Source organism: Prinia subflava, chromosome W, assembly GCF_021018805.1.
Source record: "Prinia subflava isolate CZ2003 ecotype Zambia chromosome W, Cam_Psub_1.2, whole genome shotgun sequence".
Taxonomy (NCBI): domain Eukaryota; kingdom Metazoa; phylum Chordata; class Aves; order Passeriformes; family Cisticolidae; genus Prinia; species Prinia subflava.
In genome coordinates this window covers 978927-1051015 of record NC_086282.1, presented here as the reverse complement: position 1 = coordinate 1051015, position 72089 = coordinate 978927, and positions in this window count along the sequence as shown.

The window sequence follows — 72089 nt, the reverse complement described above, 5'->3', positions numbered from 1 at the left end:
CCTCCCTTTGCTCAAGTGCAGTGACGGAGCCTGACACCGTTCCCATCCCCCCACGCGCACTGGCACAGTGCGGTCCAGTTTCTGCTTCCTGGTTTATTGTAACAATGGCTCCTGCCCTCAGCTGCATGGCCGGAGCAGCGGGCCCTGCAGCCCCCCGTGTGATGCGATCCGTCTCCTCCTCCCCCGACCTCACGGCGCGTGGAGGAGACCCCTCCTGTCTGCGCCCCATGGCAGCTTCCCCCACCGCGCCGGCAGAACTCCCGTCCGCTTTCGCCTCCAGCTTAGGCTGTGCAAGCACGGGCGGTCGCGGAGCCTGCCCTGTGTTCTTTGGAGTGAGTATCATTTCCCCAAAGTGTAAAAGTTCACCTTCCCCGATTTCAATTTCCTCCTCCTCCGTTTCAAACCCTTCCTGTGCAAACTGTTTCTGCCCATGGCAAGAATCCTCCCCGTATCGGGTGGCTGTAAACTGCTTCTGCCCACGGCAGGAATCCTCCCCCCGCCCCCGGTGGCGCGGCTGGTGCTGCTTTCCTCGCCCTACCCCCTCCCGACCTTGTTTCTCTGCGGGGGTTGGGGAAGGCAAGGTCGCAGGACCTCGGGCTGGTCGCCGTGGTTTCCTGGCAGGGGGGCGGGGAAGAGCCCGAAATGGACGGTGAAGTCTCAGCTGTGGAGCACTAGCATGCCTTTCTCTGGGTTTAGATTTATGTGGAGAAGGCTCGAGCTCGTAAAGTATCATGTCAAGCTCTTGAGAGGCAGGATTAATAACAGTGTAATTTTCCCGGGACTGGTGAAGAAGTCAGTGGCAAACTGACGCTTTGCGGTGGTGTCTGGGAAGATGCTGCAGACTGATTCTGAGCATTTGTCCCATCCTCGGGGTTTACAAGCAAAATTTGGGGTGGCTGCTGAGTCGAGGCTTGAGCAATTGGCTCCTCCTTGCCTCTCAGCTGCCGTGGGAGATCTGATTTCTCCCCGGTGTGCTGTGCAATTATTTCCAGCAATGACCGAGCTGGTGCCAGCAATTTTAGAGCTGTCTTATCTCTCTTTGTGGCTTTTTGATATAGCTTTTTGTTTACCTCTTCCCAGAAATCGACTTGGAACAATAGCTCCGTCTTACAACATGGGATCTCAAGGCAAATCCATTTTAGAAGAGCTCTCAGCTCCTTGTTAGATAAAGCTGCAGGCTGTGCAGCAACAATATTTTGCAGAGATGTTAGAATATGTAATTGCTCTTGGGATATGTTCCCCCCCATGTTCTGGGTTTCTGACTGGTCTCACCTAGATGCAGTCTTCTCCTCCCTCTGGAACTGGAATCGGAGTTGTCCCCGCTGTCCTGCAGCTGCGAGATGACGCTCCCCGGGCCCCTGGGTCACGTCGGTCCGACTGGAGATTCAGAGGACGGCGAACTGCTGACTCTGTTGTTATCTTCTGATGGTTCCGGCTCGAAGGACCAGTTCTCAGGGTTGATGTTCCCTGAGATTCCCCTCGGGGCGGCCGTTCCCCGAGGTGGTGAAATCTTCCCCCAGGGTTGCTGTTCCCTGGGTATTTTCCTGGCGTTGCTGTTCCCCAAGATAATAAGGTTTTCTGTCTTCTCTTTGCCCTAAGTGTTTCACACCGAAGGCAGAGACGACACTGTGAGTCCAGCAGCTCAAGTTATCAAGGTTGTTTATTTCATATTATCTAACAGTTCTTGTTCGGCTTTGCAAGGCGTCCCCAGCAAAGCAAGACACGCCGTTGGACTGGCGCTGGGCTGCCGCTGGACTGGGGCGGATCAGAGAGCCCCGTACCTTATGTACCGTATCCCCGACCCAACCACAGTCCAAGACGTATTTATTGTTTACAGAACATTACCAATACTAACTTGCTACGCTAACATGTCAGTTCTATTCTAAACCAATCTCTAAAGTCCAAATCAGCAAAAGATGGGGGATGAGAACAAGAACAAGGAAACTAGAGGCCACTCCCCAATTCCTCCATCTTGTCCTCTCAGCCCCGTATACTATGAATCCTAATCTCTATATTTATACTCTATGACAAACTACTATCTACTTCTAAATTCTTAGGATCTGAGATTCTTCCTTCATGTGAGCATTCACTTCCATGGATAGAAGCCAGAATCAGAGTCCTTCTGGGCTCTGTGGGAGGCTGGCTGACCCCCTTGTACAGATCCCAGACCCCCCTGTACAGCCCCCTGACTCTCCAGGGCTGTCAGAGGGATCCTCTGGACTCCAACATCAAGACAGCACTCAATATGAGTTAAAAATCTTGCTTGTTTATTCAGCTATTTGACGTACATTTATACTGTGCTAAGCATATCATGCACCTAACTGAACATCACTGGTTAAACCTTAGTGTTCACGCAGCCTTGCAGTATACATAATTGGCTTAGAAGCTCTGTCCATGCGGCTGGATGCTGTGAGCCTTCTCCAACTTATGGTCAACGCATCCTGTCTAGCATCCTGTTACAGCTATTGCTCCAAACTTTACTTCCTCCTTATCCTATCTAAGGAACGGTTCAAGGACGTTTCAGCTTCTACTCATCCTTTAGGCTAAAAACAGGATTGTGCACATGTCCCTGCTTTTCCCGCCATGCATCCACAGTGGGACACTCCTCCTAACATTCCAACAGCCACCCCAGGGGGCTTCTCTATGGAATTTCAGGAATGCCTCCTTCTGCTGTTTCTCCCACGGCTTTTCTTTGCACCTTGCTCTGGTACAACCCCATTTTCTCAGACTACCAAGAAATGGCTTTTCCTTGTCCTGGACAACTCAGAGTTTAGTCAAAACCCTATTCTTCAAGTTGCAACTTTGGTATTGCCAGATTACTAGCCCAGCAGGGGACTGACCAGTGGGGTTTCATCTGGCGATGGGCTCTCAATTTCCTTGCTTTTTCTGGACCTTACCTGGTCGCAGGCTAAAAGGTTTACCAGTCTTGAACTCTTAAGGGCATACTCTCTCTTTTAGCCTCCCTGTGACTGATTCCCCAACTTACCAAGGTTCGGTGTCTCACACAAACAAGCGACAATCGCTTCCCCGTCGACCAACCACTTCCCTTGCAGGAGAGTGGAACTGCAATCTGAGGGTCCTCACTCGCTTCGTGATAATATCACATCTCATTCACACTCGGTCACAACCCACCCAACACACAGTACTTACGGTTCCTTTTTCCTGTGTGGATTCTTCGTGCACGTCGAGTTTTATGAGTGAAAATTTACCGCGGTTCCTGAAGATCTCTTACCTGGATCTTCCCTGAGTTCCCGAGAGCCTCCAAGCTAGCTTTTTCCTAACCCCTTTGACTGTGGCTTCTATTTGATTGGTTCGTTTGCCAGTTGGTTCTACAGAATCTCCCCATTCCACCAAGCAACTGAATCCACGGGGTGCCTGCCGGATGGAAAAAGGGGGACCACAGACCTCAAAACTGGCCCCACGTTGGGCACCAAATTGTAATAAATGCTGAGCTAATTCCAAATTATTACATGATTTTATTAATTTTGGAAAAATAAATGGACAAAATTTCGGGTAAGCCAACAATCAGAGAATCAGTGTTGAGTCCCGGGATCGACACTGGGTGAACCTTAGCTACAGCCTCTGTTGCACTGCAGCTCCCCCGTTCACACTTTCGGTTCTGTGAGTCCAATTTTTATACAGTTTCTTTAGTGGGAGTGAGCATTACTTCATACTTTCTTTGTCTCTTCAGTTTTCCTTCATATTTATGGAGATTCATTCTTGCTGTTGGGTCAGTTGAATCAGTTTTCTTTCATATTCATGGAGGTTCATCCTCGCTGTTCGGTCAGTTGAATAGTTCTTCTGCAGGGAGATGAATATTGGATGTGACTTCTGGGAATCGCGTATTGAGATGCGTGTTTCTGCAAGGCCTATCTCAGTGGTAATGGTTGGGTCATTTGCAATCCCATCTCTGGTGAGGACCCATCTTCCTCGGACCCCCTCTACTTTTCTTTTGTAAATCCGGTCATTCCCCAGTTCCTGGCAAGGTCGTTCCCGAATCTGTCTACCTCCCCCCCCCCCATCCTTGTATGATTTTACTGTTAATTCCAAAAGGACATAACTTGATTTATATTATACATACATTATAAACACGAATTATCTCACATCATTTATCACATCCCTGTTGTCAGGAAGAAAAATGGGTGTAAATGTGGTTTTGATTTTTTCCCCCACCCTTTTACAGCTGTATTTGCCCCTATATGTCCCATGACTGCTTCCTCCCACTTCTTTTTCCTCTATTATAATCTTCCATCTTCCTCTTAAATTTTCCATCATCTGTTAATAACTTATCCCTCTCTTAATCTTTGTTATAAATGAATCAGCCAATTTAATAATTAAAGCAATTTATTAAATAATCAAAGTAAAATTGGAAAAGCCACAATCAAAACAGCGCCGAGCCAGCCGATCGGCGCTGGGTGAACTGGGTCTGGACTCTACAACTCTGTACCCTTGTAGTTCACCAAATACTGCTTTCGCAGGGTCCTTTTTATACATTTCTCAGGCTTTGCGGGATACCGGGGGTCTTCTTGTTTCTTCTTTTTGATCTTGTCCTTTTTTTCACACGTTAATGCATGTTCCTTTCTTGTGGCCACTTCTGATGAAAGTTTTCCCCGAGTACCCTTATCACTGGAATCCTCTGAAATGTCTTTCTGGCGATGAATATTATCTTATCGTGGATGCATATTGAATGCATATTGCAGGGGTTTTGTTAGACGAATAATCCTCTGAAATACACGTCATCTGGAGACAGCTATTGTTTTTGGGATCTGAATCACTTGGTGTATATTGTTTTTCCCATCACCCAGCTTTGGTAGAAGTTGCTGTGAATTACATTGCAACATATATTACACCTTATTTTCACATGACAGGCTTTCTGTACTCTTCCATTTGCTTCATCCTGCTTTCTCTCTGTTTCTTGAGTCCAGTGGCTCTTTTGCTACATTGCTTTCTTCTTTCTGCCAGTGTGAGTCCTTCTCAAATGTCTGTCTGCAAAATCTGCAAACTGAGACTTTCTGCTGCCAGCTTCCAGTAAGGCATGGGAATGGAGGAAGAAAATGAACTCAGGCTTTTAAGGCTTGCATGTCTGTATTTTGCAGTTTTGCCTTGTTACTGCAAGCATGTTGCTGGGGGAGGCTGTTACTGAGAAGTGCATCTTTGTGTCTTTTCTATGTGAACGTCACTCACCCCCTACCCTGAGCAGCTTAGAAGGGAGCTGAGAATCTGAGCACATGTGGTGATTTTGCAGAGGTGGGTGAGGAAAGTCTGTTCAAATAAAGGTGTGACTAAATTGGCTTTGCAGTGTCTAAAAAGCCCTAATGAAAGACTGTCAACGACAGCTTCAAAAGCCATTTGGTGAAGTGATTTCTAACCCCACCCATAGTCTTGGTACCAAAAGCAAATACATTTGTCCTGCCAGTTTGGAGCTGCTTCCCTGTGCACCAGAACAAAATAATTGTATTACTGTTTCTTAAATTTGCATGTAGCTTTTCGTGTATGGAAAAGCTTACTATGGACTAAGGCTTCAGGATATTTTGGGTTTCTCTGACAGGGTAAGGTCAATAACCTTTTTATAAGAGCACATGAAAGCTCTTGAAAAACATATACTCAATTTTCCTTCTGCTGAAAGTAACTAATCACTGTGTGAAAGGGAGAGCACTTCAAACACATGCATAGTATATTCATACCATAAGCACTGCTTATTGCTGCAAGCACTTTGTGCTCACGTATGTTCTTTCTAAAAAGAACAGAATCCTGTTTAAGAAAGTCTTTCCTCCCAGGAGGTTATAGCCTAAGTGTGAAAAATGTGAAATGATTAATTCATGTTCTTATGGTAAATTAGAAAATTATAAAATTGTATAAAATTGCATTGGGTAAAAGTCTATGTTTTAGGAGACCTTGCAGCAGATGGTGAAACTAACAACCCTGAAAAAGCAGGCGCCTCCATTCAGAAAAGAGACAATAGGCTTACGGAAACGGACAGCCTCCTCGAACACCGGCAGGAGACCCATCAAGATAAGGTGGCAGAAACATCAACCGTCCCTGACTACTCCCTCTCCAGTCATCACCCATATCTCGATCATTCATCAACCATAAGGATCTATAGAAATTAGACATTAACATATGAACTGAGAAAAGAACTCTTTTCAGCCTAGTCGAGGAAACTCCTGAATTTGTATAGCTAGTCGGGAAACAATGGGAAATATGGGGAAATACTGCCGAGGGCAGAATAAAGTATAAAAACCAAGCCCCGAACCGGGCTAATTTGTGAACCGTTGGGGAGACAGCAGACTGCCAGGCTCTGTATCTCACAGTTCACCCTTGGCATTTTCCCAGGAAAACTATGTCAAGTATCTCCACTGTTGGTGAGTTTTCGAAATTCTGTGATTTGATCTTTATTAATAAACCAAATTATTATTTTAATTGGAATATCGTATTGGCATTTATAACAGTTTGGTGCCCAATGTGGGGCCAGTTTTGGAAAAATCTGTGGACCCCCGTATCTGACTGGGAGGCGCCCCGCTGTAAAAAGCGGCTCGGCAGATCGGGATAAGTCCAGCAGAACCTACTGGCTAAACGAACCCAAAAACCACAACAGCAGAGGGGTAAAAAGGACAAGCTAGCTTGGGTGAGCTCGGGAACTCAGCAGGGAAGGGTCCCTGGTAACCGCGGTTTTGTTTCACTCGTAAAAATCTACGTGCACGAAGAATCCACACAGGAAAAGAGGATCGTAAGTATCGTGTGGTTGAGTGGGGGTGACCTAGCGAACGAGAACGTGTGTGCATGTGTGTGTGTGAAAGAGACATGATATTATCATGAAGCGAAAGCGGACCTCGAGATTGCGGATCCGTTGTCCCACGAGGGGCACGGCCGGTCGACAGGGAAGCGGGTGAATTTGTGAGATTTGTGTGAGTGTCTCCCGACGGGGAGGTTGGTGGTCACCAGGAGTCTGGAAGGAAAGAGGACGTCTCAATAGAGTTCGGGGACTAGTAAGCCTTCTTGACTGCGACCTTAGGGTTGGTTAATTTTTTTGGTGGCGGTTGTCGAGCCCGCTGTTAAGCGAACCTCCCCAGAATGGTCCTCTGGTGGACTACTAAGTTAATGGCACCGAGTTCAGAAAGACTCAGGATTTAATTTTTGTGTGTGTCAACCCATCAAAAACTTCTGAGCCACAGGAAGGATGGGGTCGTATCTCAGCAAAGATACGGGATATCAGCTATGGGAAACCTCGGAGGAGGTGGTTCCCGAGATCCCGAGGGGAAGCCCCCTGGGGTGGATGCTGGAATGTTGGAAGGAGTATCCCAAGAGGCGGGAGAAATCTAAGAAAAAGATCATTTACTTTTGTATGAAAGTATGGGGAGGCAAGGAGATAGAGAAATATGTGATTTGGCCAATGTTTGGCACATTTGAGTCATAGACATGTCAGGCTCTGTGTAAGTATGTAAACAACAAGGAACAAACGGAAGTAGACGAGTTAGAATATGCACAATTGTGGGAGGAATCACGATTTAGTAAATCTTGGGAAGATATTAGAAGGGAACTGGAGAAAATTGAGGATTGGCAAAGAAGAGGTTTGCAAGGGAAGCTCAAAAGGTGTATATGCGGCGAGAGAAAACACAGCAAAAGACGCAGGCACGGGTGTTGGTAGCAGCTGTGCAGGAAATCCAGAGTAAGGGACCACCCCAAAGACCTGAATGTCTGGAAAAGAGGGGTGGCATTGGAGAGAAATCGGGACAGTCACCCCCGAGCCGAAGGAAGGTATATAAGTATAAAGAAGCTCTTCGGTGTTTTTACTGTGGGAAAAGGAGAAAATTTGAGGAATTAACATATGTCTTGTTATGGTACTGGGTACGGGTGAAACTGTATTCTGACCAAAGGGAAATACTAGATAAATTGGACTACGGGAAAAGCCTCTTTCATGGCTCGGTGGCCAAAGCGCTGTCTATCCCACCCCCCGCCTCCTCATTGGCCTCCTTGGTGACAGCATTAGCAACGTCATCCGAGACCCATGCGGAACCACGAGCTCCGCGGCCGACCTCCCTCCTCTCGCCCGAGGGGATTCCTGAGAGAGAACCCGGTCCCCGCTTCTGGGCCCGACCTCGAACCCTGGCCACCGACACTAAACTATGGAGAGAAAGGAAGGAAAAGTAAGAAAAAGGAAGGGGGAAGGTATAATTTAAATAATTATACACCAGGTAGAGCCCTAGCTGAAACCTGGACCCCCGAAGATGATCTAGGACCCGAGGGAGATTCGGGATGGGACAGTTGGTGCGGCGGCAAGAGCGACCCAGGATGAAAGATGGGAAAAAGGACTTAAAAGGAATCTCGCTAACTCTTTTTTTTGGTAGTGGTAGATCTTTGTATTTCAGGCTGGACACTTTTTAGAAGTTCCCTAGGAATTGTGTAGGTTTTTTTCAGGTAAGATCGGTAGAGTTTCTCAGTTTCTTCTTCGTTAACAAGAGAAAGGAAACACACCCCCGCCCCCCCCCCCCCCCCCCCGCAGTGAGGCGAGTGCGGTTGCTAGGAGACAGAAGCGGCAGGTTTTTTTGCGGTGGCAGGACAGGCGGCGTCCCAGAGAACTGTCTGGGACAGCGAGGAAAACTGATTTACTAGAAAAGGGTATTAAGAGGTTTTTTTGGCTGTGTGTTTTTGTGAATATTGCTATTCTGCCACGACTTACATAGAATTGAAAGAAAATATTTAAAAGTTTTTTTTTCTCCTTTCTCTTCTTTCTCTTTTCTGCCTCTGAGTTATAGGAGGTGCTGAATGTTTGGATGGGGTTTTGGAAGTCGAAGTTAATAGGCGATTCACAGATGCTAAATTACTGAATATATTTAGTCTTTGTGGGGGAATAGGGAAAAGGTAACATTGATTTGAAGGATACAAAGAATGCTTCTGAATATAGATATGAAAGCTTGCTTTGTGGGTAGAAAGTTTTATTTATGTGTGGAAAGTATCCATGTGTCTATTTAAAGTTTTTTTCTCTTAATTACCTGCTTGCTATACATGAGGATTTCATGCAAACTAAAATATGTTGATAGTGTGATGGGTGTGACTCATGTGGGTTTGAAATGATTGCTGCAGTTTTGAAATTAAGTGATTGATTTAAACATGAAATGGGAATGTGGTATTTTGTTGAGTGAGCTTTTCACTACGTGTATTTTCTTGATATTGGGGCATGGAGGCCGTGGTGTTCGGGTTGGAGCTGCTTGTGGCAGTTGGGAGGCTAGAAATTAAAACTTTAGTGGTAAGTTTTATAATTCAGTTCTTGGATCTTAGTGGTGGCGTGGTGCAGTGGTCCCGAAGACTAATAACAGTTACGCCTACTGGACAGGAGCTGAGAACTAAGGTTTTTTTTCTTTTTCTTTTTTTTTTTCCTTCCTCTCGAGTATTAATCTCTGTAGAGGGAAACGGGCCTTGAAGTTTTTTCCCAGGCCACATCTGGGCATGGAAGATCTTTTTGCTTAATTGGACTGGCTGTGATTTCTCTCCGTTAATAGTTGGAAATTTTTTTCTCTGCAGTCTTTATTTTTTGTGTGTGTTTGTTTAGTGAAAACAGGGATTTTTCCTTCCTAGTTGCTGATCTCTTGGAGGGGATGGTTGATGTAGTACCTTTGATGTTGTGTCTTTTTGCTTGCCCCTTGGTTTGGAGGGTGCAGGCCTTAGAGCTGCTCTGGTGCTTGTGTTTCTGAATAGTGAATAATTGATTTGTGAAGAGCGGCTTCTGTGTCGTGTGGCTGGCAGTTGCCTGTAGTTCTTCAGGCCACGTTTCTGGGTGTAATAGTGCACTGAGGTGGATGAGAGGTGTAGGAGTGGTGCGTTTATCTAAAGCAATTGGTAATAGGTTAGCTGAAGTTTGGTTGTTAGTAAAAGCTAAGTTTGTAGAAGCTCTTTGTGATACTGGTATCTGCATTAGGAAGGGCTGTCTAGCTAATAGGGCCTGAGTTTTGAGGTGACTCTTAGCCCTAGAAAGCTTTCAAGTATTTTGGTGCATGTTACAGATGAATTAACCCCGCTGTTTTATCCACTTCCTATGATAAAAGGTGAAGAAGCTCAGACCCTCAACAAAGTTACCACTCTGATGCTCCTTGTCTAAATCCTTCTGTTTCAAGCTAGTCTCAAAGTACAAATGTGAGAAGTGTCTGAGACGAGGCCATCTCTATATTGCTGCCAGTGTTTTTTTTTTTTTTTTGCATCTATATATCTTGAGAATATTCTATAAGTAGTGAAAGAATAGGTTCTGTTATTTGTGATATCATTTTCTTCTATTTAGTATGCCTTGTTTCTTTTTTCTATGTCTTGTTAAAATACTCCCCCAAGATTATGGGTGAGGTCTTAAGTTTTTTCTAATTTAGATACTAATTTTACTTAAAGCTATCCTTCATTAAGTTGTACTGCTCGCTAGTTTTTTAAATTGGCTCCCTGATGAAGTGAAAAAGTCACTCCAGCTACTGCTGTGGGTTCTTATCCTGCTGTGTTGAAATAAGGGTCTGCAGCTGATCCTGTCTGAGTGATCCTCTCCTTTGATGTATAGAGCCTGTTAAGTGTCGTCATCAAGCTAAGAGACCCTGCATAACTACCCCAACAGCAGAGCTGAAATGCCTGATAGTACTTCTGGAATTGTGTTAATTTTGCTGATCATTAGTTGTGGCTGCAGCAAGTGTGAGAAGCAGTTGTGAAGGCAGATGCTTCTTGGAGGCTGAGTGAAAATGGCCATAGCAAGGTGCACATCTAAAAGAGAGACAGAAGGTGGGCCCACTGTCTCACTCAATGTTTCCTTCTTTTGGCTGTGTGTATCTGAGAATGTGCTGAGTAGGGGTCTGGAATATATAAATTTGTAGTTCAGTTAATTAGCTGTAGTGTAAACTCATTGCACTGAGACTGTAAAAAATGAGTGAAGGTGTGTGTAACTTTAACAGCTGACTGTCCTGGAAACTGCTGTTGTCACAGAACCTTGTAGGACATTTAGTTTTATGCATGTTTGTCTGTATACCAAATCACTCTGAATATGCTGAGTTTGATTCTTGAAATAACCCTGAATTGTTTGTGCTTTTCTATGATCTCTCCCTTTTTTTTTTTTTTTAACTGAATTTTTTCTTTAAAGAGCTAAAACCTGTGTTAATGTTTTAAAAGTTATGGGATTTAAAGTTGTCTTAGTGTTTATTGTTTACTTGCTGTATACCAAGTAGACACTTTCAGAGGTATTGGTAGAATATATAAAAAGAATTGTTTGTCTGTTTTAGTATAAACCTCACTCAATAGGAGGTAAAATTCTCTTTCTGTTAATTTTAATTCCTCTCTGCAATGGTACAAAAAGAAGATTTTTGAATTTTGTATTGAGTTCTTTAAATTCTAGATAAGGAATTGAATCATTCCTGCATGAAAAGAAGATTTTGAGTTGTGTAGAGAATTGTGTGATAGATTGTTTTTGTTTAGAGATGATGAGTGAATTATGAACTAGAAAACTCATTCAAATATTCAGATTGTCTGAATAATAGTCGTAGCAGCTTTTCTTCCTGTAAGGTATTTCTGAAGATTTTTCAAAAGTACTGTCCAAATTTAAATTTACATTATACATAGATCTTTAATTGATAAATTTAATTTGAAGCAAGCTATGATAGAGCTTCAAGATGTTGACTTATACAATCAAATAGACTCTAGTAGAAGTTTCTTCCATATGACAAAGGTGTAGTCTTTGCTAACCCCTCAGTTAGAAGGTTCCCGTTTTGTTTTTTTTACAACAGGTGCCAGTGCAAAGAAACATTAGAAGAAATATTAAGAGAGACATTTTTGACCATGTGATCGGTAGAGAAAACAAGAATCAATTAGATAACACCTAAAATTCGGCAAGCGGGGGTAGAAAAGCAAAAACATAGAAACCAAGATTTTAGTCCAAAAGGCTCCTGACCGCGACAGAACAGCTAAAGCCATCTAAAAGAAACCACCTAGTAGATATGAGGCAGAAACCAGAAAGAGGATCAGAGCAACCTTTACCTGCTGTTTGAGAAAAAACAAACACCTCGCCATTTGGATGCAACCAAATGGGCGCTAGCATAAACAGAGGAATCGGTTTGTAGATCACTCTAATGGTCATAAGCCTAACTGAACCCAACAGAGGGCTGGCATAATGAAACTGAACTTAGCCCAAAGTTTCCCAACCTAGACGGCCCTGAAGCTAAAATTCAGTCCACCTTGGAGCACCCTCAAAAGGGAAATTTAGACCAGGAGATGAAATTCAAAAAGGATTTCAACTGACAGACCCTACCTAAAGATCATTAGTCACAAATGCTCTCTTCATCCTCAGAAATCCCACTGAAAGGGACCTCTGAGGGGAGTTTAACCTCACGCAGTCCAATCCATATAATGGAAACAGGGATAAAGACCCACGAATTTCTAATTAATATATGGATAGAATTGAAAAAGCTAAAGATAATGATAGAATTTGTGAGAAATAGCACCCGAGAGAACAAAAGAATTGTAATTTGGTCTAAAATTGAAAGTTGGGTAAATATGCAATCAGAGAGGGTGGACTGCCTTCTAAAGGGGGAAGGAGAAAATATGCTAAGTATGCAAACACGAATTAAATAGTTAATAAAAGAAGAGAAATCGGGGAATTGTGAAAAACGTGAAATGATTAATTCATGTTCTTATGGTAAATTAGAAAATTATAAAATTGTATAAAATTGCATTGGGTAAAAGTCTATGTTTTAAGAGACCTTGCAGCAGATGGTGAAACTAACAACCCTGAAAAAGCAGGCGCCTCCATTCAGAAAAGAGACAATAGGCTTACGGAAACGGACAGCCTCCTCGAGCACCGGCAGGAGACCCATCAAGATAAGGTGGCAGAAACATCAACCGTCCCTGACTACTCCCTCTCCAGTCATCACCCATATCTCGATCATTCATCAACCATAAGGATCTATAGAAATTAGACACTCCTGAATTTGTATAGCTAGTCGGGAAACAATGGGAAATATGGGGAAATATTGCCGAGGGCAGAATAAAGTGTATAAAAACCAAGCCCCGAACCGGGCTAATTTGTGAACCGTTGGGGAGACAGTAGACTGCCAGGCTCTGTATCTCACAGTTCACCCTTGGCATTTTCCCAGGAAAACTATGTCAAGTATCTCCACTGTTGGTGGGTTTTCGAAATTCTGTGATTTGATCTTTATTAATAAACCAAAATATTATTTTAATTGGAATATCGTATTGGCATTTATAACACTAAGCAATTGAATAATTGAGCTGAGAAGGCATCTGCAGAGGTCACCCAGCCCACCATCCTTCTCCAAGAAGAGCTAACTTTACATATGTCACTTTGCTGAGGGCCATAGAGCATTGTTCTTAGCACAAAGTAGTTATAAGAGGGAGGAGTATGATTTTGCCACTGAAATTAGGGTTCTGAAGATGGGAAAACCCTAAGGAAAATGCAGGTCTTCTTTAGGCTATGGCTTGAAAGCTGGGAATATATTGCAATTTTTAATGCTAGCCTGTCTGAGGTGGCTGATGGTGATGTGAAGTCAGTAAAGCAAGTAAAGACAGGAGCTTGGCAAGAAACGTGAGAGAAAACTCAAAAGCAGCAGGCAACCTACTGAATGCAAGAAAGAAAGAAGTTTGTAGGTGAAGGGACACCAGAGGTAAAAAAAGAACACTGAAAATTGCAAAGACTTGTGGGAACAGTGGACTTTTGCAGTTTGGATGAAGAAAGAGGAGGAGAGGGGAGAGATGCTCACTAGCCAGGCTGAGGATTCATCCAGCACTGTTAACCTGAGCACAGATGAATGTGGACAGGTGCTGGCAGCACCAAAATCAATCTGTGGGAAACTGAGGAACAACCCTTGTGAGCTCAACAGCTCAACCTCTCCTGGCCGAGGTTTGCTTAACCTCTTCTTAAAGGAATTAAGGACAAAATAGAATAGTAAGTTACAGTAAGTGTTCCCAATTACTAACTTGTGTCTTGCAGGATGGGGTGCCTCTTCATGCATACACTGTTAAGCAGCAAGTCTCCTGACAAATGTGATACTTCTGATGCTTGTTTTTTCTTGCAGTGTGGCTTTATGAATGAAACCAGCACCCTCACACTTATAGTAGAGCTGCTGTGGTCATCCCAAGTAGTACAAATACTAATATGGAGTGTGCAAAACAGCAGCTAAGCAGGAAGCCCAGAAATATAGGAAATATTTTTACATTACTGTTATGAACAAATTTCCCGGTTGGGAGGGGCTGGGCTATCTCTGTCCTAGCTCCATAGTGAGACAGTCACTCCATCCCCCCAAAGAAAAGCACAGAGCAGCCATTAGCATATTAAAAGAGCTCTGAGCTCTCAGAATGCAACCCCATCCTCCTCCCAATTTGTGCCTTCTCCCTGCCTTTTAGAAAAATGGGGTTTTTTCCTTTTTGCAGAGAACCCCATAGCTGGGGTGAGGCTGCTGCCCCTGAGAAGTGGCCGGCTGAGAGCTGTGTCTGATGTTGCAGCCCCTGCCCCCGAGGAGACAGGCAACCCCCATCCCTGGCAGGGCTGAGCAGCCACCCTGCTGGTCCTGCATTCCTACATTAGCATGTTAAAAGCAAAGTGATTGTCCTAGCTGTGCCTACTGTAATCGAGCTTACCTAGTTTCCCCCCCCATGCTGCCTACTTGAGGAGGGCATATGCAAATAAGACAAACACACAGCACGCTGGGAGAGAGTTCTTTGGGGATGAAAGGCACCCCAAAATGGAAGACTAGACACAGTGAAAAGATCCAGGTGGTGCCCTGGCTGAGCAAAGAGTGGACGCACCCCCCTGGCCTGGTTCGAAGACTCGCCATAATCTATTAAGAGTCTGAATGGAATGGGAGAGAGCCAGCTCAAGTGACTGAGACAGACAACAGGAAACTCTCAAGGTTTTTCCCTGAGGGCAAAGAGCTGACTCTGCACAGTAGTGACAGACTGCCACCGCTCTGCCTTCTGATGGTTGACCAGAGAGAACTCCTAGCTGTTCCTACGGGAACAAGAACTCGGCATCTACTGTTTGCCGTGGAATGATGAATTGGGACAGCACCTGCTCCTTCGGATGGCTGCAGCAACGTGGAAAACTCCGATCGGACTCTGCAATCCTGCTGATGACTTTAATAATGAGCTGATCACTTTATTAAAGAGCTGAATATTAACAAAGGCATATGCCCTGTTCTTTTCATTACTGCAATGTACTCCCGAGTTACTGTGAGGGATTTGATGCAGTCTGTTACCAGAGACTTGAAACTCAACTGGATGGAGCATGGGCTGGATCATGCAGCTCCTGATGGTGCTTTTAGTGGCCTCTGCAAAATATGAGACTGGTTCATACCCCAGTAAAGATGGTCCCAGATCAGAATTCATACTCTCAAGGACCTCATATTGAGTAAGGCAGCAAAGGAGATGGCAGTAGGGAGAATATAAATTGCACAAGCCAAATTCTCAGGGTTATTGTTTCCCTGAGATTCTCCTTGGGGTTGGTGTTCCCCAAGGTACTAAGGTTTTCCCCCAGGGTTGCTGTTCCCTGGGAGTTTCCTCAGGGTTGCTGTTCCCAGAGGTAATAAGGTTTTCAGTCTTCTCTTTGCCCTACGTGTTTCACACCAGAGGTAGAGACGACAAGCTGAGTCCGCCAGTGCACATTTCCAAGGTTGTTTATTCTTCATTATCTCAGTCCTTTTTCAGCTCTGCCAGGCATCCCTGGCAGGGTACCTTATCTTAGTTCTTTCTCAACTCTGTGAGGCATCCCCAGCAGAGCAGGACACGTGGCGGACTGGGCGGATCAGAGAGCCCCGCACCTTATGTACAGTACCCCTGACCCAACCACCGTCCACAACGTACCTTTTATTTACAAAATTGTACCAATACCTACTACCTATACTAACATGTCAGTTCTACTCTAAGCCAATCTCTAAAACCCAACTCAGCAAAAGATGGGGGATGAGAACAAGAACAAGGAGCACAGGGGCCACTCCCCAATTCCTCCATCTTGCCTCTTCAACCCCATATACTGAGAATCCTAGATTCTACATTTACATTCTATGATAAACTAAATACTACTTATTTTGAATTCTCTCAGCTTGTGATTCTTCCTACAATGTGGGCATTCACTCCCATGGACAGGGATCAGAGGCAATGTCCTCCTGGGCTCTGTGTGAGGCTGGTTGACCCCCTTGTACAGATCCCAGACCCCCCTGTCTGGTCTCCAAACACTCCAGGCTGGCCAGAGGGATGATCTAGACTCCAACACCAAATCTTAACCCCTGCCCTCTCTGTGTGTACCTTGCAGTAGGAATGTAACCAATTTCCACTGGATTTTTCACTTGGATCTACTAAGCAATATAACCACCAAATCAGACCCTGCAAGACAATTTACAGATGAGCTGCCAACGGCAGAAGATACGGCACAGAGGCTGAGTGGAGTGTTAGCAAGGGGAGCTCTTTAAACAATTGTGAGGAATATCGCTGAAATCTTGGTCTTTTCCTCATCTGTGCAACAGGCAGAGGAGCAAGGCCACTGGGCACAGCACTGTGGCCATGGGGTCTGTGATAAATGATGTGGGATAATTTGTGTTTATAATGTATGTCTAATATAAACCAAGTTGTGCTCTTTAAAATAAATGGCAAAAATCATTTGAGCCTGGCGATAAATGGATTCAGGAATTGAAAACGACTCTGCCGGGAACCGGGAATGACTGAATTTACAACAGAAAGGAGGAAGATGGGTCTTCTCCGGAGATGGAACTGTGAACGACCCAACCATTACCACCTATATGGATCTCACTCCACCATCCAGGACTTGCATCTCAATGCACGATTCCCAGAAATCATATTTAATATTCATCTCCCCTCGGAAGAACTATTCAACCGACCAGACGGCGAGGCTGAATCTACATGAATATGAAGAAAAACTGAAGGGACAAAGAGAGTATGAAGTAATACCCTGTCCCACTAAAGAAACTGTATATAAACAGGACTCACAAAACCAAAGATGTGAACAGGGGAGCTATGGTGCGATAGAGGCCGCAGCTAAGGTTCACCCAGTGCCGATCCCGGGAGTCGACACTGATTCTTTGATTGTTGGCTTACCCAAAATTCTGTTCGTTGATTCTTTAATAAAATTAATAAAATAATTTATTAATTTGGAATTGGCTTTACATTTATTACAGGGTCCCAGAGGTTGTGGTGTCCCTAGCCCTGCACAAAGACAGTATCTGAAATGATATGAAATGTGGCATGAGCAACCCATGGGAGAAGGGCATATGGAGATATAGCAGGAGATGTTTTGTAATTATAGAAGCAACCAACAATATTAAAGAAGACCATAAAGCAGAGATTCGCAAGAATGTGTAGCTTGAAAATTCAGCATAAATTGGCAGTGGGGTCCATGACTAATCACAGACGTCCATTGTATGATCGAGTTTAAACTCTTGTTTAATGAAAGTACTTGTCTGAATAAGTCTCATTTAAAGTACAGTAAATATCTCTGAATAAAATGTCCAGCCTTAATATACAACATTTTAAATGACAGAGAAATCACCCCAACCTTTGATAAATAGTTTGAACACATAATCACACTCTCTGTTTAAAACTGTCATAGGATTTCTAGCACAAATTAATCAGGGTGGAGTGTCTCATTGCTGGTGACTGGATCTGTTACAATGTTGTGTGCCAAACTGGCAAACTCTTCTTATCATATTTCTGCTTGATTAAGCCTTTGCAGGAAAGAAGTTGTGATTTCCCCCACCGAGGGTCCACAGTGGCTCTGGGGCCAGCCCGTGCTCCAGAGAAAGTGCGGGGTGCAGGAACACTTGGGAGATGGAGTCCCAGTGTGTGGTATCCCCTGAAAAATGGTTTATTCCCCCAAACCCCATCCATGGTTCAGCCCCCATGTCTGTCAAACCCAACTGTTATCTCATCCCACGCCCACCCCATGTCCATCATCCCATACCCACCTCCCAGTTCTGGAATGTTCTCCCCAACTCTGTTCCCCATTTGGCAATATGTTCAAATCACACCTTTGTGTTTTCCCTGATTTGTTCTCCCCCTATGGGGTGATCCCATACCCCACCCCTGAAAGTTACTGATTGGTTCCTGATTTTTGTACCACCCCTCTTTAAAAAGGCTCGCATTTCTTTGTTCCCTGTCTTATGGTGCCAGTTGTCTTTGGACATTAAATGTGCTTCGGAACTGCCAACCCTTAAGACCCCGTGTGGTCCTTCATCAGCCCTCTGTCACCACCCCACTTCTTTTGGACCTTATCACAATCCACTCCACTGAGCTTGCCGGGGTTTAGGAGTCTGGGATTGTGATAGCTGGTGCCCCCAAATGTGGGGCTGACGGTCACTCTCCGACATGCTCTGGTCGGGGCGACCTCCCAACCCACGGATTTACAAGGAATTTTTTCCTTGCCTCAGATTGCTGACCACCTCGGTGGAAGCAGGCTGGGTTTTACCAGCAGCGCTCCCGAGGGCAGCGACGGGATCTTCTTGGCAGCACAGAAGCCATCGCCGAGGGCTGGACGACTCCTGCCACCCTGCTTGCAGCCTCCTTCTCCCTCTCCAGCTTGTGTAAGTGTAAAAGGGAGTGTGTTTGTGTGTGTGGGCATGCGCGAAGAGCTGCAGGTCCTTTTATTCTTTTGGGTTTTTTTGTTGGCTTTTGTGGCAGGGTTAGGTGGATTTTTTGAGGGTGCAGTCACAGTGTGAGGATGGGTGCTGCATGGTCTTTGACTGCCCCTCAGCACGTGGTTTATATCCAAGTTGTGGGAATCCTCAAGGGGGGCGGGAAGAAGTTTCCTAAACGTTTATTTAGAGATTTTATTAAATGGCTTGTGAGGCATTACCCTCAGGTTTCCCCCTCGGACCTCTCCTCTCTGAGATTTTGGAGTGCTGTGGGTGTTTTGTTAACAGACTTAGTGGAGCAGGGTGAGGCTGAGGGAATCAGATTTTTGCCCTGTTTTGTTTTAGTTCACAGCGTTTTAGCTAAGCAGAGGGTGGCGTCTCCCCAGCGTCCGGGGTCTGTCCCCAGTTCTCCTTGTCCCTCTACCCGAACCCCACCTTCCTCTGGTTGGGAGCACAGGGCTAGCATTGCTGCGAGGGGATCGAGTGAGTCTCCCCAGCTGTGCACGCCCGCCCAGATCCCCATGTCTCAGGGGGGCTGGCCACACCCCCGGGACCCTGACCTGCAGCCCATCGACCCCAGTTTCTACCCCCAAAGTTGTGCGGTTCCACACCCCGAGTTCGTCCCCTAGACCCTCGAGTTATCCCTCTTCCCCTGCTCCCCTTCATTCATCCCCAGTTTCTACCCATTTTTCCTTGTGTTCCCCAGAGGCACAAAAGGGCACCTGTGATTTTAATTTTGCTGCGTGGTTGTCGTCTCAAAATGGTGGCAGCCGCGTGGTCGTCGTCTTCTTCTCTTGTGCTTCTTCTTCCCAGAATCCCTTTCTCCCCTTGTCAAACCCCTTCCTCCCACCAAAACCCAGGCCCAACCCCTTCCTTTCTGATGTCCCGCCCTCTTATTTTTCTGACTCCACCCCTTTTTTGGGAACTGCCCCTTGCTCCGCCCATGCGTGTCCCCGCCCATGTTCCCACAGCAACGCTGCCCCTTCGGTGACATCATGCCATGGCCACGCCCAGTCCCCGCCTACTTCCGGTTCCCACGGTCCCGAACCCGGAAGTGGGGTTTTTGACACCCGGAATGAGGAAAAAAACAACATTCCCACCGTTTTACCAGTGGTATACAGTGATCAAAGAGAGGCACTCCCTACATGGGAGCCTTTCTCCTTCCAAAATAAGAAAGAGCTTTGTAGAACTCAGAAAGAGTTTGGGAGAGAGAGTGAGTTTTTCAAGGGTCTTTTAAAAGCCACCTTCTCCTCAAACACCCTGCTCCCACATGACTTAAAAGATTTATTTGCATGTCTCCTATCATCATCGGAGTACATGCTGTGGGAAGCTGGATGGAAGCACCACCTTAAGGCACTGTGAACTGAGCTATTACAAAGCTCTGACCATGGTCTCCATAGCTTTGACCATCCCATCACTATGGATCACTTGTGCGGGGAGGGAGAATGGGAGAACCCACGGGACCAAATGAGGGCTCTTTCAAAGGTTGTTTTACAAAAGATCAAGGACTCAGCAGACAAGGCATTTGCCAGTTTGCCCACTGGGGACCCACATCCTGGTTTTGCTTTTGTAAAGCAGGGAGACAATGAAAGCTTTCTGTCCTTTATAAATAGATTAAAAGCTCAAATGGAAAAGCAAATCACAGATGCCAGTTTAATAAATCCCATGCTTTTAGAAATGGCTAAGACAAATGCAAATAACATCTGTAAACAAGTTATTCTAGGTCTCCCCGTGGATCCATCATCATCTTTGTCCACAATTATTGAAGTCTGCATGCAGAGAGCCCCTTTTCTGATGACCAACATAACTCCATCACCAGCACAACCAAAGACTGTGGCAGCTGTTAATCCCGCACAACAAACGACACAGGCATTGCAGGCAGCACCGAGAAAGGACTTCAGTAATGTTGTTTGCTTGCGTTGTGGGAAAAAAGGACACGTGGCCCGCTACTGCCGAGCGCCCTATCCCCAGGGACAGCAGCAGCAGCAGTGGGGGGGGGGGGGGGGGGGGGGCGAGTGACACCACACGCCAGCAACAAAAAAACTAAGGGACCAGTGCAGCCCTGCCCCGTGCAAGGACACAAATGGAGCAGGGGTGTTGAGGCCAGAGCGATATGGACTTACTGGAGGTGACAATTTTCCACCAGAAATTACAACCCTCCTGTGGACCCCTCAATTGCATTCCCTCCTGGTAACATTAACACCAGTTGTTTTTAATTCCAGGGAGTGGACGCCTGTTCAGGTTCGACCATTGGAGGATCCACTGCATAACCAGCTCAGGCTTTGTAAGTACCTTGTTGTTGGAGACACGAAGTGCACGCCAGCTGAGATCAGAGTGGCACCCCTGACTATGCCAGGGAAACATGACAACCACTACCTGATTTTGGTCAGTTGTGTCCATCCTCCCTATTTCCTACCTGCTGAAACAGCTGTAGCTCAAGCGATTCCTTTCCCGGAGACCATCCGTGTGGATGAAACGGCACCGGAGGTTTACTGGGCTGAGGCGGTAGGAGAAGATAAGTCCACTCTCACTTGCAGAATCACCAATGGGGATGAGAGCGTGAATGTGAAGGGTGTGATGGACACAGGGGCAGATGTTACGATAATCCCTGAAAAAGGGATGGCCTTCGCATTGGGTGTTGCAACCTGCAGCAGGCAACATCCAAGGTATAGGGTGTGTTCAATTGGCTTACATCTCCAAGGACATCGTACAAATTAAGGGGCCAGATGGTCAATTGGCAAGTGTGAGACCGTATGTTTCTAACTATAAGGTTACCCTATGGGGGAGGGATGCCATGTCCCAATGGGGGGTGAGATTACAGATCCCGAAAACCCCTCGGGATTTTTAATAGAAGTCACTGATGAGCGCCCCACCCAGAAACTCAATTGGCATTCAGATTCACCCATCTGGGTAGATCAGTGGCCGTTGAACAAAGAAAAATTAGCGGCGTTAAATGAACTCGTTGAGGAGCAATAGGCTCAGGGACACATTGAGCCCACTTTCAGCCCTTGGAACTCTCCAGTCTTCATTATTAAGAAGCCAGGGAAGAACAAGTGGTGGCTCCTCCACGACCTTCGTGCAATTAATAATATCATTGAGGACATAGGACCCCTCCAACCGGGAATGCCTTCCCCGACGATGCTTCCCCAAAATTGGAATCTGGCTGTAATTGATATAAAAGATTGCTTTTTAAAAATTCCCTTAGACCCTTTCGACGCCCCGCGGTTTGCCTTCTAGGTTCCAACCATCAACCGGGAAGCCCCAATGAGAAGATACCATTGGAAGGTTCTGCCTCAGGGAATGAAAAACTCCCTGACAATCTGCCAGTGGTATCTTGCCTCATTGCTGTCCCCATTGTGTGCCGAAGAGAAGCACGCTGTGATCCTACATTACATGGATGATGTACTCGTGTGCGCTCAAACGGACAAGGACTTGCAGCGTGTGCTTGACCAAGTGGTCAATATTTTGACAACTGCAGGATTCGTTCTCCAAGAGGAGAAAGTTCAGAGGATGCCTCCTTGGAGGTATTTGGGTCTGGAGATTACTGTGCGGACCATTGCTCCGCAACAATTGGCAATTAACAGTAATCCCAAGAATCTAGCAGATCTCCATTCCCTGTGCGGGACTTTGAATTGGGTCAGGCCTTGGCTAGGGATCACCACCGAAGACCTAACCCCCCTTTTCAATCTATTGAAAGAGGGAGAGGAGCTCCGTTCTCCTAGGACGCTGACCCCAGAGGCAAGGACAGCATTGGAGAAGGTCGGTAATATGCTATCACAGAGACAGGCCCACAGGTACAAACCAGAGCTTCCATTTAAGTTTATTGTTCTGTGTGAGTTACCTCATTTATCTGGGTTGATATTTCAGTGGGACCAGGACCAGAGGGATCCACTCTTGATTACAGAGTGGGTGTTCCTCAGTCACCATCGGTCCAAAAACATCACCATGCCACAGGAGCTGATGGTGAAGCTTGTCGAAAAAGGAAGAACCAGAATCCGAGAATTAGCCGGTTGTGACTTTGTGTGCATTCACCTTGCGATTGGCGCTTCAGCAGACAAGGTAAGTTCGCGCAAAATGACAAAGGACATGTTTGAGTTTTTGCTTAAGAACCATGATTCATTGCAAATTGCACTGCAAGGCTACAGTGGACAAATTTCAGTCCACTCTCCTGCTCACAAATTGTTCAATGCAAATTTTAAATTGATAATCAAAGATAAGAGGCGTTGGAAGCCTTTGAAAGCCTTGACTGTTTTTACAGATGCGTCCGGAGCGTCTCACAGGTCAGTGTTGACCTGGAAAGTCCCTCGGACTCAGCAATGGGAGACAGATGCTGAACAAGTTGAGGGTTCCCCTCAAATTGCTGAGTTGGTCGCAGCTGTCAGGGCATTTGAAAGGTTTGAAGAACCCTTCAATTTAGTCACTGATTTGGCATATGTAGCTGGAGTGGTAGCCAGAGCAGAGAACACGGTTCTTAAGGAGATTCCCAACCAGCGTCTCTTTGACTTGCTCTCGCAATTAATTTATGCTGTCTCCCGGCGAGAGCACCCCTTTTTCGTGATGCACGTGAGGTCGCACACTGATTTGCCAGGATTTGTAGTGAAAGGGAACCAAAAAGCTGATTCCCTTGCTGCTGGGGCTGTTTCTCTTGCAAATGTGCCTGATCTTTTCCAGCAAGCTCGTTTGAGCCATGAGATGTATCATCAGAATGCTCCCGCCTTGGCGCAGCAGTTCCATCTGCGAAGATGCCAGGTGAAGGCGATCGTGGTGACATGTCCCCAATGCCAGAAGCTGGCTCTCCCATCTCTAGGTGCAGGAGTGAACCCAAGAGGGTTGAGCAGCTGTGAGATCTGGCAAACAGATGTTACTCATTTTCCCCAGTTCGGCCAGTTGAGATACATACGCGTCTCTGTTGATACCTTCTCAGGTGCGGTTTATGCCTCTGCCCACGCAGGGGAGAAAGCTGAGCATGTAAAAAATCACCTGCTGCATGCCTTTGCCACTCTCGGAGTTCCTAGAGAAATCAAAACAGACAATGGCCCAGCATATATCTCCAAAGCTCTGAATGAATTCCTGCAGGAATGGGGAGTTGAGCACAAGTATGGCATCCCTCATTCCCCCACAGGTCAGGCCATTGTTGAGAGAACACATCAATCTCTCAAGCAGGTGCTGCTTAGGCAGTGGGAAAGTGGTAAAGGCCTCACACCCAGTGAAAGGGTGTGCAAGGCATTGTTTACCATCAATTTTCTTAACTGCAGTTTTGAAAATCCGTTTCCTCCTGCAGTTAAGCATTTTCGACCTGCAAACCCTGACAGCCGAGAGCATCCACGAGTTTTGATAAGGGACCCCAAGAGCAAGCAAGTGGAGGGGCCGCACGAGTTGGTTTTGTGGGGGTGTGAATACGCTTGCATATCCACCCCTCAAGGGCTGCGGTGGATCCCACAAAAGTGGGTGAAGCCGTATGTAACACATCATCCAGTCCGTCCTCTGGACGATCAAGTCACGCCGGTGGAGGCCATATCTCAACTCTGGCCCGAGAGCCTATTCCAGTTTCCTGAATTTGTTCCTTTCAATTAATGTATTTGTTTTCTTTTCAGAGAGACCACCCAAAAAAAAAAAAAAACAAACCCCAAAAAAACCCAAAAAAGCATCCACCCAGACAATTAATGATCTCTAAGATGAAACAGGAGACAGGAGACTGGGTTTCTCAGCTGTTCTCTGGGTGGGGAGCTTCTGGGTGGGTTACTTCTATTGTTCGCTCAGTTATCTGGATTTTTATCATGTTGTTTCTCATTATTTTTTATGCTTGGCATGTTTAAAAGATGTTGTTTGTCCCAAGTGTTTAATACCCCTTCTGTTAATGCCCTTGATGTGTCTGTTGACCTTATAGCCCCTGACCCTGAGGAACCTGAAAATGAGCTCCCTGACCCATGGTTTCATGACATTTACCCCCAATCCGAATATCGCCCAGACCGTCATTTCTAAAAAAGAAAAAAGGGAGAGATGTGGTATCCCCTGAAAAATGGTTTATTCCCCCAAACCCCATCCATGGTTCAGCCCCCATGTCTGTCAAACCCAACTGTTATCTCATCCCACGCCCACCCCATGTCCATCATCCCATACCCACCTCCCAGTTCTGGAATGTTCTCCCCAACTCTGTTCCCCATTTGGCAATATGTTCAAATCACACCTTTGTGTTTTCCCTGATTTGTTCTCCCCCTATGGGGTGATCCCATACCCCACCCCTGAAAGTTACTGATTGGTTCCTGATTTTTGTACCACCCCTCTTTAAAAAGGCTCGCATTTCTTTGTTCCCTGTCTTATGGTGCCGGTTGCCTTTGGACATTAAAGGTGCTTCGGAACTGCCAGCCTTTAAGACCCCGCGTGGTCCTTCATCAGCCCTCTGTCGCCACCCCACTTCTTTTGGACCTTATCACAATCCACTCCACTGAGCTTGCCGGGGTTTAGGAGTCTGGGATTGTGATACCAGTGTGCTCCCACTGCCAAGCTCGGATGGGGGAATCTTGTTCTCAGCAGGCTATGGTGGCTTTTGTCATTGGGGGCACTGTTGCTGCTCACAGGCATTGGCTCTTGGCCTCGGGCTGGTCCCCCCTCAGCTCCGTATGGTCAGAGGCTGCCACGGGATAGTGGCTCTGGCTGGCAGGGTGCTGCCTGCCTGCTGGCCTCTGGGTAATCCACAGGAACAATTTAGAAACCTGTTCAGCAGAGTTAAGTTTGACAGCAAAGTTAAGTGGAAGCTCTGGGAGGTTGGATCTGTGTTTCCTGCAGTGGTTTCCCAAAACCATTTTAGGTAACCCAAGTTCAGTCTTTGTTACATTAAAAATGTGCCTAACAAAAGGACGTGTTTCAGAAATACACGATAATTGTGTCTAAAAGGTTCTTTAACCAGGCATCCACTATCCAACCGGTTAGAGTCCTCATGCTTCTGGAAATCACCAGGGCTGTCTTTGGCTAGACCTGTTGTACTTGTTGTTCCTTTCTCCCTGATGGGGACAATGTGGATGCTGATAAACCCTATGACTTTCCCCTCTGTTGTCTTCTGCAGCTGGCCTGGAGCTCTTTGGCCTGATCCTCCCATCCCTAGGCAAGGAATATGTATTTTTCAGTAAACCTCTCCCCCTTGGGATTGTGTTGAGCATTCTGTAATTAAGGAGACAGTGGTAGAGTCTAATGACTCATTTACTGACATCATTTAAAAAGAGAACTCTGACTCTGTCCCCTCTTCTTCTGGGTTTCCTTCCCTCGTTCCCTTCCACAAAAGCTGATGAGAAACCTTGAGCTATCCTACAGATTAAATGGCAGTTATGCCACTTGCTTCTCAATTGACCATTTTTTGACTGTTGACGATTTTCTCTATTTTAAGGATGCATTTAAGAAGAGAGGATGCTTTTTTTCCTTTCCTTTCCTTTTCCCCCCAGTTTTTTACTTTTTTTTTTGAGCAGACCTGAGGTGTGCTGCTCCCTTATTGCTCCTGTTCCCTGTGCTATGGAAATGAAATGTCTCTCAGTTTGTTATGAACGAATTCCCAGTGGGTATGAGGGTTCTAAAAGCTGCCGGTGTTCACTGCTGTGGCCCTGGGAGGGGGGCAGGGCTATGTCTATAGAACACCAGCTGCCAGGCAGCCACAGCCATGCTGTGCGGCCCTGACAGGCGCAGCTGCTGCTACTGAGAACCACGGCTGGGCTCTGAACAGAGTAAATGGGGGGGGACGACACTGGAACCCCCAGCGTTTCCCAGGGAAGGGAAAACCCTGGTCGAGAGGAGTTGTGCCATCCCTGTCCTAGCCCTCATAGCGAGACAGCCGAGACAGCCGCTCCATCCCCCCAGAGGAAAATTCGGAGCACCCATTAGCATATTAAAAGAGTTTCTGATTGCTCAAAATGCAACCCCCTCCTCCCAATTTGTGCCATCACCCAGCCTTTTAGAAAAATGGGGGTTTTTCCTTTTTGCAGACAACCCCATAACTGGGGTGATGCTGCTGTTCCTAGAGAGCCACTGACCCCCTCCCGGCTAGGGGTAATCCCCACACCCCAGCAAGTTTCAGGACGGAGGAGGGAAGCTGCCCCGAAGGAAAGCCGCCCAGGCGGCATTCTCCTACCTCATTAAAATGTGAAAAGAAGCAGCTCCTGTCTTGATTGCCTGGTCATTGTTCACTGTAACTACCTTTTTTTCAGCAGGGATACCCTCTGCTGTGACTAGGACAAATGCATATGCATTTGTATATGCAAATAAAACTGGCCCTGTGAATCCTGGGAGGGTTTTTTTTAGAGAAACTGCACCCCAAGATGGGAAGCTAGATGCATCAGAGGAGAATTAGATAGTGCCCTGGCCAAGGGAGGAGTGGACACACCCCCTGGCCTGGTTTGAAGACTCACCATAACCTATGAGGAGTCTGGATGGAATGGGAGCCAGCCAGCTGAAGTGACTGAGACAGAGAACACAAAACTCTCAAGGTTTTTCCCTGAGGGTAAAGAGCTGACTCTGCACTCCAGTGACAGACCCCCATCGCTCTGCCTTCCCTTCTGATGGTTGACCAGAGAGAGCTTCTAGCTTTTCCCGTGGAGACAAGGACTCGGCACCTACTGCGGGCAGCTGAGTGAAGAACTGCAACAGTACCTGCTCCTTCGGATTGCCACAGCAGTGTGAAAAACTCCTGTCAGACTCTACAGTCCTGCTGATGACTTTAATAAAGAGCTGATCACTTTAATAAAGAGCTGAATATTAATAAAGGCATATGCCCGGTTCTTTTCAAGTTGAGCACAACATGTTTGCTGCAGCGCCTTAAGGTGACTATAAAACAAGTGGCCTCATCTCGGGTCATTCTCCTTTATTGATGTTATTGCAGAGTCCTGTGCTATGGCAACCAAAGGAGTTGCACCCTCAGGAGCTGGAGTAGGGTGGAGGGACAAAGGACTCAGCAACTGCTGTTCGGGACCAGCCCTGCTGCAGCTGGAGCCCTGCCAGCTCGGGTGTTTATCCAGCACTGCAGTGAGTCACGGGTGCCATGCTCCACCAAAGCCACCTCCAGCAGCCTCCCCATGAATCACTGCTGCCTGAGAGGACTTGCAACAATTCCTGGGCCACCAGAAGGATGATCTCATTGTCTTCTGAGTGGAATAAGGATAAAGTCACGTGGAACTCTGCTCCCGGAGCCAGGAACATGGCATCCCAGCAAAGAGCTTTCCGGTGACCTAATTGGGCATGTGATTCAGAGTTACAGGACCAAACAGGGCAAAGATCCTTCTCACAGGGAAGGAAGGAAGGAAGGATGGAAGGTACTGCAACATACAAAGAATTTATTTGAGGTGACTTTCATAACAAAACTTGTAAGCCAAGAAGAAATGATATGGCACAGGGTCTACAAAGGACTTAGCTTTAATCAATTCTCTTTGCCTTGACTGTTTTGGTTTCCTTTTTTGATTCTCCAAGTGGTATTGCCTATTCCAAGTGATCACAATGTGAAGTCTGATGATGTAATCTTTGTACACTGTCCAGCCCATGGAGCTGAGTTACTGCAATCCCGGTTCAAACTCACTTGCCAAACCCAGCTGAAGGATTTACTTGAGTTTTTCTCTAGCTGAAATAAAATGCTTTTGTCTCTTCTAAAAATTAATTTGTGGCAGTTTTCCATTTCAATTGGATTTATTGTTATTTCCAAGAAATTGTTGATTTCTGAGCAGGCATCAAGTGATCTTTTCTGATTTCAAATATAAAAAATAATAACCCTTTGCTCCTTCTTGTAAGACAAATCTTTAAATGCTGTGAAAAGTGCTAGTTATTTTAAATGCATGGACTTCTAAAATCAAATCAATGCAGAAAATTGGTAAAATTTTAGAAATCATCTTGAAATTGTAAAAGGCTGATTATTTTACAAAAATTTAAAACCAACTCTTTTTCTTGGTTAAGAAAGGTTGGGGGGTGGATTTGATGAAGTTGGAATTTGCATGTATGACAATGAGGCAGCTCAAAGCTGCTTTTCTTGCCTCTCTTGCTGTCAGCTGGAGTTCAGATCTCAGGAGAAAGTGGAGGAAATTTATTCCCAGAGATCCCTGAGGTTTCAAGGTGCCACATCTGCTGGCTCCAAAGTATGCACGGGAAGCCAGTGGGCTGCAGCAAGGAGCAGTCAGCAGGGCTCAACTCCTGCAAATATTCTCTCCTTGAACTGTGAGTGTTGGCCATCATCCCTCTTCCTGGGCAAGGCATCCCCATGTGTTGGTGCTAATTGGATAGTGCTGACAATCCCCAAAGTAATATTTTGGCAGCTGCCTTCCGTTCCTTGACTCTGTTAGGTGTATGTTGGTGGCTAACCACATGTAACAGCATGGGTTAGATAATGAAATCATTGGGGTAAGCACTGATAGGACTGAAGAAAATGATCCCAGAAGGGACTCCCTCACTGTTGACCATCAAACAGCACCACCCAGCTTACATCCATTAATTTTCCCTTCCCCAGGCATGATGTTGTCTTGTGTCACAGAAAAGCCCTGTGAAAATCTCAACTGAGGATAAATGTGGTGGTTCTCAGCAGTAGGTTGGTCCAATGCTATGAAGCACCACAGCTAAAGTACTTGTGAAAATTGGCCTTCTATGTTTTCCTCTTCTGTTCAGCTTCTGATTTCAACATTTGTCAACCTCATGGTAGCCTGATTGCTTAGTTGGTAAAAGGGATGAGCTGATATACTAGAACAAAGAAGCCTGTGGGATGCACTGCATGACCTGGGAAGCTGTCTAATGATTTTGTAGGTAAGATGGAAGCTATCAGGTAAAAGGCTCTTTACCTTTCCCAGGAGAGCTACTTTGCTGGGGAAAGGTGCATCTGAGCATGGCCCAAGCCAGAGCTGGAGCACAAAGGGCACGATTTGTACGGCCTCTGTGAATACCAGCTCTGTTCTGGCTTGCAGGGTTTTAAGGAAATGAGCTGCAGTTATGATGACATCAGGGAGCTAACATCAAATTCAGGTTTGGTGAACTCTGAACGTGCCTGCCCTTTCAGAAGGACTTTCCTTAGCTGTTGTGCTCGCTCTTTTGAGTCATAGCTGCAGTGTGGGTGATGCTGCCCAAGTGCAGCAAATGACACAGGGCTCACACTTTGGGAGAGGTGTCTCAACAGCTTTCCCTGCAGCATGCAGGGTAACCTTGAAAATGCTGATATTTTTCTTTAAAAATCAGATTGTGTGTGCATGGGAAGGGATGAGGGGTAGTTGCTGCTTTCCACATCTCACTCCTATGGGGGCTGGAAGGGCAACACTGGCAGCTGGTTCCTCGAGGTGGTCCCTGCTCTCTGAAAGCTTTAGAGATGAGAATGTGGGCAAGGGAGATAAAATCTTTGAATTGTAGCTCTAAATGGAAGGGGGTGGGGCGGCATTGAGATGCTCTCCACTGAAGTGGCTGAAAAGCCCAAGTGTTTGGAAATGTTCTGAGCACCGAGGAAACAAATTGTTTATGATCCCGCAGCTCTCTCAAGCCTGCTTTATGCACAAATATGGCCAAAAATGATTTTTGAAGAGCTACACAGGGCTGGGGGAAGACAAAGAAGCAAGATCTCTTGGTCAGTTGCCTGGCTTGCTGGAGGGGAAAAGGAGCCCCAGAGCCTCCTGCCAGGGAGCAGATCTTTTGGGGAGAGGATGCTCCAGAGTGACTGTATGCAGACAGAGGTGAAGCACACTTTGTATACCCCTGATATTCAGCAGTGACCAAGCCAAGGCCACAGTCCTGCCAGGTGTAGGAGGCAGTGTAGCTTCCACCTTTGCCTTCCACCCTCCCCACAGAGGAACACATGGGGGGAGGACTTGGACCTCCAGGAAACTTATTCCCAATGTCCCCAAATCAGTACTCATGCTCAGCTCTGCAAGCTGGATGCAGGCACCTTGTTTTCATGGATGAGAAAGCTCAGTGTGCCCCAATATTTTTTTTTCTCCCGTCTTTTATCAGTTTATTCATCATAATAGGATTATGCTTGTGTTCCTCTTGGCCCAGTCCCAGAGGTGCCTTTTATCTGCTAGGAATAGTCAACAGCCACAGCGGAGCTGTCTTGTTTCAGGATGGCCAGCTGGGGCCGTGTGAATGGCACACCCTAAAGTTAACTGTGTGACTGCAGGACAACTCGCTGCCAGATGATATCTAAATCTCTTGAGACTGCAGCATAGCCCAGCATGTGAACTGAAGACTTCCTTTTGGGATGCACCTGGATCTAACTAGTGAAATGTGCCATGAGATATCCAAAATACAAGGCAGAGGTCTACACAAACTACTTTATCTAAAGGCACTTTGGATGAAGGAGATGTGTGTGGATATGGTATCTGATAGAAAATACACTTAAGACTCTCTCCTTTCTTTAGACTCTTTTACATCACAGACCTTTGTGCTGCTTTTCTGCCAGTTTTTGGTATTCTGAGCTTTTGAGAAGTAGAATCCTGATGCTTCCTAGTGAAGAATCTGGCTCTACTGCTGCATGTTGGAAACAAAGCTTTCTATTTTATTTTTTTAAAGAGAGAAAGAGGAACATGGAGGGAAGATCATAGGGGATGAGTGAGACAAGCAGAGCCAAAGGCATCAGCAGGTAGTGACCAAGAGGTACGAAATGTCAGCAGGCAGAAGCAGGTGCCCAGTGTGATTCCTTGAAGAAGAAGCTGCTCCAGGAGCAAAGTGGAGGCATGCACCATGTAAGTGGTGAGTTGTTTATCATTCCTCAGGGGAGCAAGACAAATGAGAAATCAATTGAACATCAAACCATTGTTTCTGATTGCCTATGTTGAAAATAAATGATTCATTGAGTGCTTTAATTGATTCATATACGTGGCTAGGAGCTCCAGTCTTGATTTACAGATCTCTTCACCAGTCAGGCTGGAAAGTCTTGCTCCCACTCACTTTATTTGTGCAACAAACATCCTTTTCCCTTGGTCAACCCACTTACAAACTTTTTTCTCTCTCTGTTTACTTTTCCTTTAAGAGGCTTGTGATTCCTCTCACTTATATGGTGCTTTTTAATTCTTTTTTTTTTTTTAATTAGCAGAGGAGCCTGGAAGGAATGGGGATGGCTGTGCATAAAGCACTGGGCTCTGTGCCCAGCAGGGCAAACAGATGATCCCATCCTGAGAGAGCTGCAGTCTACAGTGTACCATGGATTCATAGTGTCCACTACCAAATAAGTGGGAAAGAGAATATTTGGTAACTTAAAAGCCTTTTGTAACTCCCTGTGAGATATACTGTGGAGTACTTTGTTTCTGGTAATCTGTATGCCCTCTGTACATAGCAGCAACTGCTCATAGGGGCTGAGGAGGCTTTGCCTTATCCCTGCTGCTGTCTCTGTTATCTACATGCCTGAGGAGGAGGTGTTGGAGATCTGCCTCTGCTTTGCCACAGCAGTTCCAAAAGTCATCAAAACAGAAGGGAAACAAGAGGGTATTTGCTGAAGTTGAGGGGAAGGAATGGGGAGGGAGGGGGTATCCTGGTTTGTGTAACTGGTGGGTGGTACCATGGTGGGGAGAGGTGTCAGGACAGCTGCAAGGACAGGGAGGACCCATCTACCTGATGCAGGAGAGCCTTCCTGACTGAAGGGAGCACAAGTGGAGAAAGGAGGGAAAAAGAAATTTGACAGTTTGTTGTATTTCTCTGGGAAATGGTTTGTCCCATCCCAGAGACCCCTGGAGCCTGTAACCATGTAGTTTAACCCTTCCTCCCCTTTTTGACCTTATTGGCTGAGTTCCAACTATCTCTCCTTAGCAGGAGAGTAGATAAGGCTCTGTTCTTCCTCATTCTCTCTCTTTCCCCCCCTGAAACCATCTGGAATAAATGTCTTGGACTACATCTAGGGGTTAGAGCCTCTTTTGGAATCCTTTGCCTTGTCCCTGAAATATTCCTCCAAAGTCTTCTAGGATCTGACCTAGCATAGGAACTTTGGGGGGCTGCAGGGGGGATATTTCAGTTGGCACCCATCCTAGGTTTTTATGAATTATAAGAAACCCACGTAGAAGCCGGAGACTTTAATTGCAGTCTCGAAAGCTCTTTGGGACGTTCAACTAGTCTATATCACATTTCAGCTACTTTCTGTGGCTATAAGTATTTGGGGAAGGGTCCGTAGCTTGCTTAGCACCTGATTTGTGAGTGGACTCCAGACAGGGACTTTGGATGCTACTGGCATGACCCACGATCCTAAAGGACACAGGTAAATCCCCTCGTGTTGTGCTTACCCTGGAATAGCCCCTAGCTGGGGGGGGGGGGGGGGGGGGGGGGCAGTTTTTACCTTTGCGATCGTGGAAAAACAGGTCCAGGGGCACTAGGACCCAGCAGCGGCCTGTTTGTGTTAAACTCGGTTTTTTTTTTTTTCTGCCAAACCGGGGCTCCCTCAGTCCGGGGCCGATCTGGCAAGCAGGGTCTGCATTTTGGGGGTGAACACGGTACGGGACAGGTTCCAGCAGCCAGGCTAAGGCGGCAGGACAGCCTCCAGTGCCCTCGGAGTCGGAAAAGCGTTGCCAGCCCCACGGTTCCCCCCGCCGCCCGTACTCGCTTTAAAGCGGGGATACGGGACTGTCGTCCAGGTTTTTGCATCTGAAGGTGGATATTGGACAAATAGCTTTGAAAAACATCAGAAATATGGGCACACAGCTATCTGTTCACCAAAAGAGTTTATTAAAAGAGCTTAAAGATGTTTTAACTAATGTTAGAATCTCAAAACAGTTACTAAAACAATTTGTTTGCTGGCTATCACACGAGCTACCAGAAACAGCGTTTCAAAATATAGATTCTGTTTCATTTTGGAATGAAATTGGACAGTTACTGCCTTTTAAAGTCGAAAAGGGTGATAAAATAGCTTCCCTATTTATTCTTGTGATAAACGCCAATCACTCGTTTTTTTTGAAATTTATGAATATTTAATAAAGAATAAAAATTGGTTACAAAAATATTAATACAATAATAAAAGTTTAAAAAAAGTTTTCAGAGACAGGACAAATAATGAGACAACAAGAGCAAAGAAGGTAGCCCGGGCTTTTGTCCCCCCTCCCTCCCAGACAAAGGCTAGGAAGGAGAAGGGCCCAGAACAAAGAGAAGTCTTCTTTTTTAAGCCTTCAGTTTATGACTATTCATATCTTACGTAAAACAAGTAATTTTCAGCTGTTTCTTGTCACAAAAGCTTTCTGTTAATTAAAAGAACACATGAGAGCATACGTCCTTGAGAAAGTTAGGTTCTGTGGATAAGAGGCCATAAATTCTTCTTCACTAGAAGGTTTAGAGGCCTCTGTAAGGTTTAGGGGCCTCTGTGAATGTTATCTCTCTGCTGAGGAATTTTTCTTCTTGAGCAAAAAAAAAATATAACACACATACACAGCTTCTATTGTACTATAACTTATTGTTAATTACAAAACTACATTCACTACATTATTCTAATGTTAATATAGTATAACTTTTCTATCTGTCAGATTACATATAGTAAATATCTGCGTAGAGCCACATATACAATATGCTTTTTTCACAATCCCTCCTCTTTCTTGTTATAATAAATTGGCTCGAGCAGATATTTACTGCTCTCTTGCATCCCTTCTATGTTCATTTTCTTCATAAATCAGTCTAGTTTTTTTGGAGAGGGGTCTTCTACTTTATTTTGTTTCTTTAATACCATAATCTTTTGCACCGTTTTTGTTGTATCCATCTTTTGATCTAAGGTTACTAATTGCATACCTTGAACTACACTAGTGATTAATCTAATAAAACAAGGGATCAAGCAAGGAAAGAATATTAAACTAGCTGTAGCACATAAGAGGAAAAAGCCTAGTTTCTTTCACCATTCTACTCCTAGCACATTATCTCACCAGCTGGTACTTAGCACGGATTCCCACTTCTGAACTGGTACATGGGCGATTTTTCTGATATCATTGACTATATCTAGGATAGCATCTCTATTATAAACAACAATCTGATGTATTGAATTTTTCACAAACGCCCCCTTCTTCAGCTAATAGGTAATCCAGTGCTAACCTGTTTTGGTACACAGTGGCTCTGATTTGAGTTTGTTGCCTGCATATTAATTCCATTACCAGACTAGTTCTGTTTGTTATTATTTCTACGACTGCCTGAAGCCTTATGATACGATTTAACATATAAATGGGAGTTCGATATCCCCAACTCCCGTCTTGTGCCCAGGTGGCTGGCCCATATGTTTCTAGTATTCGTTCAGGGGGCCACTCATCATCTCCCCATTTTTGGAATCCTCCAATTAGGTCTCTCTTGTTTCTTTTAGATCCTCATAAACTGGTATCCCTAAGTGGTCCCCTTCAGGTCCAGGCAAAAGAAAAAATCCTGGTTGTATGACACCCAGAGTACAGCTCCCTTTCCACTGGGGGGGAAGTTTTGGGTATGCCTTTTTTCCACATATCCAGAACAGACCGTCTGGTGCTTTCCAATAATCCAGTTTTTGTTCATCCATATTCTCCCAAAATTTTGAAATCTCTGGGATGCCAACATAGGGATTTTTTCCTGTATCATTACATTGAAAAAGCCTGATTTCATTATTATATTTACAATTTCCTTTTTTTTCTTCTTTCTGGGTCCAGTACATGGTAGGTTCTTCTGGGACCCACCATACAGAGGTTCCATTACTAACCTTATATCTTTTACAGGGAGTTTTTCCTACTTCTTGGAGGAACTTTTTTCCTTCACGCCAAAGACATTCTTCCCCTATAACTACTGAACTCAAAATGCATCCCCCTGGTCGATTTTCTCCCCTTATGCTTGTTTGGTTCCACTTAAGGAGCTCGATTGGGCCTAAGCTGCTGCCTTTCCATGGCCATTCTTCTGACATCAAGGCCCCTCCACAGACCCAACAATTGGTTATGTTAAGTTCTTTACTTATTCTTTCTCCCAATTCTACAAACAGATTTTTACCCATCTGTGAAATATCTATTTCTTTCTCTAGTTGTTGTTCCAATTTCTTATACAAACCATCCAGTGAGATTGGTACAGGTTTAGGTGGTGGTGTTGGCCTAGCCTGTTTGCTTATCAATTGCTCTTTTACCAAATCCTTTGCTTTACTCCCAGTAATGTGGGTGAAAGACATCCATTTATCCCCTTTTGCGCATTCACTTCCCCTTAAATTTTCAGCAATCCAATACTTTTTCCCATTGTGTATACAATTTCCCAATTTGGAAGGGTTATAACAGTGACTGTTGACATGAGTATGAGAAATAAAGAAGGAGCCTCGGTGTCGTTCCATATACAATTTTTGGTAACACCTGTAGCATGGCCTGGTCGATATCCCAAAAGGGAGGAGACAGAAAATGAGTGACAGAACCAGGAGAGGTCCAGTATGGCTTATAGTCCCACCTCCCATGCCTATGGGGTTGCAAACCCACAGCAGGTGTATGTGATCTTCTCGGTGGCGATTATAGAGGCCAATCTGGTCTTGCCCTCTCGTCTCTTGTCACTTTCTCTTAGCTAATTTCCAGGCAAATCGTTTCTGACACTCTTTAATGGTGGTCTCCCACTTTTTCTCAGCTATCTCCCATTCAAGAGGCACTAATAACTCCCAACCACACAACTAAGTTATTATTTCAGTAGCTCTAAGTTCTGCTTGGATAGGGGGCTCAGGTGACACTCTACACTTCATGCAACGAGAGCGTCGTTTGTGTGAACTACAGTACCAATTTTTCTCACAGCTCAAACACATTTAAACTAACCAGCATGTCCAGTATTTGGGTGAATCAAACAGGGTATTTAGCTTGGCAATATATGAGGTTGTAATTCACCCTCCTCTTTATACAAATCACAGGCTAAGGCCAAAAATTACAGGGGTTTTCTGTCCGAAACATTTCTGATCTTCCTGTCTGCGGTGGCAGTATCCTCCCCATGGAGGGTACTGGAGGTGTCTTAAAGTTTTCTCAGGTGGTATTTGAAACTACTGATGCAAAAAAACAGTCTAAGTTTCCAGTCAGGTGTGATCCTGCGTATGTTTCCTGGATCATGTGGATCTCCCCAGTTCATTACTACTCATTCCCGTTTAAGAATTAATTTTGTATCACTCGGTTCTGGTGACATTGTCCACTCCTTAGGCTTTTCCACAGGTCCTTTTGCTCTGCTGGTGAATTCATCTTCATTCCCTGATCTGGATCGCCGCCTCAGTCAGCAATATCTGAAAAGGACTTTCTCATTTTGGAGTTAGAGATATTAATCACAACAATTTTGATATGGTGCAATTTATAATTCCTTTGAATTGCATTTTGGCACAACATAATCTATCTGTGTGTGCACTATATAGCTGACAGAAATGGCAGCATATTAAATTGATCATAGGTTTTAACAAAATCTTGGAATACAAGCTGCACAATGCTAAAATACTGTTATAAATATCACACCTAAGTTTTATAGGATAATTAAAAAAATGGTCCTGTCTTAGTCTGAAAGACAGGTATCTGCCACAGAAAAGCTGGAGCCACCCTTGTAATGAAGAATTCAAACTCTCTCCCTCTGAATTATTGTAATTTTGAAAATTAGGGGCCTCTCAGGCGAAGATCTGGGGACAGTAATAACAGTTCCTTTTTGGTGTATATACACAGGTTAACAAACAACACCAACCCCAGCATTAATAACAGACAGAAGCAGAACTCAGGAACACTTCCCCAAGGACACCCTGGGGCTTCTGGGGTTTCTTTCTTGGGGACAAAGAGTTCATTCTCTTCCCGGACTCCAATGCCCAGAGGGGCCTAAGGTCAGGGGGGTCCTGGTGCAGCTGCCTCACAGCTTCTGCTAGGGTTTTCTTACAGAGCCAGAGCTGCTGGGCCTGGGGTCCCCAAAGCTTGAATTAATTGTTGTAACACTTTTGATGTAAAGTGTGTTCCTTTGTCTGAATCTATTTTATTAATCATTCCATATCTCGGAATAATTTGTTCTAAAAGGGTTTTACTTACCACATTAGCAGTAGCCTTGGCAGTGGGAACTGCCTCCACTCAATGAGTTAAATGGTCTGTTATTACTAATATATATTTCCATCGTTGAACTTGAGGAAGTTCTGTAAAATCTACTTGGATACTTTGAAATGGTCTAAAGGCTAATTCCTTACCTTCCAGTGTAGTTCTCCTCATTATCTTTTTATTTTATCCTTTGACAAATTATACATCTTTCAGTTATCTTCTCTGTTATCCTACAAATCCCAATGTATTCATAGTTTCTTAGGAAATAATCACACAAAGCTTGGGTACCTCAGTGAGTTTTCTGATGCATGTCTTCTAATATTTTTCTAGTAAGTACTTTATTAAGTAATTGCCTTCTATCAAGAAGTTTCTGTTTCTTTGATTCATCTGGTTTACCTCTTATCTCCTTCAATTCTTTTTCCTCTGTTTCACTAAATTCTGGAATTTTCAATTTTCCTTATTTGGAGTTAATATTAACATGACCCTTTTAGCTTCATTCTCTGCTGCACCTTAGCTTCCTGGTCTGCCAAATTATTTCATCTTTTGGAGCCACTCTTATTTCTAATTTCACTTGTAATTCTCATCTTAACAAAATACTCCTTGTTCCTGGGACTAACTAAACATCTCCTATCTAAATTCTGGTATCTTTCTATATCACCACATCCCTGATGACAGGCAAAAGTCTCTTCTTGCTCCTGCACTCCATCACATCTTTACTTACACCATGCCTCTCTGAAATATCTACCAAACAAATTCTTCTTGCTTTTGTACCTTCCACAAATTCCAACTCTTCCTCCTGTCTGCATCTTCTAAAATATAACATAGACTAAGCAAATAATCCAGTGAACACTAATACTTCTCTTTCTTCACTCCTCCTCCTTCAACTTTCACACACATTCATTCATCAACTGTAGAAGAAACACTTAAAAAGCACTAAACACTGACTTCACATGGCCAAGCTCTCTCTCACCAAGTGAAAAACGCTTGAAAAAAATGTTAGCACATCAAGCAGCAGTCATTCAAAAAGCACAGCTTCAGACACTGTCTCCTTTCCTCTCAAAAAAAAAACCCCACAAGTCCTTCCTAAAACATCCCAGAACACATGCACGCTGTCTGAATTTTACAGGCTACCGATTTAAAAGAAACTGAAGGCCAGCGCATGAGAAACACTGAAAAAATCTTTAAAACTTCTATGACCCGAGTCATTCGGTCATAAGGAAAAGGGCAGCTGCAGTGGGCGCTGATAAGCGAGCTGGAGGAGGGGCGGGCAGGGAGCAGCGTGTCCCACGCGCGGCTCGGCGCCGCCGCCTCCACCGGGCAGCCCCTCTGCCATGGCACGGCTGTGCGGCCGCCTCTCTCCCTTTCTTCCTGAGAAGATCTGCATTGACTGCGGTTTCCAAGGGAACGGCTTCCCCAACAGGGAGTGGGAAGCTTTGGAGGACTGATCACTGACTTTTGGTCCTCCAAGGACGGGGCATGGGTGGGGTCTGCCACCGGAATTCCCGAAGGGGAAGCAATTTCCGGTCTCCTCCATGCGGCCCCGTTTCTGCATGGCTCACGCTGGCGGCTCCAGCCGCCTCCAGCAGTCGCCCAGCACCACCGGAGCTGGAATCGCTACTGAGGCAGCTAGGGACCGGACCAACCCGCCACACGCCGACAGCGGAGGAACCGCCGCCGGGAAGGGGAAGGGGGGGAGGGGGAGCCCGCTGCCCCGCCGCCGCCGCGAACGGGAGGGGGGGTGGGGGGGGGACCCGCCGCCGCCGCTGGGAGGAAGGGTGAAGGAACCAGCCGCCCCCACCCCCGCTCTGCAAGCGGAGGGGGACTCGCCACTACGGCTGGGGGAGGGGAGGGGAACCGGCCGCCCTGCCGCCGCTGCTGCAGCTGGGGGGCTTTTCCAGGGTCGGCTAAGCCACCACGCGGTCACCCCCCACGTGGCTCATGGCGACTGTACTCGCCGCGGCAACGCTCAGCGCTGCTAAAACAAACTAACAAACAAATACTGGGAATGAGGTTGAAAAAGCCATTGCGGGAAAATAGCGAGAGGGACCGGGGTGGGGGCCGGGTACCGTCGCTGCAGAGAAGCGGCAGCCGGTCCCGAAGCGGCGGGCGGAGGGACCGGGGGGGGTGCCGGTCCCGACTGAGCTGCCGCTGCGAACAGCGAGGGGGGGCAGGGGGGAAACTGGCTGGGCTGCCGCTGCGAACAGCGGACTCGTGCCTGGGACAGAAACTGGGGCAGAAACAAGCGACAAGCCAGAACCTGGGGCAAGCACAGGGACTGAGACAGGCACCAACACCGGAGCCGGCAATGCAACTCCCAAGGGACGATCCTAGGGTGGTATCTCTGTCGATGATTTCTCCCCACTGGACTTCTATCCCTTTTCTTTCAAAATTTTCTCTATTCTACCCATCCCTGTCTCTGTTCACCTTCCCTTTTTCCCCACAAAAAAAAAAAAACTACTTTTCTCCTTTCTCCCACACTATTTCTTAATACAATTTACCTTCTCTGAGGAACTATAATAAAGCTTAAAATAAAATAAAAATCTACACTTTCTATACTTTCATTCATCCACATTCACTCCACTCTATTTTTCACTTACTCTCACACACAACAAAACAATCACAACTACAAGGTACCTTTTACTTTCCACACACTTTTACACTCTTTAACCTGGCCAGACAATGCCCTTCACAAACCCTCAATCTGGCAGTGTTGGGGGGTTCTCCCTTCCCAACCCCAGGTGCTCTTGGGTTTATTTCCTAGATTCTGCAGAATTTAACATAACCCTGGATGTCTCAGAATTGCTTCCTCCAATCCAGCTGGTTATCAATGCCCTTCACAAAACCCTCAATCTGGCAGTGTTGGGGGTTCTCCCTTCCCAACCCCAGGTGCTCTTGGGTTTATTTCATAGATTCTGCAGAATTTAACATAACCCTGGATGTCTCGGAATTACTTCCTCCAATCCAGCTGGTTATCAAAACCCTCAATCTGGCAGTGTTGGGGGTTCTCCCTTCCCAACCCCAGGTGCTCTTGGGTTTATTTCATAGATTCTGCAGAATTTAACATAACCCTGGATGTCTCAGAATTGCTTCCTCCAATCCAGCTGGTTATCAAAACCCTCAATCTGGCAGTGTTGGGGGTTCTCCCTTCCCAACGCCAGGTGCTCTTGGGTTTATTTCATAGATTCTGCAGAATTTAACATAACCCTGGATGTCTCGGAATTGCTTCCTCCAATCCAGCTGGTTATCAATGCCCTTCACAAAACCCTCAATCTGGCAGTGTTGGGGGTTCTCCCTTCCCAACCCCAGGTGCTCTTGGGTTTATTTTATAGATTCTGCAGAATTTAACATAACCCTGGATGTCTCGGAATTACTTCCTCCAATCCAGCTGGTTATCAAAACCCTCAATCTGGCAGTGTTGGGGGTTCTCCCTTCCCAACCCCAGGTGCTCTTGGGTTTATTTCATAGATTCTGCAGAATTTAACATAACCCTGGATGTCTCGGAATTACTTCCTCCAATCCAGCTGGTTATCAAAACCCTCAATCTGGCAGTGTTGGGGGTTCTCCCTTCCCAACCCCAGGTGCTCTTGGGTTTATTTCATAGATTCTGCAGAATTTAACATAACCCTGGATGTCTCGGAATTGCTTCCTCCAATCCAGCTGGTTATCAATGCCCTTCACAAAACCCTCAATCTGGCAGTGTTGGGGGTTCTCCCTTCCCAACCCCAGGTGCTCTTGGGTTTATTTTATAGATTCTGCAGAATTTAACATAACCCTGGATGTCTCGGAATTACTTCCTCCAATCCAGCTGGTTATCAACCCTGGGTGCTCTTGGAATAATTCCTCAATCCCAGCAAAAGTTTTTTTTTTTTTTTTTTTTTTTTAGGGTCCCCTTTTTCACACACTTTACCTTTTCCCTGGGGGGGTTTCTCTCACTCCTTTTTACCATTCACTTTCGTCCCCGTACTGGCCGTCTCCCTCGCGGGACAACGGAACCGCAGCGTAGGGGACTCCGCTCTCGCTTGGAAGGTCCGGGTGTTACCCCAGCCCGCCTCTCAGTCACACACTTTCAGCCCCCGTTCCGCGCCAAACGCTGCCCCCCCCAATCCCAGCAATTCTTACCACTCCGTTGTCCTTGGGTCTTTATTCTTCGTGCACACTTTGATGTTAGGAGCTGGTTACCGCGGTTTTTAGGGAATTCTTTCCCTTCTCTTTGCCTTATTGTCTCCCTTTGTCCTTGGATCTTACCCTTTTCCGGGGTACTCTGCAAGGACCAGAGCCGAGGCCGCCTAATGCAGGCGGGACGCGTCTTCCTGGTCTCTAATCCTCTCACAGCACCCACAGTGGGGTATTTTAAACCGACCTCTGCTACCAAATTGTGATAAACGCCAATCACTCGTTTTTTTTGAAATTTATGAATATTTAATAAAGAATAAAAATTGGTTACAAAAATATTAATACAATAATAAAAGTTTAAAAAAAGTTTTCAGAGACAGGACAAATAATGAGACAACAAGAGCAAAGAAGGTAGCCCGGGCTTTTGTCCCCCCTCCCTCCCAGACAAAGGCTAGGAAGGAGAAGGGCCCAGAACAAAGAGAAGTCTTCTTTTTTAAGCCTTCAGTTTATGACTATTCATATCTTACGTAAAACAAGTAATTTTCAGCTGTTTCTTGTCACAAAAGCTTTCTGTTAATTAAAAGAACACATGAGAGCATACGTCCTTGAGAAAGTTAGGTTCTGTGGATAAGAGGCCATAAATTCTTCTTCACTAGAAGGTTTAGAGGCCTCTGTAAGGTTTAGGGGCCTCTGTGAATGTTATCTCTCTGCTGAGGAATTTTTCTTCTTGAGCAAAAAAAAAATATAACACACATACACAGCTTCTATTGTACTATAACTTATTGTTAATTACAAAACTACATTCACTACATTATTCTAATGTTAATATAGTATAACTTTTCTATCTATCAGATTACATATAGTAAATATCTGCGTAGAGCCACATATACAATATGCTTTTTTCACATTCCAATATTTTTACAAGCTCACAAGATGCTGTTAGATGCGAAAAAAAAGCGGTCAGCCACAGACAAATTCTCCACATAACCCCTTTTCCTGATTCCATTACCCCCCCCCCCCCCCCATATCCAGGTCTGAATATTGGACCATCCCCCCTGTACCCTTTTACCACACAGTTCTGACTGCTCCAAGGGTGAAATGCCCTCCTCCCAGGGCTCTGGCCATGTGGCAGACTCCCTGGGACCTGCAAAACACGTGCTGGAGAGCAATGGCGAACACCATGTGCTTGCTCCTTCTTCCCATAATCCTTTCTTCCCCCCAATCCCCGCCCCTACTCCATATCCCTTGCCCAATCCCTTTGTGCCTTCTGCAGTCCTGCCCCACCCCTCCTCGCCCTGCCGTCCCCCGAGCTGCCATGGCAGCAGTGAAGGAGGTGGGCTGCCCTCAACACACAGCCCTGGCAGGGGGTGTGATTTCCTCATGGCAAGGGGACATGAGCAGCTTCCCCCGGAACCCAGGACAGAGGGAGAGCAGCAAAATTTTTAAGAACTCAGACAAATGTTGCTGAAAGTATTCCCTCTATAGCACCTGTCACATAGCTCGGTACGAGAAACGGCACAAGGGCTTATCAGCCGTTATCCTATCAAGATAAAAAGGAGCTTTGTAAAATACAGTGAGAATTTGGTAGATCCAGTGAGATCTTCAAGGGCATGATTAGAGCCACTTTTAATTCAAATGAGATGGTGCCTAGTGACATCAAAGACTTATTTAGATGTCTGTTATCTCCCTCAGAGTATGATCTGTGGGAAAGCATGTGGAAAAGAGCTTTAAAAATATTATTACATGAGATTCAACAAACTCCTGGTGAAGCAAAAGACAATGATGGACATGATATCACACATGATCACCTGTGTGGTGAAGGTGTCTGGCATTGTCCAGAAAAACAAACCCGAGTGTTATCCAAGCCAATTTTAGATAAGATCTGTGCTGTTGCAGAGAAAATGTTTTATCAGCTACCCACAATGGAAGGGAAGGGCAGCTATGTAATTTTAAACAGTTTTCTTCAGAGAATTTCTTGCAGTTTGTGGACAGTCTGAGAACACAGATGGAATGACAAGTACCAGATCCGGTGCTGCAGGCAGAATTGATTAAGGAGATGGCTCAGATGAATGCTAATGAGACCTGTTGTAGAATTATTCTTAGCCTTCCCCTCGAACCATCCCCTAGTCTGTCACAGATGATAGAAGCCTGTACAAAAAAAGCAGAAATGTTCAGTGCACCTGAAAGGAATCCAGGATTGGCACACCCACTGCCTAGGGCAGCTGCGGTACCAAATCCAAGGAGGCAACCAATGTCACCAGACCAGCTGCAGCACATCATCTGCCTCCACTGCAAGAAACTGGGACATTTTGCCAGAACCTGCCCCCAAAACCAGAAACAGAAGAAATTCAACAAACAAAAAAGCTGAATTCACAGGGCGTACCCGGTGTTGATACAACGACATGCAAAGATATAAATATAGCGGGACTCACATTGGCAAATGCCCCTCTCTTAAAAAAAAGGGGGGAGGACGGGTCACACGGTGTCAGAGTGCAGAAAAATGTAAATGTTAAATGTTCAACTAACAAGGTTTGGCAGCCGTGAGGCCCATTCAGGCTTGTGACTACCAAAGGTTTTCATTTCAGATCTACTAATTGGACAGTCATTACAGTGGACCTGTCAAACATCTCACAGGACTCTAGAGTTTACCACATGGGTATGACAGTGAGTATTTTGTTATTGGGGACACAGCACACACATCCTTGGAGATTGAGGTAGTTCCCATGACCATTAAGGGAAAGATAATAGGCCTCATGTTGTTGGCACGTTGCATGCACCCACCCTTTTACCTGGTAGAGGGGCAAATCCTTTCCCAGGCCATTCCCGTTCCAGCAGAGATCACAGCAGAAGGAAAATCACCACAAGTCTACTGGGCAGAGGTGGTGGGAAAGGATAAACCCTCTATGGCATGCAACCTAGCCTGTGGGTCAGAGCGCCTCCAAGTGGCAGGAGTTCTAGACACAGGCGCCGACATCAAGATACTGCCACAGACCATGTGGCCATCAAACTGGGAATTACAACCTGTGGCTGGCAAACTTCAGGGCATAGGAGGAATCACATTGGCAAGGATTTCAAAAAACATCGTACAAATTGAGGGACCTGATGGAAAAGTGGCAAATGTCCGCCCATTTGTAGCAGACTATAAGGCCCCCCTGTGGGGGAGAGACACCATGTCCCAGTGGGGAGTCCAATTGGTCATTCCTAAGACACCTCAGGATTTTTGAAAATAGCCGCTGTGTAGTGCCCTACCCAAAAGTTAGTGGTTGGAGAATACCCCAAGATGGGTAGCACAGTGGCCTTTGAGTAAAGAGAAGCTCAAGGCGCTTGAGGAGCTCGTGGAAGAGCAATTGGCTCAAGGACACATCGTAGAGACAACAAGCCCCTGAAATTCCCCAGTCTTTGTAATAAAGAAACCAGGGAAGGACAAGTGGAGGTTGCTCCATGATCTTCGAGAAATAAACAAAATAGTAGAAGACATGGGACCTCTCCAACCAGGAATGCCCACTCCAACAATGCTCCCTCGAGATTGGCAATTGGCTGTCCTAGACATCAAGGACTGTTTCTACCAAATTACATTGCACCCTGAAGATGCCCCACGGTTTGCATTCTTGGTTCCCACTGTTAATAGACAGGCCCCAATGAAGCGTTACCACTGGACGGTCCTTCCCCAGGGTCTGCAAACGAGTCCTTTCATATGCCAACAATACGTAGCCTCATTGCTGTCTCCGGTACGCGCCAAGAGAAAGGACGCCATCATCCTTCACTACATGGGTGATGTGTTTGTGTGTGCCCCCAGTGACTCTATACTCAAACACATGCTTGATCTTGTGGTTAAAGTTTTAACCTCTGCTGGATTTCAATTGCAGGAAGACAAAGTTCAAAGGATGCCACCTTGGAAGTACCTGGGTTTGCAAATCACTGCAAGGACCGTTGTTCCACAGAATTTAGAAATTTATTGCAATCCCGAAACCCTAGCAGATCTCCACTCCCTGTGTGGGTCTTTGAATTGGGTAAGACCCTGGCTAGGCCTTAGAAATCAAGATCTAGAACCCTTCTTGAATTTATTGAAGGGGGAGAGGGAGCTGGTGTCTCCCAGGGAGCTGACCCTAGAGGCAAAGAGGGCAATGAAAAAGGTACAGAAGGCCTTGTCAGAGAGGCAGGCCCATCGGTGTGAGCCAAAAGTGCCTTTCCATTTCATTGTTCTAGGAAAGCTGCCACATTTGCATGGTTTGATTTTCCAATGGATCGAGGAGCAGAAAGATTCACTCTTCATCACAGAGTAGGTCTTCCTCTCTCACCAAAGATCCAAGACCATCACTGAGCCGCAAGAGTTGATGGCCCAGCTGATTCGGAAGGCCAGGGTGAGATTGTGTGAATTGGCGGGTTGTGACTTTGCATGTATTCACCTCCCGGTCAGACTTTCTGAGGAGGGAAAGAACTCTCCTGAGAGACTGACCAAAGAGATGTTTGAGCATTTGCTCCAGAGCAATGCCAGTCTCCACTTATCTCTGGACAGCTACAGGGGACAAATATCAGTCCATGCCCCATCCTACAAGTTGTTCAGTGAGGAATTCCACCTCATTCCTCACGAGAAGAGGAGTCGGAGACCACTCAAAGCTCTCACAGTCTTCACAGATGCATCTGGGGCTTCCAACAAGTCGGTGATGACTTGGAGGAACCCACGGACTCAGCATTGGGAAGCTGATGTTGAGTTTGTGGAGGGATTCCCCCAAGTGGCTGAACTGGCCACAGTGGTAAGAGCTTTTGAGTTCTCGGCACCAATTAATTTGGTAACCGACTCTGCCTGTCCAGAGCGGAGCAGGCCATGCTCAAAGAAATAGAGAATGAACATCTCTTCAGGTAGCTTTCAAAGCTAATTTATTTAGTTTCTCATTGAGAGCATCCGTTTTACATGATGCATGTGAGGTCACACACTGATTTGCCAGGTGAGATTGCAGAGGGGAATCGTCAGGCAGACGCCCTTGCTGCACCAGTTGAAAAAGCACATCTCCCTGATGTCTTCCAACAGGCAAAACTGAGTCACCAACACTACCATCAAAATGTGCCGGCTCTGATCCGACAATTCCAGCTAACGTGGAGTCAGGCTCGAGCCATCGTGGGTACCTGTCCCAACTGCCAGCTCCAGGCCATGCCATCGATGGGCATGGGGGTTAACCCCAGGGGCCTGGGCAGCTGTGAAGTGTGGCAGACAGACATCACAAACATTCCTAGTTTTGGTCGCCTCAAATAGGTTCATGTGAGCATTGACACATATTCAGGTAGAGTGTATGCCTCTGCCCACGCAGGAGAAAAGTATGTACATGCCAAGCAGCACCTGGTGCAAGATTTCTCAGTGCTGGGGATCCTAAAAATAATCAAAACTGATAACGGCCCAGCGTATGTGTCCAAGGAGTTCCTAGAATTTGTCCAGCAGTGGGGAGTGGAACATAAAGCTGGCATCCCCCACTCCCCTACAGGTCAAGCTGTGGTTGAGCGTGCACACCAGACGCTCAAGCAGGTTTTGGCTAGACAGAGCAGTTCAACTGTGTGCATGTCTCCACAGCAGAAGCTCTGCAAAGCTTCTGTTTACCATCAATTTTCTGAATTGTTCATTTGAAAACATGAGTCCACCTGTGGTATGTCATTTTAACAGTGGCAATCAGTTCAAATTGTCTCAGCGTCCACTGGTCTTGATTAGGGATCCAGAAACTTGGGAAACCAAAGGTCCCTATGAGCTCGTGACCTGGGGTCGTGGCTATGCATGTGTGGCTACTCCCTCAGGCCCTCGGTGGATTCCCCAGAAGTGGGTGAAACCTTTTGTCCCCAAAAATCCAGTTCAAGCAGAAGGGGATGAGAAGCAAGTAGCCGATGCTTAAAAGAGAAGAAGCCTCCGGATGGAGGAAAAAGAATCTTCCTAGGTGTGGTTTCCTTCCGGCAGAAACAGAAACTTTTAACATGTTTTAGAAGCATTTGTTTTTCCCTTTTAGAGAAAACCTACCTCCCACTCAACCCTGTGATGAACCCCATTCAAGTTGTCATCTTGTTAATGCTGAACAGTCTGGCAGCTGCATGGATCATCCCTCAGCTGCGTCAAAACGTCTGGGTGACCCTGGCACAGACACTTCAGCAGGAAAACATATGTCTGTCCACTGCAGCAACAAAGAATCCTATGTCCACCTGTCTGGTAGGAATTCCATTGCAGGCGGGAGAATTTCCAGCAGGTTTGAACAAATATAGGTCCAACGAAATTCCAGAGTCGCACACCCCCCAACCACACAAAGATCATCAGAAGTAAGCTGTGATGGTCGTGAACCCCTTAGAGGAGTGGTTGCGGAGTTTGCCCAAGATAGCTCAGGAACCCCAAGAGTTAGAACTATTGGGTTCTTCCCCTGCAACATACTGCATGCATTTTTTTGTCCTCCCAAAACCTTCTAGCACTGACGAGTACCACACCATAAGACAATATCATGGAGAGTTTACTGCAAAAAGGTGGTATCATAATATAAGCCATATTGCAGCAGACAACCCATCTCACTCTAGTCCCAGAAGCCTCCCTAAGGGATTGTTCTTGATTTGTGGGGATCGGGCATGGGCAGGAATTCCATCCCAGCTTTTAGGAGGGCCATGCACCATAGGGCGATTGTCCGTATTGACACCCAACCAAACTTTAATTCGCGAATGGACTCACAGAAACAAATCGGCAAATAAAATTCAAAAGAGGAGCGCTGACAATTTGGACCCAAATTGTAATTCAGAAATTTTTCATTGGGCTAAGTCAAAAAGGGTTGCTGTGTCCCTGTTCCTTCCATGGGTCTCAGCAGCCAAAGCTCTAGGTGAATTGGGCCATCTAGAGTGCTGGGTGGTCAAACAGGCAAACTTGATGTCCATCACCATTAGCTGTCTCCTAGAAGACGAGGAAAATACCAGACAGGCCACACTTCAAAACCATGCCGCTATAGGTTTTCAATTTGTTACTGCATGGACATGAATGCCAGGAATTTGAAGGACTCTGTTGCATGAACCTGACCTCAAAAGCTCCAAACATCCATGCTGCCCTTTGAAGCATGGACAACTTGGTCTGACAAGTGAAGCAAGAATCTGAGGACTGGATCAAAGAACTGTTCAAGGGCTGGGGATTCACAGGGTGGTGGATTTCTATAGTTAAAACAATTTTGTTATTTCTTGTTATTCTTTTCCTTGTAACAATAGTGTGCGGGGTCCTATGTTGTTTGATTTTCAAGGCTATTAACAGCCTCATACCTTCTACCTCAGAAGTCAACCACATAGAGTTGGCAAACCTAAAGCGGTCTGATTTCCCTACCAATTGTAAGTGGTGGGAAAACCCACATTCCACATCAAAATGAACCTAATGTTTTTCTTGTAACCCTGTTAAACAAAAAAAGGAGGAGATCTATTTCTCTTGGAAGTGGTTTGTCCCATCCCAGAGACCCCTGGAGCCTGTAACCATGTAGTTTAACCCTTCCTCCCCTTTTTGACCTTATTGGCTGAGTTCCAACTATCTCTCCTTAGCAGAAGAGTAGATAAGGCTCTGTTCTTCCTCATTCTCTCTCTTTCCCCCCCTGAAACCACCTGGAATAAACGTCTTGGACTACATCTAGGGGTTAGAGCCTCTTTTGGAATCCTTTGCCTTGTCCCTGAAATATTCCTCCAAAGCCTTCTAGGATCTGACCTAGCATAGGAACTTTGGGGGGCTGCAGGGGGGATATTTCAGGTACAGGGTATGTGTGCCCATTTACAGCAGTTTGCAAGGGAGAGACCCGATAAACAGCTCCTTTGCCAGTTGTTGTTGGGTCATTGACACCGTAAGCAAATAGAAAAGTAGCTTTTCAAAAAATGCTCCTTAGATATTACAGCAGGCGTTGTCCCTTCAGATGGATGAGGGCAGGCTGTTCTAGAGCATGTAATTGCATTTCCCCCTTCAGAAGGAAGATGCTTGTAGAGTTCAAAAAGCAATAAACAGAAGTTTATTGTAGAGCTGCTTGTATAGTTAAAAAGACAAAACAGAAACGCTAAGAAAAATGATATTTTCAGGATTTAGAAAGAGGATTCTCAAAAGCCAAAGGCTTTGTTAAGGCTTGAGGAAATTGATGCAATTATCAGATCACTTTGCAAGTAATTAAAAACCCCCTATAATAAAAATTACAGGATGTACAACACAAAGCAACTGTGAAACACTGAGATGCTGTCTTCTCTGAGAATAATGATCAGTTCATTGCTATCAAAACAAGACATAAATGAAACTATGCCAAAGTGATATAGTAGCATGAGATGGTGGAAGTATATATAGAGATAGGGAGAGATAAGGGGAGGAAGGAAGGGTTTGGCTTGCTGGTGCTGCAGGTGGGCAAGCAGCACAGGGACTTAGGATACTCCAGGAAGAGGCTGAACAAGGGGTGTGCTTTTTAGGTGGAAAAGACAGAACAGGAGCCAATGCAGACCAAGTTTGAAGTCTGCAGGTTAGTCATTACTAGACTTTATAGCTTAGTTCTTTCAAATGTTGAGAGTCAAGAGGTTGACACATTACATTTAACACTGAGTTAGTTCACCTACTGTAAGTAGCAGCTCTGTAATACAAAAAAACCCACACATGCTTTCATTTAACTCATTATATCACTTTAGTTCAGAGGCAATGCATCCAAGGACATCTGAAGTTATTACTGCATCTTTTTGTTGCACTCACTTCAGTGTGGTCCTACCACTAAACTTTGGCAGCAATTCTTAGGAAAAAATATGCATTTTTAAAAATTATATATCAAATTTGTAGTCCTAGCTCTCACAGCTTAGGGCAGAGGAGGGGCTGCCTTAGACTTTTTTGTCAAAGTTGGGTTGAGTGCTGGAATTAAAAAGAAATCATTTTCCCCCAACGAATTTTTGCTCAGAATGAGCAAATGAAGTTTCCCCAAATGAATTTCTGACAGAAGGGAAGGCTTAGAAAACTCATTTTGGTTGCTTTATGCTTAGCAACATGTAAGCAGCTTGCGCCTGGCACGGCCACCCTGGCCAGCCCTGATGGGCGGCTGCAGCCTCAGTGACGAGAAAGGTCACGAAAAGCCAGCAGAGGCGACCACTCCCCATCGCTTCCCGCTAGCAGATGGCATTGACGGAGCTCTTTGGAGAACACTTGGGAGTTTGTTTTTTTTTTAAGGGGAGAGGAAAGCCTGGCCAATTGGTTAATTAGCGAAGGGGTGTGGCAATGTGGTGCAGCCGAGCTCCATTCCAGCTGTCCCTGGGCTTTGCTCCTGGTGTATAAACGCCCCCAAATGGGATGTTGCCGGCTCTTTGGAGGGGTGCTGCGAAGAAAATGTTGTGTTATGGGTGCACCAGGCTGGCGGCCCGGAGCCCATCCCTCACGGCTTGGCCGGCACACGCAGCCGCAAGGTGGCGCTAGAGGCCTCGCGGCTGGCGCGCAGCCGAGTGCCGTTCTCTGCTGGCCAGCGGCTGTGCTGTGTGAATTCCCGTAAATTGCCGAATTTTACGTGAGAGGAAGGGAGTGTGAGGCACACGCAGGGCATTGCATAGGCAGTGTAGCAGACTAAGAGATGTGGTTGGGGTTGAGAGCCGTTTAAAGTCTGTGTTGGAGCTATTCATCGCGTGGGTGATGTGCGTTTCCCTGGGGGTTTAGGTATCTGCTTGGAAACGAAACTTTGTCTTTCATGACGCATTGAAAAATGGTCATGCCTGCTCACCAACCTGCTTAAAGGTACGTGGAGTAAGGAAAGTAATGAAACCTGAAACGTGCTGGTGGGAGAGGATGAATCTTAGTGGTCTCTTGGTGACATACAAGACCTGGATCTCAGCACTGTGAATGAGACCGAGACTATGCAACTTCTAAAGTAAACTACAGGTGAGCACCACAGGCTGAGAACTGGTGCTTTTGGCAGAATTTCAATTTTTTTTCCCCTTAGTCTGAAGAGTCAGACTAAAGCTTCTGTTGTCCATGAAGAGATCCAGTCTTAAATTGGAAACACCAAGCAAAGATAAAAAAACTTTCCCTGGGTATCTTGCTACTTTGCTAAATCACCTTGTAGATTACACCTTTGTCTGATTTCACAAATCAGTTTTCTTGGCTTGAATTAGAGTTTTTCTGGTGTGTGTGTGTTTACTGTGTTAAAGATCTCTCTAATTTAATTTTCTCCTTTTGAAGCATGTATATACTGTAACTGATTCATAGTCTTCCTTTTGATAGCCCAAACAGCTCAAGCTCCATAGGCATCTCCTGCAAAGTATTTACTTGAGCTGTCACCTTTTCTTTGTGGTGCTTTATACCTCCTCCCAAGTTCTTAATCAAATATCTGAGAAACAAGCTCTTCTTCCACTGCTGCCTTCCCCTGCAGCACTGTGCAAAAACAGGGACTGTGCTGCATACTCATTTTGCTTCTTCAGATGAGTCTGTAGTGTCTTAATTTTGTCTAAAAATTTCTTTTCAAGTTCTTTGCTTTCTAGAATATGCTGTTGTCCTGCAAGGCTTGTGCTTGCTATTCTAACATTTACTGTATTGCATTTGCTTGAGTGCTATGTATTACTGAACTGAATTTACTCATTATCAAGTTATTTTACTCTTTGTCAGTCTCAGGACGTTAAGCATACATGTGTATGCATCAGATGTACAAACGTGTGCTAGATTCTTAAGGTTGCTGTTTCCTTGAGATTCTCCTTGGGGTTGGTGTTCCTCAAGGTAATAAGGTTTTCCCTCAGGGTTGCTGTTCCCAGAGGTAATAAGGTTTTCAGTCTTCTCTTTGCCCTAAGTGTTACACACCAGAGGTAGAGACGACAAGCTGAGTCTGCCGGAGCACATCTCCAAGGTTGTTTATTCTTCATTATCTCAGTCCTTTTTCAGCTCTGCCAGGCACTTCCCTGGCAGGGTACCTTATCTTAGTTCTTTCTCAGCTCTGCAAGGTATCTCCGCAGAGCAGGACACGCGGCAGACTGGGCGGATCAGAGAGCCCCGCACCTTATGTACGGTCCCCTTGACCCAACCACTGTCCGAGACGTATTTTTTATTTACAAAATTTTACCAATACCTACTACCTATGCTAACATGTCAGTTCTACTCTAAGCCAATCTCTAAAACCCAACTCAGCACAAAATGGGGGACGAGAGCAAGAACAAGGAGGGTGGGGGCCACTCCCCAATTCCTCCATTTTGTCTCTTCAGCCCCATATGCTAAGGATCCTAATTTCTATATTTATATTCTATAATAAACCATCCACTACTTATTTTAAATTCTTAGGATTTGTGATTCTTCCTGCATGTGAGTGTTCACTCCCATGGACAGGAATCAGAGTCAGTGTCCTCCTGGGATCTGTGTGGGTCTAACTGACCCCCCTGTACAGATCCCAGACCCCCCTGTCCGGTCTCCAAACCCTCCAGCGTGGCCAGAGGAGTGTTCTAGACTCCAACACTAGATATGGTTTTATTTCATAGAGGAGGGAGGAAAAAGACCTTTTTTTTTATGGGCTGTGTACCCAGAATGAAACCCTGCAGAACCCCTCTAGAAACTTGCTCAGTTGATAGTGTTTCCCCAGTGTCTTTGTGAGTTTGCCTAGTCGGCCATTTTTCAGTGCATGTGTTGTGCTTTCATTGTTGCAGGGTAAGAACTACCTTTTAAAGTGCAGTACCCTGCAGCTCTGTGTCAAGTGCTCTATGGAAGTTGTTGCACCTCCATGATAATCGTTGGTAATCAGTTCTGCAGTCTCAGAGCATGCCATCAGGTTTGTGAGCTGGTGTCTATTTTCTGTATAATCGGACAGGCCGGCCCTACTTTCATTCTCATCCTTTCATTCTTTATTGATTGTATTGCATGGGTTTTTGCCATTATCTTGCCATGCACTGAGGGTTATAATTACTGATGTCAACCCAGTCTCCCCTTCAGTGAGTATCAGTACAATGCTTTAGTCTCCTGGCATGTTCCCAGTTATCTGAAGAGGAATCTCTTCTCAGTGTAATCAGAAGAGATATGAAATTAGATACTGCTGCAGCCCCTAAGTCTCATGAGCAGCTTGATGCCAAAGGCCTGGATAAATGAAAAGTAATCATGACACTGATATTGTTCTGATTTGTTGATCCACAAGAACATCTTGTGTCTTTAAACCTCAATTTGACCTTCATGTTCCCGTAAATTTTATACTCTTTAAAACTGTGGTCTGGAAGGGTAAATACTGTACTCTTTTTGTGGCAATGTTGTTATGAACAAATTTCCCAGTCGGAAGGGGCTGGGCTATCCCTGTCCTAGCCCCCATAGCGAGACAGTCGCTCCATCCCCCCAGAGGAAAACACAGAGCACCATCAGCATATTAAAAGAGCTCTGAGCTCAGAATGCAACCCCACCCTCCTCCCAATTTGTGCCGTCTCCCTGCCTTTTAGAAAAATGGGGGGTTTTCCTTTTTGCAGAGAACCCCATAGCTGGGGTGAGGCTGCTGTCCCTTGAAAGCGGCTGACCCCCTCCCAGCTAGAGGTAATCCCCACACCCCAGCAAGTTTCAGGACGGAGGAGGGAAGCTGCCCCGAAGGAAAGCCGCCCAGGCGGCATTCTCCTACCTCATTAAAATGTGAAAAGAAGCAGCTCCTGTCTTGATTGCCTGGTCATTGTTCACTGTAACTACCTTTTTTTCAGCAGGGATACCCTCTGCTGTGACCAGGACAAATGCATATGCATATGTATATGCAAATAAAACTGGCCCTGTGAATCCTGGGAGGGTTTTTTTTAGAGAAACTGCACCCCAAGATGGGAAGCTAGATGCATCAGAGGAGAATTAGATAGTGCCCTGGCCTAGGAAGGAGTGGACGCACCCCCTGGCCTGGTTTGAAGAGTCACCATGACCTATGAGGAGTCTGAATAGAATGGGAACTGGCCAGCTGAAGTGACTGAGTCAGGGAAGGGGAATCTCTCAAGGTTTTTCCCTGAGGGTAAAGAGCTGACTCTGCACCCCAGTGGCAGAGCCCTCATCACTCTGCCTTCTGATGGCTGACCAGAGAGAACTCCTAGCTGTTCCTATGGGAACAAGGACTCGGCATCTACTGTTTGCCGTGGAGTGATGAACTGGGACAGCACCTGCTCCTATGGATGGCTGGAGCAGCATGGAAAACTCCTATTGGACTCTGCAATCCTGCTGATAAATTTAATAATGAGCTGATCACTTTAATAAAGAGCTGAATATTAATAAAGGCATATGCCCTGTTCTTTTCAATGTGTTTTACATAATCCCTAGCAGTTATTGAAACTCCTTTTTTATTTTTACTGGTGTATTTTTTCTTCATATGGACAGTGCAGAGTAACTGAGGGACTGTCTGTATCCTTTTACCAGACTATTCTTTAACTGGGTTGTAACCAATTAATCTGACTAGGAACAGACACAATTATCAGAGCAAGCAGCCATCTGTTCATAGCCTCTCTTTTAGCCACTGCACAAAGTAGTTTGAAAGATGTAGGACAGGAAAGAGACTGGGCAGATAAACTGGTCTCCAGAATGATCCTTCAAAGAATCTTATCTTTCTTGCCAGGAGAAAGGGATATGTATTGAATCTTCAAATCGCATTTGTAAAGCAGAGTTTCATAACTAATTTCCTTCTGCTTTGCCTGATTCTCTGCAACTGGAGCTGTTCCTTTTGCTAACTGAGAAACTTTTGTTTCAGTGATGAGCACTGTTTGCCATTACCAAACCTTACAGATAGGTGCAGGCAGCCATCTTAGATTTCACAGTATGGCTTAGCCCTATCCATGAATATCTATAAAAATCATTTGAGAGTTTTGGAAGCTCAAAGATTCACACATGCAAAATAGAGAGTTAATTAGAGAGGGTTTTTTTGTTGTTGTTGTTTGGTTTTTAATTGGGATTTTTTTTAGATCTAAATTATCAAAAATATTTTTTTGAATTTTTTTTTTTTTAAATTTGGAATTATATTGCTAAACTTAGGAGATTACATCTGTGTTTAGTCTCCAGAGGTGTGCCCCCGGGTGATTTGTAGTGGTGACTGTACTTGTGGGTATACTTAGAAGTTTGGAACAGGAGCTAAAACCTTACTGACTGTAGACAGCAATTTCATTATTGATTGAAATGGAAGGTCACTTACCCATTAGTCTTCATAATGTGGTTGTTGAACAAGAGAGGGGGCGGTCTGATTTTTGTCATATTGGTAATTTTGGGGTTTTTCATGTAATTCTGTGATACAATGTGTGACTTCTGCTCATGAAAAAGAGAAGTGTTTTGTATGACAGGTGCTTTGTGAACTTAAAAGAATAAGCTTGTTCTGCATCCTCCCCTGATTTTCCTGTTATTCCAGTCCTAGCTTTAAGTCCTTCCCTGAAGCACAGACACAGCAGCATGTTGGATGCAGGGCTGTGTGGTGACGTCAGTCAATTGCATGTGCATCAGAGCTCTGAAATGCAATGCAAGCTATTAAGTGAAGCTCCTGGCTAGGTTTGTAGCTATCTGTAGAACTGCAGCTGTTTCCTCTGGTGGTGATGTCCCTTTGGTCTTGCACCCATACTCAGGCCTGCTGCTGTCACTACTCTGCATGGGGCACCTGTGGTGATGGCTCTGCTCTGTCACAGGGTACAAAGCTGATGTGCCCAGCTGTGTGCGATGAAGGGATAATGGGCAATGTTGAAATGTTGCCACAAGTAAAGTTCCATTACGACATGGAAAAAAAAGTCATTCCCATGGGGGTAGCAGAGCACTGGAAACAGAGCCAGAGATGTGATTGTTCAATCCACATTGAACCTCAGGTGGGCAAGGCCCACAATATCAGTATCTACCATGGACTTACTCCTATGTGAAAAATGTTTTGACTAGGTGACCTCTACATATTATTTTCAGCTAAGATTTTTTTTTAATGGTTCTTTTACAGTCATTAGTACCCGTTCCTCATACCAAAGTTCATTCTGGCTCTCTGGATGATAGAAGTCATGTTTTCACCACAAGATGATTAAGAAGTGTCCTTATGTTTCTCTCTGAAAATTAGCCTTTTTTTCAGGCTTCTTATCTTGGTGGCTACACCTGGGAAGTCACTTCAATTACGAGAGTAGCTGGATTCTTATCTACTTTCCCAGGTGTGGGTTAAAGCCTTAGGCTGAAATACAAACTCTAGAGCATAAGGAATTAACAACGGTCATTAAAAGAGGTGATTTTGAACTAACAGGTGTGTTCTTCACTAATGTGAATCTCCCATTTACTTCAAATTACAGTAGTTAAGATCCAAACAGTAAATATTACTTTAAGGTACTGAAGCAATAGCTGCATTCCTGGCTTCCTTGCTGGGAGTTAGTGGCTTAGGTAATTGGGTTCATTGCTATTTGGAGCATAATCAGCAAGCATTCATTCTCCATATAGCCAGCATATAAAATTTGCAAGAGCTGCATACCATGCATGCTCAATCAGTGTAAATCATTTAGCAGCCGGCATAATGGATGTCTGGCTTTTGGACTAAAAAATCCACTTGGTAATACAGGCAAATGAGTCATGAACAAGTCTTTCAGTTATATATAAAATTATTATATCCACAAGAGACTCTAAAAGTTGATGAGATTTTAGCTTTCCAGACAGCAAAGGGGAAGATGAAATGCCGTTACAGTATTGTCATTTATTCTGAGTATTTTTATTCAGTACCAAGATGGCATTTTGTTCACTTAATAATTATTGCTGACTTAGCCCAGCTCAAATCTCTTGAGGGACTGGAGAATATTCTTCTGTTCAGTGAGGGTTTATGGTAGTGATGAACAGATATAAGCAGATCTGTCTTGAAAGTAAGTTTGCAGCAGTGTTTAATAGCTGCAGACTCTTCCCTGCCTGAACCGGAAGCTGGTGAATCTCCTCTGTGCTTGAGAAGCAGTGTACAGTTGCTGTGGGAGTCAGAGCCTCACTAATAATTCAGCAGAGATTTCCTGAAATTAAACTGTCAGAGTATGGCCCTCATTTAGACCACTGACATCAGAGCAGGAGTGTGTTGGCTGAGTATCAGCAGCTGCAAGGGAGGCAGATGATGAGCTTCCTCTTTGCCAGTGGTTGTTATACCCTAAATCTTTTCACTCAGTATCCCTGCCAGTCAGCAAATGCTATGAGCAGTGAAACAGATTTGAGCTCACTTTCTCTCCTTCCTTGAATAGCTCCTGTATAATAGGAGAGGAAACATTGCCCCCTTCCACTGTATACCTGTCGGAGTCCATGTTTCCATGGATCCTCCACAGAGAGTGAAAAGTACAGAGATAGAATTAAAGCCTTTAGAAAAATTAGAATGTATAAAAGCTTTAAATGCATAAAGTAGAAATCTAACCCTTAGCTTTAAGCTTTACATGCCCTAAGTCCTAGTTCAGTGTAGAAGGACACAGCTTCAGGCTTAGTGATAGAGTACAGACATAACAAAAATAGAGTAGGGTACTGTTTATAATTTTTAGTATGAGTTTTATGTACAACAAGGTAGAACCTTATGCTAGTAAGATAGAGTTTTACGTTAATAGATATGCTTTGTGCGTAGGTTTTGAAGCTGATTTTCGTAGTTTTACGAACTTTAGAATTGTACCTAGATTGGTTAGTGTGTAGATAAAAAATATGAATATGCATTTTGCAATTTGGGATAAAAAGCCTCTGTGTCAGTCAGTCAGGGGAACGGATTGGAGGAATTGGTCGAGTGATCAATCTGATCAATCGATCCAACCTCCACCTCCTGCAACCTGAGGAAGGAGCCTTGCCAGGGAGCCGAATGGGATTCTAAAGGTATCATCTAAAGGTAGCCTGGGATCTGGGCCCTGGGGTCCCGTCCCTTCCTCCTGCGAGGGTTCGGGACCCCAGGGATCTCTCCTGGCCCCTGCGATCCCATCCCTTCCCTTTTTCCCTGTGGCGTTTGCCCCGGGACTCTGTTCGGGGCTGCTGGGGAGTCTGTGAGGGTTCCTGTCTCTGCAACCGGGAACTGCAAGGGTTTGGGACCCCGGGACCCTTCCTTGTCCCTGCGGCCCTGCTTTCGGGAACTCTGCCAAGTTGGGGACCCCTCCATTGCCACTGTGATCCTCGCAGCCGGGACCCCTGTCTGGGATCTGTGATCTTGTGTTCCCTTTCTGTTATTGTGACCCCACGGTTGGAAAATCCTGCTTGGAGTCAGATGGGAGGCTAATTTACCTAGAGGCTGTAATGTCAGATATGTGCTTTGCTTATAGTCTTACTAGTTCTGCTTGTTAGGAATTCTATGCTTTGTTTGCTGTTTCATTAGAACTCTGTGTGTTAAGATTTCTATGCTTTAGTTATTGTCTTGTTTAGACTTTGTTTGCCTAGGTTTGTAATTGGTTGTAGAATAAGGCCGCTCTCAGAACTCTTTGCCTTCAGATATGTGCTTTTGTATAAATAAACTACTTTATTTAGATACTAAGATGTGGTAAGACCTTCCTCTTGCTTTCAAAGTCACAACATTAAGGAATCAGCAGGAAAATCAAATACCTTGCAACTTTTTTATTTGAAATGAGACCTTGTTTAGTCCCTCTTGGGACAAAATCTCTCATCACTATAAATTATTTTTCCTGAATTTTGTCTTGACTGTCAGAAAATTTTCTTCTCTTGACATTTTCCCATTCTCTCTGCCATGCTTGTTTGTGCACCCATATCATAGATGAAATAGGCACATCTTTGTAATCGTGACCTTTAGCTGGTTTGTTGCAGAGAATAAAATGCCGTGGGTCAAACTCACTGATTCTTAGGGTTTGCCTGGGTTGCCTCGTTAAGCAGGATTTGGCCCTGTGAGTCCTAGAGAAAAAGGGGTTAATTTTTGTACGACATTTCAGTTGCAGGTGTGAGGTGGTTATTTTGGGGTTGGTTGATTGGATAAAGCTTTTGTTTGTTTGTTTTGTTTTATTTTGTTTTGTGGACTTTAAAGCAAAAAGCACTGATCGGGGTTTTGCATTATCATTGAAGAGCCTGGAAAACTCTATCAGTTACATTAAAATAAGAGAAGAGGGAAGAGGCTCTCTAGGGTTTTAAAATGTATGTACTTCTCGGGTTTAACCCCCTGAGATTAGGGTGATAAATTGTCTCTGCCCTTTGATGAGTCGCGAGCTGGGTGCAAAGAAACACACGGAGTCTTCAGGTTTCTCGTGTTCAAGGTCTCGCTCTCTGTTTATTATTTCTTATCTCACAAACTCTTCTCGTGTCCTGCGGAGCTCCGTGCAGCAGCAGGGGCAACGATGCTCTCCCCTCCTCTGGGAGGGTCTTGACCTCTTATACTACATATTACGTTTCTATTATTTACAATTAATTACGAATACCAAACACCTGTGCTAGACAGGTCATATCTACTTTGACCCTATCCAAACGTGCCACCGTCACAGCAGAAATGACAGACCAGAAGAAGAAGAAGGACAGGAACACGCCCTGAATCCTCCATCTTGTCCTCTCAAGTCCACACACCCAAAAATACATGCACCCCCAGTGATAAACTATCTATTTCACCCTTTGGTTACTTGTAACTCCTCCTGCAATGTAGGTAGTCTTTCCCATGGACTGAAGTCAAAGCCTGCATCTCCCTGGGCTCTGTGCCAAGGCTTAAAAACCCCCTGTACAGATCCCAGACCCCCCTGTACACGTTCCAAACCCCTCTGTCTGGGTCGCAGACCCCTTTGGCCAGGTCTCTGACCCTCCAAGGTGACCAGAGGGATGCCCTGGACTCCAACATGTACTGATACTCTGCACTTGTTTCTAGTCCAGAGTCTCCAAGTGCTCCATGATAGAGAGCTTGCACTACCTGCTGCATCAGGAAAGGAATACTGCTCCCACAGAAAAATGCAGTTATGGAAATCTGTCTTTTTAATGCTGCCACAAAAGGATAAAGCACTTTGCAAAGATCTGGTCTCCCCAAACTCACAGTTCTAGCTCCAAGTAAGATGAGAACAATTGCTCATAGATGTAAAAAGAGGAGGACTAAAAACATGGATTAGAGATCAAAGCTGTAACATTTTGTAAATGGTAATGTGAGAACCTCCTCTGGGTCATGGATCTTTTTTGTTTGATTTGTCTTTCCATCCTGACTAGCAGATAGGGTTCTCTGTGCATAATTCTGTTTCTCTTTTCTTCTCCTATCTCTTTTCTTATATCTAGAAACCCCTGCTGCAGGTCAGGATGATGTGAGCTAGCTGCTTACCTGCTGTACAGAATCAGGATAAAAAGGACCTGAAAAGGTGATGAGTGATTTGTGTGTATCTCACTAAACCTAGCCTCCGAATCAGTTGTTCTTCAGTACTAATGGAAATAATTTCTCCTTTACATGGACAGTCTTGAAGTGACAATCAGACTCAAAGCTGCCCTTTGGAAAAAAGGTAAGGTTTGTCCCTAGGACATAATTTATACATAGCTGCTTCAAAAAGCCATCCTGGGGTGGCTGGTTGTGGAATCAGTTCATACTGAGGTGTCATCAGTATCTCTGCCCTATCGTGCATTGTGCTATAGCTTCAAAGCACTGAGCAACAACAAATGTGAAAGACTTCAGGGAGCTAGTGAAATTCAGCAAAGTGCATTAAAAATGGAGGAAAAAAGTCTCTGGCAAGACAATTAATTAGATTAACAACTAGCCATGTTTCTTTCATTCTCTTTCTAGATGGGGAACAAAGAGATGACAAACTTTAATTCCAGAAAAAGTCACTCTCCAGTGAGAGAAACAAGGTCTTGGCAAACTTTGCTGGTGACAGAAGCCAAGGAAGAGTAATTGATGAACCATCATGCAGATGTTTACAGAGCTGTTAAGATTTATGTTTGAAGGCTGTTCAACCCTGAAAATGCAGTGTTTTCTGTAAGGAAGAAACTGACAGGTCTGTGAGAGATAACCTTTTCAATTTCTCTTCCTGTCAGCATAATCCTTCAGACCTGAGAGAGAACTGCAAATTACCCACCTGCAGTTCTTGGTTCTTGGGTGACACAGTGCTCAGTGCAATGGACTGGGCTATTTTTTCCTGTGTGATTTTTTTTTTTTTTTTTGTTAAAAGTAACATCTCCAAGGCTATGACTGGACCGATACAGAAAGATAAAGTCACTATGTATGTGACATACCATGTACATGTATAACAGAGTCCTGGAATGGAACATTTAAATATTTTGGTGTTGAGATATTACAGTGTTTGTGTTGGTTAATTTAATGTTTTGTGCCTATGTGTTTGAGATTGATGGCACTGCCAGGGACTCTGCTACTGACCTAGAGGAATAGTCAGCATAAACTGTCGAATATCAGGCACTACAACTAAGGGATATTTATGACTTTTCTCCTCTGAAGGCATTAAAGGCCTTGAAGGAACAATTTATGTGGAGACTTCAAATAAAAGGTAATACACTAAAAGGCTATTTTCCTTTCTATAAGCATGGGGGAAAAAAGGGAAGAAGAATGTAGTATATTTAGGATATTGGAGAGAGACACAGTTGATACAGTGTCAGTGTTTTAAATTAGTCTGGTGCTGAATATGTACCAGCTAAGTAAGGAAAAATATATTATCTGTACTGGAGAAGAAAAGTAAGCAAGTCTTCATTTAAAATTTAATCAAATTTATACTTTAGTCAATTTCTACAAAGTAGTTACATACCTACTAAATCACTTCAATTCTTGACAGATAATGTTGTACTAAAGAAAATATAGTAGGATTGTAATTGGGTTTGGGGGTAATATACTTTGTGGGAAACCAGATTATTAGGATAATTTTTCAACTTGACTTAACCTGTTACCCTGTGAGGTTTCCATCATTAGACTGTGACAGGTCAGACTGCCTCACTGACTTAGAATCTTTGGTCCACCTGAAATGAGCCCTGCTCTTGTACCTCCCTTTGCTAAGATATCCTATGGCTATTTATTTGCAGTCCTTTCCCTTCCTTAGACAAAATCAGGCTTGGGAAGTGGAAGGAAAACTTCCTTATGTTATGCCATTATTTCAGTTTTTAATGACACAAGGCCATTTTGAGACAATTTGTTATTTCTGTGCTGCTTTTTAAGGTCACTGCTTAACCAAAGTAAGCAAATGCATGAATTGAGTAGATGTTCTGACACCCAGATCAGCTTTCAGGATTCATAAGTTATCAGAGGACGGGTCCAAATCTGTCTGAAAAAATCATTGAGATGAATTGTGAAGATGAAGCACAATATATTACACAGTACAAGACAAAGTAAGGTGAGGTGCAGAGTTAGACAGGGCCCTTACATCAGCAGTGAAACTGCCCACAGTGCAAGTGAGAGCACTTGCTGAGAAAGCACCAGTATGCAGCTATTTTTCGTCTTGCACACAGTTTGCAGCTGTCCTAGTTTAGGACAAAATTCCACAACTCCCTCCCCCACCACCGGGTTCGGGAGGAATTTCCTCAGAGGAGAAAGTGGAAAAAACTTGTTTATTGAGAAACAATGAAAAAAACACTCCCCAACACAAGGAAAACAGTCCGAGATGACAAGAAATGTTTTCACCAGTCCAAGAGAGGGTGAGCAGTCTCTGCTGGGGAGGGTGCCAAAGCTTCTTTCAGGTGCAGACTCCGGGGGGTGTTCCCTTGATGTTCCCGAAATCAGGGCCCGAAGCAGGTCCGATGTCTTCAGGGAAGGGAGGAAGGAAAGAAGGGGAAACACAAAAGCAGAAAAAATGGCAAAAAAGCAAGCAAAAAGCAGAAAGCAAGAGAGCAAAGCCAGCAAAGCAGCCTAAAGCTAGCAGCAAGCCAAAAGCAAGCAGCCGGGGGAGGGGCTCAGCTACAGACAAAACAAACTGGGAACATGGGAACAGGAAAAACAAAACAAAACAAAACAAAAAAACAAAAAAACAAAAAAAACCCCCCACGATTTGGGATACAAAGCATGAAAATGTCCTGTCACCCCAGGACATTCCACCCCTTATCCCGTATCGTGAACATGTTACTGAACACAATGAAAAAAACTTTCTTCTCGCTCAAACCTTCCACACTTACACATTTCCTTCCATCTTACTTGCTCAGACCTTTGACACTTTCACGTTCCCTTCTGTCTCATATCTGTATGATCTAACGTACAGAAAATGGTGGTAATGCTCAGCAAACAATGATATCATCCCACAATCAGATCTCCCTGAGGTACACAACGGGTTGTCCCATCTTTCTGCATTATCCACCAGGTATAACCTGGCCCTTGAGCAAAGACAATCCCACGAATGGGTTTGCCTGTACTCAAGGCAGGATTAATCCATACTGTCTTCCCCAACAAACCTCTGACATGGGCCACTGGGACTTTATCTCCATCTACTATATTAAGGGGCTCAGACTGGGCAGGACCTGCTCGGTTGGTGGAACCTTGAGTGTTAACTAACCAGGTGGCTCTTGCTAAATGCTGCTCCCAGTTCTTGAAAGACCCCCCACCCAGTGCTTTCAAAGTGGTTTTTAACAATCCATTGTACCTTTCCACTTTACCTGCAGCTGGTGCATGGTAGGGGATGTGGTACACCCACTCGATGCCATGTTCCCTAGCCCAGTTGTTAATAAGATTATTTTTAAAATGAGTCCCATTGTCTGACTCAATCCTCTCAGGAGTACCATGCCTCAAAAGGACCTGCTTTTCAAGGCCCAGGATGGTGTTGCGGGCTGTAGCATGAGACACGGGGTAGGTTTCCAACTATCCCGTAGTGGCTTCTACCATGGTTAGCACATGGCGCTTGCCTTGGCGGGTTTGAGGCAGCGTGATGTAATCAATCTGCCAGGCCTCCCCATACTTGTACTTGGACCACCGCCCCCCATACCAGAGGGGCTTCACCCGCTTAGCCTGTTTAATGGCAGCACATGTCTCGGTCATGAATAACCTGAGAAATGCTATCCATGGTTAGATCCACCCCTCAGTCTCGTGCCCACTTATAGGTGGCATCTCTACCCTGGTGGCCTGAGGCATCATGGGCCCATCGTGCTAGGAACAGCTCTCCTTTGTGCTCCCAGTCAAGATCTATCTTCAACTCCCCTATCTTTGCAGCCTGATCTACCTGCTGATTGTTCTGCTGCTCCTCATTAGCTCTGCTTCTAGGGACATGGGCATCTACATGGCGAACCTTCACAGGTAGTTTCTCTAACCGGGTAGCGATGTCTTTCCATTCTTCAGCAGCCCAAATTGGTTTTCCTCTGCGCTGCCAGTTCGCCTCCTTCCATCTCTTCAGCCATCCCCACAGAGCATTGGCTACCATCCAGGAATCAGTATAAAGGTAAAGTTTTGGCCACTTCTCTGCTTCAGCAGACCAGGGCCAACTGAACGGCTTTGAGCTCCGCGAGTTGACTCGATCCACCTTCTCCTTCAATAGCTTGTGCAACTTGTCGTGTGGGGCTCCATACGGCTGCTTTCCACTTCCGGTTCATCCCCACAAGGCGACAGGAACCATCAGTAAAAAGAGCGTAGCGTGTGTCTTCTGCCGGCAGTTGGTTATATGGTGGAGCTTCTTCGGCACGGGTCACTTGCTCTTCTCCCTCTTCACCAGTGAGACTGAAGCTTTCACCTTCAGGCCAATTGGTAATTACCTCCAGAATCCCAGGACGATTTAGTTTCCCAATTTGGGTGCGCTGTGTAATGAGGGCAATCCACTTGCTCCATGTAGCATTGGTGGCATGGTGGGTGGAGGGAACCTTTCCTCTAAACATCCACCCCAGCACGGGTAGTCGAGGTGCCAGGAAGAGTTGTGCCTCGGTACCAATCACTTCTGAGGCAGCTTGGACTCCTTCATACGCGGCCAGGATTTCTTTCTCTGTTGGGGTGTAGTTGGCTTCAGACCCTCTGTAGCTCCGACTCCAGAATCCCAGTGGTCGGCCTCGGGTCTCACCAGGCACCTTCTGCCAAAGGCTCCAGGACAGGCCATGGTTCCCAGCTGCAGAGTAGAGCACGTTCTTCACCTCTGGTCCTGTCCTGACTGGGCCAAGGGCTACCGCATGAGCGATCTCCTGCTTGATCTGGGCAAAGGCTTGCTGCTGTTCAGGGCCCCAATAGAAATCATTCTTCTTACGGGTAACCAAGTAAAGAGGGCTCACAATCTGACTATATTCAGGAATGTGCATCCTCCAGAAACCTATAGCACCTAAGAAAGCTTGTGTTTCCTTCTTGTTGGTTGGTGGGGACATAGCTGTGATTTTGTTGATGACATCAGTAGGAATCTGGCGCCGTCCATCTTGCCACTTCACTCCCAGGAACTGGATCTCCCGAGCAGGTCCCTTAACTTTTCTTAATGGCAAAGCCAGCTTCCAGGAGAATTTGGATGATTTTCTCTCCTTTCTCAAACACTTCTGCTGCTGTGTTTCCCCACACAATGATATCATCAATGTATTGTAAATGTTCTGGAGCCTCACCCTTTTCTAGCGTAGTCTGGATCAGTCCATGACAGATGGTAGGACTGTGCTTCCACCCCTGGGGCAGTCAGTTCCAGGTGTACTGCATGCCCCTCCAGGTGAAAGCAAACTGAGGCCTGCATTCTGCAGCTGGAGGAATGGAGAAAAACGCATTAGCAATGTAGATTGTGGCATACCACTTTGCTGCCTTGGACTCCAGCTCGTACTGGAGTTCCAGCATGTCCGGCACAGCGGCGCTCAGCGGTGGAGTCACTTCATTCAAAGCACGGTAATCCACGGTCAATCTCCATTCTCCTTCAGATTTACGCACAGGCCAGATGGGACTGTTGAAGGGTGAGTGGGTTTTACTAACCACCCCTTGGCTCTCCAACTCTCGAATCATCTTGTGAATGGGAATCACAGCATCTCGATTTGTTCGATACTGCCGGCGATGCACTGTCGAGGTGGCAACAGGTACTCGTTGCTCTTCTGCCTTCAGGAGTCCTACTGCAGATGGGTTCTCTGACAGTCCAGGCAAGGTGTTCAATTTCTTAATGCCCTCTGCCTCCACGGCAGCTATTCCAAAAGCCCATCTGAACCCCTTAGGGTCTTTGTAATAGCCATTCCTGAGATAGTCTATGCCCAGAATACTCGGAGCCTCTGGGCCAGTCACAATCGGATGTTCCTGCCACTCCTTCCCGGTCAGGTTCACCTTGGCTTCCAACAGGGTCAATTCTTGTGATCCCCCTGTCACCCCGGCAATAGAAATAGGTTCTGTTCCCTCATGTTCTGATGGCATTAGGGTACACTGAGAACCGGTGTCAACCAAAGCTTTATATTTCTGTGGCTCTGATGTGCCAGGCCATAGAACCCATACTGTCCAAAAAACTCGGTTTTCCCTAACCTCTACCTGGTAGAGGCAGGGCCCCTCTAAGCCTGGTTATCCTTCTTTCCTGAGACATATGTCTTGGAGGTTCCTTCAAGGGGATTGGACAAGTCATCATCATCATTATGCCTGACAGTTCGAGTACGGGCAACTGGAGCTGCTTCCCTTTTCCTACCTTCCTTCAATTCACGCACCCGTTATGCCAGAGCAGCAGTAGGCTTCCCATCCCATCTCCTCATGTTTTCTCCAGACTCACGTAGGAAGAACCACAACTCAGCTCGTGGGGTGTACCTTCTCTCCCCAACAGAGGAACGTCTGCGTTGGATACTAGGGCCTCTAATTTGTACAGCTGAGATTTGGAGGAGGTCCTCCTTAATCTCTTCCCTGAGTTTCTTATGACTTTCCTCTATTTTATCTTCTAATTTCTGCAGTCGTGTTTCCACAGCTGCAATTCTGGCATGAGTCGGGCCATGTACAGCATCTGCATATGCCCGAAGCTTCTTTGCCATATCAAGCACAGTCTCATATACCTCATCCCGCTTCATTATTGCTAGAGCAGAAGCGTATTCAGGTGGCCCAAGGCGCACAAGTTTCCTCCACATTACAGGTGTGCATGGTACGAAGTCTGGATTCCTAGTTGTTATATCATCTGAAAAAATGATCTCTACCACTGCCATCTCCCTCAGGCGTTGGATCCCCTGTTCTATGGTCTTCCACCGTGTCTGCTGAATATAAAGGTCATCTGCACACAGGTATCTTTGTGCTACGCTGTCCAGGACCCGTTCCCAGAGGCTGTGAGGGCTAGCCCTCCTCATCATGCCTTGGTCGATGACAGGATCATGTGACAGGGATCCTAAATGCCTTGCTTCAGTGCCATCCAGAATGGTAGCCTCCCCTGCCGCATCCCAAAGGCGGACTAGCCAACTAATTATAGACTCATCGGGCTCTCGCCTATAATCCTTCCTTAGGCCTCGAAGGTCCTTCAGGGAGAAGGAATCAATATTGGCTCCGGAATCTATGCCACTTGCTGTGGTCTCTGATTTTGGTGATGGTCCTTCTCTTGGATCATCATCATCCTCCACCCTTCGGTCAGTCTTGCTTTTACACTTTCCACCTTTTGTATTTGCAGCAACAGCCATTGGTTGGGGCTTACTGTCTGATTTAACTACTGGCCTGGAGCCTGGGATGTTTGCTGCAGCCTGAGTGACTGGGACAGTAACTAATTTATCTCCCTGTTCCATTTCCTTTATCTGCTGCCCCACAGTATCTAGCAGGGTGCGATAAGCATGTGCCAGGGCCCAGCTCACTGCAATGATCCTTTCCTCCTTAGTGTTACCATGGCACCTCTCTTTCAGATACTTTACCACCTCAGCTGGGTTCTGAATTTGTTCAGATGGGAAGTCCCAGACTACAGGGTCAGAAAACTCCTTTAAAATTTGGCCCATATCCTCCCATTTCCCACGCCACTCAGAATTCTTCACCCTTGGTTTCACTCCTAAATCAGGAGTCTCACCAGCCCCTCTAGAAATCTCAGCCTTCATCTTATATAAACTGCAGACAGTATAAAGAAAGCTTACTAAATTGAATGCCAGAAAGATGGTGTCCTTGGCAGTCAGGGAGAACCAAACATTTTCTAATAGAGATGTAAACAATTCGGAGGAGAAGAAGGAAAGCAAAGGCTGAAAAGCCTCCTCCCCTGCTTCTCCCCTAACAAACTGAGTACACAGCCACAACCATGAACCATCCATTCCTGGAACCGATAACAACATTTTTATAAACCTCTTACAAATCATCACAACCAAGCCCAGCCCGATAAATATTCTGGTTAGTGCCCCACGGTTACAAAAGCTATGCATCAGGGACAATATCGGAGCTATTGCTGGATAAGAGAATAAACCTAACGACCAAAAAGGTATTAAAACTTCAAAGAACCCTAATGACCAGAAATAAAGGCAGGCTTTCACTCCAAATGACATTATACTTTCAAAAAGAGACATACCAATATGCCCACAAAACAACAGAAACCAAAATATTATTAGAATAAATTTTTTTCCATTTTGTATGATCGTCTCCCCGTACGGGCCACCAAAATTTGTTTGTCCTAGTTTAGGACAAAATTCCACAACTCCCTCCCCCACCACCGGGTTCGGGAGGAATTTCCTCAGAGGAGAAAGTGGAAAAAACTTGTTTATTGAGAAACAATGAAAAAAACACTCCCCAACACAAGGAAAACAGTCCGAGATGACAAGAAATGTTTTCACCAGTCCAAGAGAGGGTGAGCAGTCTCTGCTGGGGAGGGTGCCAAAGCTTCTTTCAGGTGCAGACTCCGGGGGGTGTTCCCTTGATGTTCCCGAAATCAGGGCCCGAAGCAGGTCCGATGTCTTCAGGGAAGGGAGGAAGGAAAGAAGGGGAAACACAAAAGCAGAAAAAATGGCAAAAAAGCAAGCAAAAAGCAGAAAGCAAGAGAGCAAAGCCAGCAAAGCAGCCTAAAGCTAGCAGCAAGCCAAAAGCAAGCAGCCGGGGGAGGGGCTCAGCTACAGACAAAACAAACTGGGAACATGGGAACAGGAAAAACAAAACAAAACAAAACAACAAAAAAAAACCAAAAAAAAAAAACCACCAAAAACCCATGATTTGGGATACAAAGCATGAAAATGTCCTGTCACCCCAGGACAGCAGCTTCTTATTCAAGTCTTCTCCAGGGCATTTATTTAAATGAATAAGTGTGACCCAGTTTTGGGGGGATCTTACTCTTTAGCTTTTTTAGATTGCTTGCAGGCAATGCCTCTGTTCAGATCTTGTATAATGTCACACTGAAAAGAACAGGGCATATGCCTTTATTAATATTCAGCTCTTTATTAAAGTGATCAGCTCATTATTAAAGTCATCAGCAGGATAGCAGAGTCCTATCATGGTTTTCCACGCTGCTGCAGCCATCTGAAGGAGCAGGTGCTGTCCCAGTGGATGCTGAGTCCTTGTTCCCATAGAAACATCTGTCAGCTCCCTCTGGTCAACTATCAGAAGGCAGAGCACTGGCAGTCAGCTCTTTGCCTTCAGGGAAAAGTTTCAAGAATTTCCCATTCTCAGCCTGAGTTGCTTTAGCTGGCTGGTTCCCATTCCATCCGAACTCCTCATAGGTCATGGTGAATCTTCAAATCAGGTCAGGGGATGCATCCACTTCGTGTTTGGCCAGGGCACTATCTAATTCTCCTCTGATGCCTCTAGCTTCTTGTTTTGGGGTCAGTTTCCCTAAAAAAACCCTCCCAGGATCCACCAGGGTGGTTTTATTTGCATATACACATGCATATGCATTTGTCCTGGTCGTAGCCGAGGTTACTCCTTCTGGATGAGGTAGTTACAAAGGACAATAGGGCTATCTAGGTGTGGGCAGCTTCTTTTCACATTTCAATTAGGTAGGGAAAAGTTGCCAGGCAACTTTCCTTCAGGGCAGCTCTCCCTACTCAGATTGGCTGGGGTGTGGGGGGTTACTCTAGCCAGGAGAGGGTCAGTTGTGGAGTGGGTTTTTTGGGATTTTTTTTTTTGTTTGGTGGTTTTTTGGTTTTTTTGTTTTTTTTTTTTTCGTTCCTAACAACACTGGCTGCACACCTCTTGCAGCTGATGGCCTGAGGCAAACTATTCTACCTACTTTCAAGACAACTTTGTTCACATTATCCAGGAAATGGACTGCAGAATGGAGGGGGTTTTTCTCTGTGAAGAGCAGTGTATTGCATGTGGATGTTAATAACATGTTCTATTAAATTTGAAGGCAGGAGTTGCAGAGCTAAAAATGTAGTGGAAGGCTCAGCAATGTTTTTTAGCTGCTGCAGAATTCATGCAGGCAAAGAGCTCTGGCTGTATGGATCTGAGTAGGGGCCTAGAGAAATTTTGACTTTTCTTATAGGCTGTATTCTAGCCCTCATTCTTTCTGTTTTAGTCTCTTTTATTTATTTTATTCATTGAAAGTTAACAAGTCTCACTTATTTTGTAATACTGAATGCAGATTGTTTGAACCAAAACCTGCATATTGACTAGTTTTATGAGATATCTGGTACATAAAGTAATTAACAATTAAACTGACAACTCAAATAGTGAAGTTGTCCTGGCATGAAGATATAATGCAAATGTTAATAGCTTTTCTTTCAAAAGCAGTGCTCTCTTAAAGCCATAACAGGGAATAAATGTAATTGGGGATACCTGAGTAGGGAAGAATTCTGAAAGTGAGACCTGAATTCAACTTAAAAGGCTCAATGCTATTTGTGGTAAAGGACCTGGGTATGTGACAGCTGAGCATTGCACACATGGGCCTTCAGGGTGAAAATTTCTGCCTCTAATGCTTGTACTTGGGCCACTTTATAAATCAGCAAGTCTTTTCCCTCCATGTATCATTGCAACATGCAAATAGGTGCCTATAGGATGGGAATTTACAGAATGCTGTGAATGAATGACTTGTCTGAGCTGCTCATGCAGCTCTTTCAGTGGGGTGACTGGTTGGATTGTAAGCCTTTTGAAACAAATGTTTTATTGTGTAAGAGGCTCCAGTGTCATTCAAGGCCCCATAGTCCTGTTGAAGAGTAACCTACAATGTGTAACCTACAACGTGCAGTTTGGCTGCTTTTGTGGCAGTGTCACACATGGAATTAGGATTTAGTGCTGGAGGGGAAGAAGTAGGTGAAACAGTAATGGCTAATTTTGTATATGTGATCTACTTTAGCTACTGATGATGTGATAAACAAGAGAAAAAAATAGATGAAGAAATACTTCCTCTTTGTCTATAAATGTATATAACACACTAGATATATTTCTGCATGCTTTTAAAAAATTCTCTGCAGCACTGTCTCCTTTGTGAGCATATAGGATTATGCATTAAAATGAAATTAATTCCTCATTTTGGAACGCACAGGCTTGGCATTTGCCACAGCTTTGCTCTAAGAAAGGGATTCACACATTGTGGTCTCCACCAAAGAATGACAGATTGTTGGCAGAATCTTTTTCCATTTGTTTCTGCAAGTGGAACAGTTAATAAATCAATCATACATTATTACTGGATTAGCAATCACACTCCCAAATGCTACTAGCTGTTCTCATTCTTTCTCCTGAAGATTACCTTTAAATCCTATCAAGGGACAAGATTCCTTTTGCCTTGCCTGGCATTAGCACCCTAGTGACCTACAGGCAAAGTCAATAGTCACTAAACTAGCTCTCTGTCATGGTGGAAGAACAGACTGCCTTAACCAGATCCACTGTTTCTTAAGAAGAATTTAGTTTCTCCTGTCAGTGCCTCCACTTCTTTT